This window comes from Gadus morhua, chromosome 17 (assembly GCF_902167405.1).
Source record: "Gadus morhua chromosome 17, gadMor3.0, whole genome shotgun sequence".
NCBI lineage: Eukaryota > Metazoa > Chordata > Actinopteri > Gadiformes > Gadidae > Gadus > Gadus morhua.
In genome coordinates this window covers 10,586,072-10,639,337 of record NC_044064.1, presented here as the reverse complement: position 1 = coordinate 10,639,337, position 53,266 = coordinate 10,586,072, and the positions used below count along the sequence as shown (strand labels likewise).

At 43.8% G+C, this 53,266-nt stretch overlaps 1 protein-coding gene across 1 annotated transcript; it reads right to left on the bottom strand.

Annotated features, from left to right (window-relative positions):
- Positions 1 to 22,053: 22,053 nt before the first annotated feature.
- Positions 22,054 to 49,553, bottom strand: LOC115529043 (fibronectin-like). Its single transcript, XM_030337477.1, has 12 exons — positions 49,295 to 49,553; positions 40,665 to 40,925; positions 36,870 to 37,130; positions 35,778 to 35,975; positions 33,082 to 33,129; positions 32,183 to 32,443; positions 30,918 to 31,178; positions 29,668 to 29,928; positions 25,796 to 26,056; positions 24,536 to 24,796; positions 22,818 to 22,907; positions 22,054 to 22,434 (listed from the first exon to the last, which is right to left on the bottom strand). The coding sequence occupies exons 6-12, from the start codon at positions 32,286 to 32,288 to the stop codon at positions 22,157 to 22,159; spliced, it is 1,518 nt and encodes a 505-aa protein (XP_030193337.1). The 5' UTR covers positions 32,289 to 32,443; positions 33,082 to 33,129; positions 35,778 to 35,975; positions 36,870 to 37,130; positions 40,665 to 40,925; positions 49,295 to 49,553; the 3' UTR covers positions 22,054 to 22,156.
- Positions 49,554 to 53,266: the final 3,713 nt, after the last annotated feature.

The window sequence follows — 53,266 nt, the reverse complement described above, 5'->3', positions numbered from 1 at the left end:
GGGATATTTAGAATAGAAAAAATTTGTGATTAATCGTGAGGTAACTATGACATTTATGCGATTAAATATTTTAATCGCTTGACAGCACTAATTTATATATCTTCCATTAGTTTGTTCTTGAGTTTTAATTTTGCTCGGACCCTGTTAATCACCACTTGCGGTTATATTATTGGTTGAGACTGATGTGAAAAGGAAAAATTCGATCTTTCAAAGGCTTTATTGTGCATTTTATCTTGAAATGGATTCGTTTTTTTTCCTTGAATTGAGAAAAGTACAGTTCTTATAAGTATTAGAATACTACTTAATAACAATAAATATTATTGCATTGTACTTTCCTTATTTGATTTCATTAAGCTGTTCTCTAACTGGACTATTTTTTTATATTTAATTTCCTTTCTCCAGCTGTCCAACAGATGTCCTTAGATCATTCCTCTCACCTGAGCTTCTCTGACAATCTTCCCACCTGCACCTCAGTCTCTCCCATCATATGCCACTTCACTTCCTCTGTTGCCTTGATGGTTTTCTATATTTGTCATGTCCCTTGTCCTTGCAGTTCTGTAGTTGCCAGTGAATTAATGTAGTAATTTCTGAAATAGAAGGAACATAATAGACCAAACGTTTTTTCTGGAATTGATTTTTAATACTGCATGTGATGTCTGGCCTCCTTTCTGTTTCAAGGCCTGTTTCTACATCTGTAATTTAATCGAACTATAAACCTTGTTTCCTAGATAAATCAAAAAAGACTGTACTACGCCGCAGTCATTCCCAAATCGATACGCGTCGTCTTCTGAAGTTCCTTATTCGAGCAGTTCTCGGATCAGTATTGCAAGAGTGGGTGGGAAATCTAGCCCAATCTGGCAACACTGTCTCGGGTGGCGATGACGCCCTTGCAGACCTGCCACCAGGGGGCAGCAGAATATAGACCAAAAGTGGAACAAATAGACAGACAGACAGCCAAAGATAATAAACAAACAATGGAGTAGGCCTAATGTCTTCCGATACAGTGTGGACGTGGCTTACGACACATTACAACAGAATAGAACGATGATTCGTACAAATTCGGCCATAATTAAATATCCGTTTGAAGAAAAATAATTGGTCAATATTTCACATCTTAAGAACCCCCCGCCAAAACTGAAATATAAACGAGATGGGGGTGTAGGAGGACTCAAATATTCCTCCCAAACCAGATCTTCCTAAACATTGAATTAAACACTTCTACGGTTTGTTCTCCAACTTGCAAAACGACATAGCATCGTTAGTTGCAGAAACCAGATGGGGGCTTATTGGATAAACTGCGCGCTATCTTCGGCCAGCATCTCAGTAGCATTTTATAAGAGTAACTTGATCAGGCTTTAATTGCTCACTGTTCATCGAGTCAGGCTTTTGCCATTAGTGTCCGAGCGTAGGACGTGCAACGTTTGGGGTGTGTGTGTGTGTGTGTGTGTGTGTGTGTGTGTGTGTGTGTGTGTGTGTGTGTGTGTGTGTGTGTGTGTGTGTGTGTGTGTGTGTGTGTGTGTGTGTGTGTGTGTGTGTGTCTGGTGTCTTCTATTCTTATGAATTCCATTTACGTCTTAATTTTTTGCACTTGTTCCTTTTGCAAGCATATGTTCATGTTGTTTTGACACATGACAATGCCTTGTCAGAACCAGTGCGTGAGAAAAACAGAAACCAACCCGTCATTTGATGCCTCCAGTGATCCTGCACTTGTAATTGGTTGAATTTAGTAACCTTATCCTGCAGCAGCCAACTATAGAGAGAAGCAGGAAGAGGGAGAGAGACATAATAATACATAGAAAGAGAGACAGAGTGACAAGAAGAGAGAGGGACACACCCCCACACATAGAGAGAGAGAGAGCGAGAGACATAAAGGGTAAACAAGTGAAAGATTGAGAAAAAGAGAGAGACATAGGGAGGATAAAAGAGAGAGGGAGAGAGAGAGAGAGACATAGGGAGGATAAAAGAGAGAGGGAGAGAGAGAGAGAGACATAGGGGCGGATAAAAAGAGAGGGAGAGAGAGAGAGAGACAGATAGGGAGGAGGGAAGAGAGAGCGATAGAGAGAGAGAGACATAGACAGTGTATAGTGGATGGGTGGTTGGGGGTAATATTGACATCACAGTTGTCTGCTCTCCACACAAGGCATGCAAGGACACCATCGTACAGGTTGATGAATGTTTGTGTGTGTGTGTGTGTGTGTGTGTGTGTGTGTCTACACTTTCAATATTTAATATTCAGCAGGGAAACACCACCACTCTGCTCAGCAAAGCGCTGAAGGAATGAAAATGCATGGATTTACATTTCTTGTATATAATCATTAGAAAAGGTTGTGTGTGTTTGATATACAATTACAAAATGGTCATGTAGGTTGAGACTGGACGTTTGGCATTTCTATGAAATTGTGGGAAAAATAAACATTTTTAGAGCAGAAGACCAGGGTGAAAAAGATGCATCTGATTTGAGAGATTAATATGATGAAAGAATATTGAGTCAATATCAATCTCGTAAGGAGAAATAAGGCTAGTTCATAATTTTTTTAAATAGCGCCACTTCTTCTCAAATGGAACTAAGTAAAACAAATAATTTTCAATGATTTTTGTGAGGCTTGGTCTAAAGATTTTATGTGGCGATTTTGGTGAATTTTTGATCATTTTTGTAGCATGTGAATCTTTTTATAATGTTTAGCTTTAATATGAAATCGTGGGAAAAGTATACATTTTTAGGGCATAAGCCCTGGGATTTTCTAAATGCATCTGATCCTAGAAATTAATATTCTGAAAGAATTTTGAGCCCAGGTCAATCTGGTGATGAGAAATAAGCCTAATTCATGATTTTTTACAATAGCGTCACCTTTTGGTGCAGTACCACAAATTTGGGTTGATGGGTAGATGGGGGCTATTGGTAACCATACCTCAAAATTTCAAGAGTTTTCGACTTACGGAATAGATAGATAGATAGATAGATAGATAGATAGATAGATAGATAGATAGATAGATAGATAGATAGATAGATAGATAGATAGATACTTTATTAATCCCGGGGGAAATTCAAGTATCCAGTAGCAGCCGAAAACATACATAAAAACAGTGCAGATGGATGTGCAGAAATACAGATATAAATAAATAAATAAAATGTCCATTGTTGTTATCTATTGTCCTCCCTGCCTTTACTGGGAGCTGTTGTACAGTCTGATGGCCAGGGGGACGAAAGAGTTTTTTAGTCTATTAGTGGAGCTGGACTGGGACAGCAGTCGGCCACTGAAAACACTCCTCTGCCTGGTGAAGGTGTCATGCAGAGGGTGGTGGGTGTTGTCCAGGATGGACAGCAGTTTGTCCAGGGTCCTTCTCTCTGCCACTGTCACCAGAGAGTCCAGCTCATAGTCCAGAATAGGCTGCAGTTTGACTTTTACCGAATTTGAGGGAAAAAAAAAACGTTACAGAAACAATAGGGGCCAAGCAGCTTCGCTGCTCGGACCCCTGATAAAACATACAATGTTAACCCAGTACATATTTGGGATAATTTCAATGCATCATGTCAGTTCTATATGTGGGTTATCTTTTATCAAATAATTTAAATATATTCTTTATAGTCCTCCTCTCTACCTGTCCCCTCAGTCCTGGCCTCTCCATGTCTATCGGGTTCACCAGCAGCATCAGACAGGCTAGACTGCTGCTCTGAGGCTAAAAAATATTTGATATGTGATATAATTGACTATCTATCACTGTTCTGTCTGTTCTGTCTTTTATATTTTAAATGAAATATGTTGTCCAGTCTTGCCTCTTCAGCATCGGACTGGCTTTACTCTTCTGATGCTACAAAAAAATAGCTAAATGATTTATGTTGCAAATTAATCATTAGATCCTTTACCGGCTGTCTGTCCTCTAAACAGGTCGTTTATTTTGGCAAATCGCCACTGTGTGTCTGTCCTCTGAACAGGTTGTTTATTTTGGCACATTTTGCGGCATGTTCCTCCAGTGCCCTTCTTTTTTTAAATCTGGCTTTTTCGGCTCCTCCTTAAATTTTCCTGCCCTCCACAATCAACGTCACTGTCAACAAAGGGCGGAAACAACCGCAACGGCACAGGGCCCCGTTTCCCGAAAGCATCTTTAGCCTAAGTGGATCGCAGAGTGGGTCGTAAGAGCATCGTACAGTTTTCACACCGTTTCCCGAAAGCATCTTTGGTAACGAACGTCTTAAAAACGCTCACGAGTCACGAGTAGCTAACGAGTGCTCCAGGGTACTCGTAGGACGCTAAGAGCCTCGTTAGCCTACTATAGCCTCAGTGGCGTAGCCAGCGGACATTCCTAGTATTGGATGCGTTTTATTATAACACATTGGTAATGGTGTATCACGTGCGTCTGAGCCTAATGTGGGCCATTATGTTCTTAGTTTGAGAGAGACAGTCCAGGAAATGTTTGAGCAGGCAGGGCACTTAAAATGTGTGAGAGAAAGTGGGGGGGATTTGTGCAGACTGACATAGGCTACTCATAAAACGTAGCATAAAATAATGTAAAAAAAAATAAAAAATTAAAAAATTATAAAAAAAATTATATTTTTTTATAAAAAACAAGCAAAGGAGCAGGCAAAAGGCTGGGATATGGTGGGGATTGGTCACGCTGACGGGAATGTTTAGTGACATGTGGGAGGGTGGAGGGGGTTAAAAAAAAAGTCTCAATCACTCTTCGACGTGCATGATAACCAGCCGCGTAGTTATGAGGGAGGCCGTCCTCACACCGATCTTCCTCGTCGTCATCGTCCTCAATGTCCTCCGGTTCAACCAAAGCTACCCCAGCCTTAGCTGCAATGTTGTGCAACATAGCTGTCACACATATCACAGCGCATGACTTGGCCGGCGAAAACTGGAGCCCTCCGCTGGACTTGTGAAGGCATCTAAGGCCCAATCCCATTTCTTTGCTCTGTCTCAACCCTAACCCTCATTGCTACCCCTCATTGCTACCCCTCATTGCTACCCCTCATTGCTACCCCTCATTGCTACCCCTAACCGATCCCCTACCAAATGGGACAACCCTACCCTGTGACGTCATCATGGCCTCCCCGTGCCCCCTAGCAGATAACCAGACCCCTGGTAATGTTACAAGAGACAGACTGGCTGCCATTGTCTCGGGCAACGAGCAAGACCCATTGTAAAGATGTTTAACCTGAAATGGTATTTATATTTTGTAATTGGCATGTTTAAATAAAGTATTAAAAAAAAAAAAACATTATACTATTTGTCCCTCGTAATATACCTTTATTTTGAATGTCACTTAGCTACATGTTGAAGGTGGTATTAGGGTGCACTCACACTAGGCCATCTGGCCGTGGCCGTTGGCCGTTTTCACACCTAACCGTGCTCAAATGGCCCCATTGTTCTCTGGCCTGCACTCACACTAGGCCATCTGGCCGTGGCCGTTGGCCGTCGCAGATGTGGCCTGGCCACGGAAGGCTCTTGTACACGTCATCACGTCGTAACACGTCATCACCAAGCGTCCGCTGCATGGACCATAATAAAGTCTGCCGCCAGTCAGAGTTTTAACAACAATGGACAACAACACAGAGAACACACCAACAGTTGAACTGCTTGACGCGATGTTTACCGTTTAATGGTAAAGAAGGCTCGTCGCCTTTATTATGTCCGTGGTCGTCGCATTGACTAAACGTCATCCAGCTCAGGTTGCGTAGCCGTGCGTGTGCGCGTGTCGGCTCATTAGCATCTGTACCGTAGCGGCCCGTGCCGTAGCAGCACACCTCTCCCAAGTGGCCAAATTGGCCCGGCCTAGCCAGACTGGCCACACTCACACTGGCAGATTTGAGCATGGTTAGGCCACGGCCACGGCCAGATGGCCTAGTGTGAGTGCACCCTTAGATAATAATCGGTTATGAACAAGAACACTTTAGAAGAAACACTTTATTTAAATAAGAAACACTGAACCACACATCTAAAAATACACACACACGCATCTAAAAATACACACACACGCACACCTAAAAATACACACACACACACTCTCTCTCAGCTTTTGAGAGAATGGTGGAGAATCATATCTTCTCAACCATTCCGCCAACTTTGCCTTGCTCTCCTCATGCCTCGCCTGCTCCCTGGCACTCTCCTCTTGGAAGGGGTGTCTGGGGTGGTGGAAGAGGTGCCTGGGGTGGAGGAGCATGAGGGAGAGGTGGGGGGGGGCTGGTGGCAGTGGACTCAACGAAGTCCTGAAAGAAAACGAATAAGAAGGAATTAGGAATTATATGCCAGAACTGGTTGATATGGCCATATGTTATGTACAATATAGCTATGTACACAATATAGTACTGCCAAAAAATACATTGATTAACCATGTAATATTACTAATATAATATAATATATTAGTATATATAATATTACTTATAGAATATTACTAATATAATATAATATATTAGTATATATAATATTACTTATAGAATATTACTAATATAATATAATATATTAGTATAAAGCTTATTTTTAACCTGGAGTCACTAGAACATGGAAGATCTGGATATCATACGACATGATATGCAGCCCGGTCTGCAGAGCCCGGTCGATGGCCGGGCGGCCCGCGAAAGTCGGCCTCGCGATCTTCCGCGAAAGTCGGCCGCGGACTTTCGCGATCTTCCGAGAGTCCACGGCCGGGCTTCGAAGCCCGCGGCCGGGCTGCAGTATATATAAATAATTACTAGTTAATTACAGAGAAAACACTTACATTTGGGTTTTTCCAATCCTGTCGCATCTTTTCGCCCTCCATCTTGTCTAGGATATTTCTTGATTTTCTGTTTTCTCGCAAGGTATTGTGGGAGCAAGTCACAACTGAAGCGCTTTGAGGGTGCCCATCGAAAATCTCAATTTTGAGGGGATGTTAGCCCTCCCCCTACCCCTTAAGCTACCTTTAAACTGGTATTGGGACATGGCTCCACGGCGCGTGAACGCGCAACAGCGAGGGTTAGGGCTGAGATTTTGAAGCGAGCCAAGTAATGGGATTCAACCTAAAGCGCAACTTCCACCTCCCGATCGTGCGCTCAGGATTAGGACTGCTATATATGTCAGCCTAGGCTTAATCAATTGTGTTTTAATATCTTTAGCATTCATATTATTGCAATATATTCTTTTCGTAGGCTACTCTGCGGTTGGCCTTGATGGGGAGATATTTTAACCCTTTTTAACCCCATTTTCCTCCGACATTCCTGCGTCTCCCCCTGCGTCATAGCCCGTTTCAGCACCATGTCAGTGGACAGGTACAATCCTAAAATCGTCTTGAGTGCAGCGAATGTGCGTTCACGTTAAGAGGAGTTTCGGGAAACGCTCCAAAGAAATTATCGACGGTTCGAAAGCTCCCTCTTTCGAACCATCTTACGAGCGAAGATCCATCGATATCGGGAAACGGGGCCCAGATTAGAAACGACCCAGATGGTTTCGCTTTCTTCACAGTGACACCCATTTATAATAAATCAAAACTTAAGATTCTTATTCTGTAGGCCTACCATTACCCTACATGGACAATGGACATGCATGTTGAGCAAGGTACGTTTTATTACTCTGTTTTCTGGGAATAATTGACGCAAGCAGAAACCAGAAAACAAGCCGTTTTTTCGTTTTTTCGTTTTGACAAGAAAACGAAAATCTAAATTTCAGTTCGTTTATTCGTTTTTTGGTTCTTACTGAGCGAAACGAATTTACCACTCAATATCTGGTTTCCGCCGGTGGGCGGGTCCTCTTATTGGCTAGCGTGCTTCATTGCCCTGTGCTCTTCATAATAAAAGTTCTTCCGTTTGATAATGTCGACAAAGATATTACCCTATTATAGACACTAGCAGACACAGAGGACCACACCACCCACAGTCAAGACTGACACGGCTTCAAATAACAATAATAGTATTCATAATCATTTGAAAATGAGAACTTATGAAGTTATGATGACTTCAGTGCAGTTGATGTTTAGCCACAGTTAATACATGCAGAGTAGACCTGAGGGCTTTACGACGACATCATTGTCCGGCTCTGAACTATGCGCTCTGTGCGCGTTCACATCAAAGGAGCTGCGATCGCGGGCTGCTGATTTCCTCACAGCCTGAGAGCTATGAGGAATACAAGTGATTACAACACATTTCTGACAGCTGAACATTGCGCAGGGCTCTCCGTGAGACGCACGCAATTCAACCCATTCACACGCCACACAACTTGCGCCGCTATTTAACAGTGGAATATGGCGTCAAATTAGTGCCATAATTCACTAATGTGATAAAAGATGCATTCGGGCGTATTACATTATTCCACACGCGTAGATATTAACTGCGAGCGCGCAAATGATCTCTGCGCGCGCAAAACAGCCTCTCGCGCGCGCAAATTACCTCAGCGCGCACAAAACAGCCTCTCGCGCGCGCAAATTACCTCAGCGCGCGCAAAACCTCTCGCGAAAGATGTTTTTACGCTCTCGCTCGAATTTAATTTTGGCACTATGGGGGAGGGAACCAAGGCAGGGCGGGCTTTCCTATGATTGGCTGTTTCTGAAGCGCGATATTTGATTGACAGCCCTCCTCAGCTCTCCTCTCATTCAATTCTGAATTGTACAGTTAATGGCTGAAACGATAGTTACTTATTGTAACTCTAGATTCTATGAGTATAGGGGCAGCCTTTTAAGGCTATCGATATTGGGTTATCCCTAGGCGTGAGCCGTAGCACTGAAATTTGTAATCCCCGACCACCAACAGCGTGGGCCTCAATAACGTCCGCGTGCGGCGTGCCTCAACGACGTCCGCATTTCGCAGATATAGTCGGGCGCCGGCGGACGTTCTGCTCCCAATAAACAGCTTTTCTTCAGCTATTTAAAGGACAATGAGGCCGACACTTCAAAGGCTGCGCCTATACTCATAGAATCTGGAGTTACAATACGTTCAGCCATTTACTGTACAATTCAGAATTGAATGTGAGGAGGGCTGTCAATCAAATATCGCGCATCAGAAACGGCCAATCACGTTTGGGCGTTTCACGTATCGCCCTGCCTTGGTTCCCTCCCCCATAGTGCCAAAATTAAATCCGAGCGAGAGCGTAAAAACATCTTTCGCGAGAGGTTTTGCGCACGCTGAGGTAATTTGCGCGCGCGAGAGGCTGTTTTGCGCGCGCTGAGGTAATTTGCGCACGCGAGAGGCTGTTTTGCGCGCGCAGAGATCATTTGCGCGCTCGCAGTTAATATCTACGCGTGTGGAATAATGTAATACGCCCGAATGCATCTTTTATCACATTAGTGAATTATGGCACTAATGTGACGCCATAGTGGAAGGGTAGGAATCAAATGCGTCCGGGTGAAATTTCAAAATCGTCCGGGATTTTATTAAAGCCTCAATACATGTTCACATTTAATTTGCGTTGCGTTCCTCTGGGTCTGTCACAAACTAGTTGGGCTACGCCCTCCCCTACTCAGTTCTGTTCGCTGTTCATTGGTGGAAGTGAGTAGAGGGAGTGGTTAAGTAAAGCCTTCAGATTGGACGGTTTGTCTTTAGAGTTACCGTCATGTTTTGCATTATTTTTTTACCATTCTTGTTTTATAGGGACAAACATTAACACATTTCTCCATTCTCCTGCAGGGGATTGATAAAGTTCTATCTATGTAACAGAAGGAAACACTTACTCATACTCCATCAAATATTCATACTCATACTTTGCACACTTTACCACAGCATTGGCCTACTGAATGCCACATATTTTTAAGCATTGGACTGAATGCCACATAAATGTAATATATGTTTTGCACGTTTGCAACGTTTAAAAGTTCAGGGAAAAGTCAACCCAGTCTCACCAATATGCGTACAGATCGCACGGTTTGACACTTTCAAAATGCGTGCAGTACATACGCCAAATGACCATTTCGCGTGCATATTGTAATGAGGAGTTGGGTGGGGGCAGTGTGGTGACTGGCTGGTGTTGGGGGGGGGGAGGGTCCGAAGAGCCGGTGAACAGGTGAGGGTGATTGAGGGTGGATTTAAGGGAAGAGCATAGCGACAGGGGAGAGAAAAGCTGGGAAGGACGAGTTACCGCTACCGCCGGACTGCACTCACGGGTTGGGCGGGTGCCGTTCGCACGCTGGTTAGGGCTGCCGGCGGCGAAGATAGCTTAGGGGGCTACCCGAGAACTAGGGACGGGGACTAGGAGTGTGGCTGCGGTGCGGCTTCCCAGCGAGGGGTGCTCCGGTTCCGCTACCGATCGGAGGCCTCCCGAGTGCTGGACTGAAGGCTCCCTTCTCCCGTTTGCCTACCAGCACCAACGCCTAGACCCTGGGGGAGGGTCCCGCATCCCGGGAGAGTTAAGTAGGACGCCGCTGTTCGGCGTGTGTGTGTGTGTGTGTGTGTGTGTGTGTGTGTGTGTGTGTGTGTGTGTGTGTGTGTGTGTGTGTGTGTGTGTGTGTGTGTGTGTGTGTGTGTGTGTGTGTGCGCGCGCTTCGGCGGGTGGGGTAACGCAGGCGCCTGACCGAGCGGATGTTGTTCTGTATATTAAATAAATATCAGTTGTATCCTGTTGGCGCTGCCTTCGTTGTTTGTCGGATTCCTCCAGCCGCAACAATCTGACCTCGCGTTCTAGGTTTATTACAATATGATACGCAAAACCCAGCATTAACTACTGTGGAGGGCGGATGCGTCCATTACGCGTGCATATGATACGCAAAACCCAGCAATAACTGAATGGGAAATGCAATATTTTAGGACAGATTCACCATTAAACGTGTTTCTAATGACATTTCTAGCGAGAAATGTACTTTTTCCTTGAATAATCTTCAGTCAGTGAATGTGTATGATCTTTATTAATCTTTATTATCTGAATGGGAAATGCAATATTTTAGGACAGATTCACCGTTAAACGTGTTTCTAATAACATTTCTAGCGAGAAATATACTTTTTACTTGCATAATCTTCAGTCAGTGATTGTGTCTGATCTTTTGTTTTATAGTTATAAGGAAGATTTTATCGGCTCGCTCGCATGTTTCAACGACGTCAGGTTGCTAGGGACGCTGCTTTCGCTAAACCAGCAGCTCACGTGTTTCCTGCGTTTGTGTTATTAAACCGTTACTTTATGTAACTTTTAATGATATTGTCATAACCACAGGCGAGGTAGTGAGCGAAGTAAGCTTGATAGCAGGTTTATTGGATTCCACAATCGGACAGGCAGGCACAGCTCCACCGGAAAACTAAATCAACCAAAACTCCCGCCCGGAAGGAAACCCCCGGAACCCCCTCTCAGAAGGCCCGCCCCTTCCTCCCGAACCCTGTGATGCTACAATATCATCTTGTTAGAAACACGTTTTTCTGAGAGCCAGCCCAGTCGCCAAAAGCATACGTTGACAGTGTACGTTTTAGTGAACACTGGATTACGTCGCATTTCAACATAAAATAGCGTGTTAAGCACACACACACGCACGCACGCACGCACGCACGCACGCGCGCGCGCGCACACAATGCATTTCGCTGCTAAAACAACAACTTGGGCTGCTTCTGGGTGGATTTTGAACGGGATGTGGGCAGGACGTCCTGCCCACATCCCGTTCAAAATGGTGAACGATGTTGATTTAACGAGGCAGGGTTATTTGAAACAATTTATTAAATAAATATTTGCGAGAGGTCATTCCATCTCCTGATTTTGCTTCCCAATTATGTCTAGTGTAGCCTACACCCCTACTGTCCACAAGTACCCCCCCCCCCCTTCCCCATATGGATTTGGATCATTGTTGCCACGTCCCAGTGGTGGTGGTGGTATCATATATATGAAAGAGGGCATTCAATTATGATCAATTAGGAGGCCAAATCCCTAAAGGAAGTGATGCAATAGGTGACAACATTTAAGCAAGCTGTACCTTGGCGTCTCTTATATATCAAAGGGGGTCTCAAAGGACGCATAGACGCTTTAACCTGTGGCTCCAGCCATACAGGAAATGACTCAGCAAGTGCTCCATCTCGTTGCACCTCACCCAGCGGCTCGCTCGCTCGCTGAAGTTCTTCCCAGACCTACACCCTAGCCATCCAACATGCATATCTGAGAATCAGGCCTCTCTTTAATAATAACAAAAAGTTATGAGAGAAATACACATTAACTTTTTGTTATCTCATAAGCGGCGTGGTGCCGGCTCCTTTTGACCTTTTGACCCCAGACTTCAAAAACGTGGCCACAGGCCAGCTGTGTCTACACACCTTAAGCCACAAATGTACAGCTCCATCACACAAAAAAATGGGGACTAGAAACTAACGTCTGTCTTATGTACATTTACTGTACTGTTGGAGGTCACGCCCCTTCTCCGGCCTTTTCGAGATAGCTAGAGATGCTAAAATGTTTACACACATTTCCCGGGGCCCCGAGAACGACATATCCGAGATTTGGAGTTCTAGCCCTTAGAGAAAAAAAGTTTTCCCAAATGGACTGTCATTTGGAAAAAGCCCCTCAGAAGTGTTGCTTGCAAGAATGGTTCAGAATGTGGTGGAAAAACAGTTTTTGAGATAAGCAGGTCCTACCCCCCTGAAATTTGAATACCGTATTCTAGGGCCTACCTGGGACCCCCACACCGAAACTTGGCCCGGTCGGACCCCGAGTGCAGGAAGGGGGGGCCTGCCCTCGGGGTCCGACCGAGGGCAGGACTTTCATAATCTTCGCTCGGTGAATGTGAAGGATGTTTGGTTGGATAGTTATGACGAAGAATCATAATGTGAATGGGAATATTCTATAAATGTCTTGATATCATCTTTCTTCTCAACACTTCTGCTGCAGCCGCTTAAAGTCTCACTGCGAAATATGAATCAATCCATTAGAAGTATGAAAATATCTTCCCGGTGGCGTAACGGGGCAAACAAGGTGTCCTTTGACATCTACGTTTTGAGGCGATTGCAACAATGCCACACATGATCATATTTGAATATGTTTCGGGGCAGTAATTAGCTGTCGATTTTGGAGGCCTTTATCAATAATGACCAGCTATAGATTTGCTCCCGATGGGGATTTTTGACAAATTACATGTTATTTAGCATAGACGTTAAGCTGAGTCCAATGAGATCAAGCTCGCCCTCTTGCCACACCGAGATCATGCCCCAGACCGTAGGTGTACCATGTCAAATACATGTTACCATTTGCTAGAGTGTCATGCTTGGTGTCATTGGACTCAGCTCAACGTGTAGATGCTAAATAACATGTAATTGTTCACATATTTCTATCGGGAAGCAAATCAATAGCTGCTCATTATTGAATAAGGCCTCCAATTTCGACAGCTAATTACTACCATTAAACATGTTCGAATGTCACCGTTCGAACATGGCACGAACGGTGGCACCGTTGCAATCGCCTGGAAGCGTAGATGCTGACGGACACCTTGTTCGCCCTCTTACGCCACCGGGAAGATATTTACATACTTCTGATTGACTAATGAATTGATTCAGCTATTCCCCCAGAAGTCTGGGGTCAAAAGGTCAAAAGGAGCCGGCACCACGCCGCTTATGAGATAACAAAAAGTTAATGTGTATTTCTCTCGTAACTTTTTGTTATTGTTAAAGAGAGGCCTGATTCTCAGATATGCATGTTGGATGGCTAGGGTGTAGGTCTGGGAAGAACTTCAGCAAGCGAGCGAGCTGCTGGGTGAGGTCCAACGAGATGGAGCACTTGCTGAGTCATTTCCTGTATGGCTGGAGCCACAGGTTAAAGCATATATGCATCCTTTGAGACCCCCTTTGATATATAAGAACGCCAAGGTACAGCTTGCTTTAATGTTGTCACCTATTGCATCACTTCCTTTAGGGCTTTGGCCTCCTAATTGATCATAATTGAATGCCCTCTTTCATATATATGATGCCACCACCACCACTGGGACGTGGCAACAATGATCCAAATCCATATGGGGAAGGGGGGGGGGGTACTTGTGGACAGTAGGGGTGTAGGCTACACTAGACATAATTGGGAAGCAAACTCAGGAGATGGAATGACCTCTCGCAAATATTTATTTAATAAATTGTTTCAAATAACCCTGCCTCTTTAAATCAACATCGTTCAACATTTTGAACGGGACGTGGGCAGGACGTTTTTTGCAGGCAGGACCTGGCAACCCTGCGTCCTGCCCACATCCCGTTCAAAATCCACCCAGAAGCAGCCCAAGTTGTTGTTTTAGCAGCGAAATGCATTGTGTGTGTGTGTGTGTGCGTGTGTGCGATTATTAAAGAGAGGCCTGATTCTAAGATATGCATGTTGGATGGCTAGGGTGTAGGTCTGGGAAGAAATTCAGGCCAAAATCATGCAAGCGAGCCGCTGGTTGCAGGTGCAACGAGATGGAGCACTTGCTGAGTCATTTCCTGTAGGGCTGGAGCCACAGGTTGAAGCGTATGCGTCCTTTGAGACCCCCTTTGATATATAAGAGACCCCAGATTACTTAAATGTTGTCGACTCAGTCACCTATTGCATCACTTCCTTTAGGGCTTCGGCCTCCTAATTGATCATTGTAGTATAATTGAATGCCCTCTTTCATATATAAGATACTTCCACCACTGGGACGTGGCAACAATTCTCCAAATCCATATGGGGAGGGGGGTCGATGCTTGTGGACAGTAGGGTTGTACACTAGACATAAATAGGAAGCAAACTCAGGAGAAGGAATGACCTCTCATAAATATTTATTCAATAAATTGTTTCAAATAACCCTGCCTCGTTAAATCAATGAAAACATCCAAGCTGCCTTTTAAGGATACCTTGGAATATCCGTCTATTTTTTAACCATCGGACCCTAGTTTACGACAAAAACAACACAATTGACGGCAGCTCCTTTGCCGCGTGGTTTTTAGAACCATGTAAGGATTAGAGGGGGCGGTCGATAGCAACCACCATAGCAACCATGACGGTCAAGTGACTGGATGCAGCCCCGTTGAAAAAAATAGAATACCACCCTACACACTCAGGAGATTACTGATATTTAAATTATTATGAACATGAAGTCTTTATTTGCATGGGTTTACATTTCGTTCTGTGTAGCATGGAAAAATCGGAGAAACACTCCCATTCAGAATGCATTCGTTTACATTTCGTTCTTTGGAGCACAGATATTTTTATTTATTTATTTATTTTCAGTTTTTGAGGAGGTGCTTCAAAGATGCTAATTTTTCTGCAATAATCCAAAATCCAATGGAAAAACCCGTTGGCTTTTGGTCAAGAGAAACCAGGGCGACGCTCACTTCCGGGTTGGCCAACATACGTCATCCCTCCACCACGCTATACTGTAAAAACACATACCATAGTATTTATTTAAGGGGGGGGGCATACAAGTCTTTTGGCCATAGTGGATCCAGATCTGTTCCGGAGCATTTCAGCACCTCGGGCCACAGCGCAGGGTTGCCAGGTCCTGCAAAAAACGTCCTGCCCACATACCGTTCAAAATCCATCCAAAATGTCCTAGAAGCAGCCCAAATAAAAAAGATATTCCACTTTGGCCAACGTTTTGAAATTAATAATAATTGAGGGGTGTGTGTGTGTGTGTGTGTGTGTGTGTGTGTGTGTATAACACGCTATTTTATGTTGAAATGCGACGTAATCCAGTGTTCACGAAAACGTACACTGTCGTTGAAACATGCGAGCGAGCCGATAAAATCTTCCTAATAACTATAAAACGAAAGATCAGACGTGATCACTGACTAAAGATTATGCAAGTGTGGCAGGGCGAGGGGAGAAGCGGGCGTGGGGCGAGGTCACGTTAGGGACCACACCAAGCACAGCCCGTGTTCAGGAGGTTGCAGACAACGCCACCTTGGGACTTTCACCCAAAGATTTAATTTAGGACACGCAAGTAAGTTGACTCTAATGGCAGGAGACGTGGTTCACAGTTTTAACAATATATATTTTATTTAATTAATCCAATGGAATAATCACACAATAAACTGTTAACCTGGAGGCTGATGTGAATGGGGGGACTAGCGAAGGGAAGGGTCCAAATAATATAAATCACCCGGGTAAATGATAATCACACACACAAACACAAATCCCAGGGAAGCACAGCACACAGGAAGAAAAGGGACACCGCCATCACCACAGACCTCTGTAAAGTAAAACAGACAAGAATCAAACACAATAAAACAAAACTAATACGAAACAAAAACGGGGCAAACAATCAATCCAAACAAAATATCCTTTGCTCAAAAACAGAAAAGAAAGTAAATAAACAAACTATCTTCAAAGCAAAACAAACCCAATGGCCAAGGCGGCACACTTATGAAAATGGCTGTAACGGTTCCGGCCGTGGTAACACAACGCCAAATCTGTTGCAACGCTGTAGGCAACAGACAACAAACAGCGCTATACACAAGGACAACAGGCAAAGCTGTAAACACAACAGCGGACGGCGCTGTAATTGAAACTGCAGACGAAATATAAGACAAAGCAGCAGGGTTCAGCCGTTCAGGTTGCTCAGTAGCCGTCCCTCATCTAAAAACAGAATGTATAAAATTGGTAAAAATGTTTATTATTGAAATGACCGTATGGGCCCAATGCTGAATTATAACACACTATACCTGTTGACTCGATTAGCGGCACACTGACGATAACAGGGGGGAGGAGCCTACAGCTACATGCGGTACCTACAACCGAACCATTGTTAGCGCTAATATTTAATAATCAGATTGTGCAGACCAAGAGGACACTTACCAACGCAGGCCAACGGGAGTAGCGCACGCTAATAGCGGGGCACGGCAGCTCAAGCGCTCTGCAGCAAAGCAAATGCACCCAAGAGTCAACAACAACCTCAATAGAATCTCAGAAACAAAGCAGCAGCGTACCACCTTACCCGCCGCGAGACAACACTTCGGACCGGAAGTCATGCATGCAATTGAGCGCAGAGAGACAGAGCACCGGGGAGACCTGCCTCCTTTATGTAGCGTTCCCCCTACCGGCTGCTATGCGCACTTCATTGAGTGTCTACTACTACACAAGTAAAAAGTATATTTCTCGCTAGAAATGTTATTAGAAACAAGTTTAACGGTGATTCGGCCCTAAAATAGGCCTATTGCATTTCCCATTCGATTAATAAAGAAAATCAAGCCCGAGCCCGTGCACGTTCTGTCCGAGCCCGGCCCGCCCCGACAGATTAACTGTAATTATGAGCCCAAGCCCGATTTCAACCCAACATTTTTTTTAATTCTCCTCAGATTAGGCCAATAAACCAATGATAAAATAAAAATAAAAACGCTCGATCAAAGGCCCGGCCCGAGGATAGTGGTGGGAAATATCGGCCCAACCTGGCCCGCGGGTCGGGTCGGGCTCGGGCAGAGAATCAAAACACTGACTGGAACTACTTAGCAGGTGTCTGTAGGCCTATATCAGGTGTTAATACACACCCTGCAGCCAATCAGAATACGAGTATTCCCCCAGACTGTGGTATAATCAATATTATTCACGAGTTATAATCAACCCCTACACATCAATATTAATTAAATACGGTATGATTTCTAGATGTCATGGCAACGTCCGCTCGCGACACTGGACTTGCGAGGCATCGACGCGGACTTCCATTCACATAGCCAAAAACAAGACAATAGATCTATGGCTAGATCAAAACATCAAGACATACTATTCTAAAAAGAACAGATGAAGCAGCTACCCTTTTTTCCTTCGCGGTTTGCCTACAGAGCAGCGCACCTGCATTTAATATATCCGTGAATTGTCACAATTTCTCAGAATCAAAGGTGAAAGTAGAAACGGGTGGCCTAAAGCTGTCATATTGTTCACAGACAAGTTTAAGTAGAAACGGGTGGCCAAAAGCTGTCATATTGTTTGTTATCACTGACAATTTTTAACAATAAATGTTCTGTACAGAGCTCCTTAAGGGACATTAGGGAGAACGCTCCCGGACAGAACCTTAGTTTGGAAGTCGTGCTTAGTGACACGACAAATACTTCCAATTGAATTACATGGGTTTGAAATTTGTGCTTTTTGACACGAAATTTTTGAAAATACGTGTCCCTGATCACGTTTCAATAGATTAAATAACGTGACACTGTCACGTATTTTCGTGAGACCGGGTTGACTGATCGGGACCAATGAGGCATAGACTACACGGTGCTTCGCCCTTTAACCCATTAGCGATAGCCTTAAAAGGCGAAGCCTATACGACATAGAACGTTAGTTACGTATTGTAACTCTAGATTCTATGAGTATAGGCGCAGCCTTTTAAGTGGTCGGCCTCATTGACCTTTAAATAGCTGAAGAAAAGCTGTTCATTGGGTGCAGAACATCCGCCGGCGTCCGCTTATATGTGCGGACTGCGGACGTGATTGAGGCCCACACTGTTAGTATGCGGGGATTACAAATTTTTCAGTGCTACAGCACGCGCCTAGGGAAAACCCAATAGCGATAGCCTTAATAGGCTGCGCCTATACTCATAGATTCTAGAGTTCCAATACGTAACTAACGATTTTGCCCTACCGCTCAGCTTTCCCCGTGTTGAAACTGTTGGCGACACCGCCGCGCTGAACCCTCCAGCAGCGAGGCGGTTATCAGGGCGGTTGCCGCGCGGCGGTGTGCAAGCACCTTGAAGATATGGCCAACACATCAAAAACTGCTTAGAGTCAACCTGACCCACCAGGCACCCTGCAGAGGGCTCTTGTATATCTTATCATGAGTAAATCAATTTCCGTCAACACGATTACTTTAACACTATTGTGTAATCGGATTTAACACTTACTTAAAAGAACAGTACTTGGCCTTAATTTGCATCATAATCTAAGAAATAATTGTAATACAAAAAATAATGATGCAGAGTAGGTAAATCACAAGTTCAATGGAAAACGCATCTGTGTGTAGATATAATGAGAGGTACATCTGTGTGTGGGAACATAGTGAGAGATTGGAAAAGAGAGAGGATCTCTTCCTATTTTGCTTTGGGTGCTAGACGGACTATCTCGGTTTATTAATTTGTTGAATCTTCAGTAAACCTAACTCCATTGAATTCCATTGTTAGCGCTTATTTTGTTAACACAAGGGATTGTTTCATAATAAGAACCATGTGTGATTAAGATCTGATGACATCTTGCCCATCTAAAGACTTTCTCCTACATTATCACTCAGAAGTGGTTCTATCAATAAATATATTAGAAACTAATATTAATCTATAAATAATAATTATCTATATAATAATATAATAATAATATAATAATAATATATGCCAACAAAGAAATTTAACAGCAGCTCTACATATGTCTGCTTCATTTTTGTGGTTGGTTTGAAATTTTTATGCCACCATTAAAGCATTTTATGAAAAGCGTGTATATTTAGAATGTTTAAACCTGTAATGTGAAATATCTTAACTAGAACGTTTCTCAAAGATAAATCACACCAATCCACAAATCAATCCCTCATGGGAAATTATTTCAGTCGGTTCCACTTGAAAAAAGGTATAAAAGTAAGGCCTTTAAAACATAAGAGAATATTTCGGTTAACTTTAGCAGTAATTGCACAGTCTATGCTCTTATTTTGATCAGAAAATGCAATAAAAACATTACTGGCAATTTTATTTACTTTATTTAGTGGCAAACTTACCATAAAATCACACACACCAGCTTAATTCATTTTGACATAATATTTCTGGATGCAGTAACAATATAAAAACGAAAAAAGTAATATGCATGCAAGATATATCATCTACTAATTTCTGAATTACAATTCCTGAGAGATTATCCAACAAAGCGACTTGAACAAATTGAATAAAGAAATCAAAAAAAGAGTGAACATTGAATGAAAGAGGAATCAAACAAATTAAAAAACACCATTTAAACCAAGGCAAAAAGAATGACCCAAATATTTTTTTTCCAGACAAAAGTAAGGCGAAACAATAAAATAAATAATATGCATGCACAGGATAGCCTTAATGCTTGGTTTATTACGTTAATGTCAAATAATTGCACAAAAATGGAAAGCATCAGGCGAAAACTTTTAAAAGTTCCAGTGGACCATGACCACTTCAACAACGAACCGCAAAATTAAAGAGGCAGGTTAAGTTCAGAGTTTGGTTTGTATTCAACTGGTTTGAACTAAAAGTAAAGACACACATCCTTATATCGCTACTTATATCTATCAGTTCCGATTTTTTTGCCTCACATATGTAGTAGGATAACTTGTGCACTATAATATACCACATGATAAAATTGTTGTAATTTTCACAATATTCCCATTAGATCAAATACTGACGAGAGAAACTCTCACTCTCATCTCCTCAACAAGGCAAGGCAAGGCAGGTTTATTTGTATAGCCCATTTCATACAACAAGGCAACTCAATGTGCTTCACAAGTCAAAAAAAAAAAAAAAAAAAGGATGGTCCTTGCATACAAATAGAAGTTACAAAAGCAATAATAGTAGCAAGTAGATAAGAATAATATGAGTTAAAATTAAAATGTAGTAATGTAAGTAAAAACATACAATCATGGAGAACATGTTAATTAAAAGCATCTCTGAACAATTTAGTTTTTAAAGGTAGCAACAGTGGGGGCTGTTTTAATGTCCAGAGGTAGTTGGTTCCACAAACGGACCGCATAGTTACTAAAAGCAGCCTCACCCTGCTTAGTACGGGCAGAGGGTTGAACCAGCATAAGAAGCTCTCCAGATCTAAGAGATCTGGTAGGGCAGTAGATTCTGAGCATATTTTTAAGATAAAGGGGTCCCTGGTTTTGAAGACATTTAAAAGCAAGTAATAAAACTTTAAAATCAATTCTAAATAATACTGGTAACCAGTGTAGGAACCTTAGCACAGGTGTTATATGATCTCTTTTCTTTGTGCGTGTAAGTAACCTGGCTGCAGCGTTTTGAATAATTTGAAGGTGTTTAATTGTTTTTTGAGGTAGGCCGGTGAAAAGACCATTGCAATAGTCGACCCTGCTAGTAATAAAGGCATGAATACGTTTTTCTTGGTCGGCATATGAAAAACATTTTTTCAGTTTAGAAATATTTTTTAAGTGATAAAAGGCAGATTTAGTGACTGACTTGATGTGGCTGCTAAAAGTTAGGTCACTGTCAAGAATCACTCCTAGGTTTCTAACAGAATCAACTGCCTTAAAACCCTTTGTATTAAGTTGAGCAGCAAGCTTATTTCTTTGGTTCTCCTTACCAAAAGTTATCACCTCTGTGATAACTAATCCTATTGATGGCCAAAAGCCTCTTTAAGGCTTTTACGAGCAGCCCACTTGCTAATTGTTTTCCATGGATCGGGAATATCTGCAGGTTCTGCATGATAATAGTCAGCAAAGTCTTTGTTGAACTTGAACATCACATATTTCCAGTAATCAGATGCTTCATAACTTTCATCTGCAGGAATTTCCCAATCCTTGTAAATGGCTTTGTAATTTTTGTAAGGATACCACTCCCCCTTAGTATCAACATTCTTGAATGATTTGTCACTAAAGACAGAGGATGTGCAAATATCAGTTTCAAGTTTCTTTGAGGACTCATCTCTGTATCCTCCTAACCCCTGCGGCCTATTTATTTTAACATGATGAACCTTGTGAGCCTCTGCCCCTGCCTCACACGGTGACCTGCAGAATGGGCATAGTGTACCACATCCACCCATCTTAGCTGTAAGGTTGTCTAGTGGCTTTGACCCGAGATTGTCTAGTTTCACTTTGACTTCAGTTTCTTTTTTTCTTTTCTTTTTTTCTGCAGAGCTTGTTCCATTTCCTTCACTGATTTTTTTAGAAAGTCTGCAAACTTTTCTGCTGTGGCTTATTTCAAAAGCGCCATTCAAGCGCTAGGAGCATCCTGGGACATAACCAATTTATCACCAAGTGCCTTCAAAATATCTTGAACAAACTTTATTTTTGCTTGTTTGTCTGCCTTTTGAATAGTATTGTCAATCAATCCAATACATATTTTAAGAGATCTATCCTCGAGCTCCAAAAGTTTAGTGTCATCTGAAAAGTATTTCTTAATTTCCTCCTGAATCCATTCCCTTATGAATTTCTCATATTAACTTATGTACTCTATGAAGTTTTCTTTTGAAAGCAACTCTGTCAAGACAGAATATTGGAAAACTACTACTGCTGACATGGGAAACTTGAGGAATTGCCTCTGTAAAAGCTGAAAAACAAACACGCATATTCATGTAGCATGCTACCTTCTGGTTGTATCAGTGTTTGACTTTAAAAGGAGGATTTATCTAATGTTATGAGGCATGTTTACCAGTGAAAACCGATAGAGATGCTGATTTGCTATGTTTTCCGTCAGTAATCCTAATGATACTGAAAGTGTATTCCGTCCCAGGCAAAAGGTCACCGATGTTTACTTTGCGGGAATCTGTGATCAGGATAGCCTGTGACTTGATTTTGCAAGAGTAGAGAAGCTGATAATGAGATTCCACTTGCTGTTCGGTTGGAGCCCAGCCAAGAGCGATGATGTTGGTGCCAGCACGATGAACCTCTATAGATCCAAAAGATGGAACTTCTGCAAATTAAAGATGAATGACAATTAGACCAGTTAGTTACTATTTGAATGGTGGCCTTGCATTAAAGGGCTAAAATTCAATAATGTTACATTTTTCAAAACAGTCAAACAGGACCACTCAAATTACATACTCTGGAGATGAACAAATAAGATGTTAACCAAACGAAGGGAGACTTTATTAGCTTTTTATTTAAATAATTAAATCACGCTTTCTCTCATTGACTTAGAATGTTATCAGGTCTTTCTGTATCCAACCTCATTAGAGGTTCGTTAGAGGAAATACATGTTAGTCGCTTAGCCCAGGGCTTAACAAACATGCGGTCATTGCTGCTGCTTGGTGTGTACTGGACCAGAATCATAGCATATTACGGGCTTAACCTTACCAATAAGTTGATAGTTGCAGTGATCAGGTGGAGTTACGACGCTTGGCAACCTTTCATTAAGATCTTCCCGCAAACTCTCCTGTTTAGTTTCTGTGGACATAAGAATAGTTTAGATTAACTATTATTTTTAAGGCAAACTTTAAGCCTCCATAGAAGATTTAGAACAAACCAACATTCATGCAACAACAAGCTACCTTCTGGTTGTATCAGTGCTTGACTTTAAGAGGGGGATTGATCTCATGCTATGAAGCATGTTTATCAGTGCAGACCGATACAGATGCTGATTTGTATGTTTTCCGTCTGCTCTCCTAATGATACTAAAAGTGTATTGCGTCCCAGGCAAAAGGTCCCAGATGTCTACTTTGCAGGAATCTGTGATGTGGATAGTCTGTGACTTGGTTTTGCAAGAGAAGACAAGACGATAATGATATTCCACTTGCTGTTCGGTTGGAGCCCAGCCAAAAGTAATGACGTTAATGCCAATATGATGAACCTCTATTATTTCAATGTGCTATTATAAACATTGTTTATTAGGGCCCCTAGTAATTGTTCTAGTGTGTCTAGCTATCTTAAATTGCTAGAAGGTATGAGAAGAATGTTAGAGATGTTTCGATAGCATTTATTTCCTCACGATGCCTATTCCTAAACCTTATTATCATCCATTAAAATGTATGAATAGTAGTGCTGTCAAGCGATTAAAATGATTAATCGCGATTAATCACATTAATGTCGTAGTTAACTCACGATTAATCGCGAGCAATCGCGATTAATCACAAATGTTTTTTCTATGCTAAATATCCCTTGATTTCTTTGTCCCATTAATTGTTCTCATTTTAATGCTCTTATCAACATGGAGAAGTGCATCGGCTTGCCTTGTGCAAATGTTTTTTTATTGATAACAACATTGGCATATACTGATCAAAACAGGACGATACAAAAAAAAGCCTACAGTGCAATTAAACGATGAACATACAAACATACTGCCTTGAACATAACAGTCAGGCTACTGCTTCTATGTTTTGAGCCAAAGAAAAAAAAAAAATATATACATATATATTTTTATAAAAGAATTGCGTTAATCCCGCGAAAAAAAATAACGCTGTTAAAATTGGTTTGCGTTAACGCCGTTAATAACGCGTTTAACTGACAGCACTAATAAATAGATAAAGCATCTAGCATTGTAGCTACTAATAGCAATTGTTCTTATTGAAAGGTTATTTTACGATCACAGCAATTTATAGTTGGTTCACTTACTGTCCACAAAATTTACTTCAGAACTAGTTTATTCATTTTTAGAATCGATAATTATGAGCATGAATTTGTATTCTTGTCAGTAAGCGTCCATGCATCCATGTTTTTCCGACTTGATAACTCGAACGCATATAGGTCGGAAATGACCCGTTTCCCATTCTGACATTCCACATCTGACCTTTAACGAACACAGCATAACACCCCAAGTGTTTGTGATGTTCTTTGACTGTAGTACATAAGCTAGTCATGTGATGGCATCGGATTGGCGCATAAACTTGCGTAATCGCAGATAGCCGATACTACATTTTAGGCATTATCGGTGGAAATTTCGAAACTTGTATTGGTATCAGAACAACTCTAAAAATAATATGAGTTTAAAGGAGAGGGGAGAGTCTGATAACTATAAGCAAAAAGAGAAGTATGAAACTTGTATGAAAAGGTTTTAGTAGTTTATAAGCATAACTCACCTGTGTGGGCAGATGCCAAGGCAAGCTGGCTGAGTCCTCCGCTTTTCAGCTGTGTTTTAATTTGGAAGTCATACTTGAGCCCTGGCTTCAGATCGTAGAATGTCACACTTTCTGAATCTGTTGTCTGCTCTCCATGTGTCTCTGAATCACAGAAACAGGTCACAACGTAGCCCCCCACCTCACCAGACGGTGTTTCCCAGGTAAGAGACACTGTGCTAATGCTGACATCGGAAACTTGGAAATTTCCTGGAGGAATGGGCTCTGTAAAAGATGAAAATCAAACATAAGCATATTCATGTAGCATGCTACCTTCTGGTTGTATCAGTGTTAAACTTTAAGAATGGATGATATCATGCTATGAAGCATGTTTAACAGAGCAGACCGATACAGATGCTGATTTGTATGTTTGCCGTCAGTAATTCTAATGATAGGCCTACTAAAAGTGTATTGTGTCCCAGGCCAAAGTTTCCAGACGTGTACTTTTGTCTGTGACTTGATTTTGAAAGAGTAGACCAGATTATAATGAGATTCCACTTGCTGTTCAGTTGGAGGCCAGCCAAGAGTAATGATGTTAGTTCCAGCATTATGAACCTCTATTGATCCAAAGGAATTATGTATGGTTAATTTCTGTTTATGTACTAATATGAATGTTGTTTATTAAGGCACTTAGTAATTGTGAGGGTATGCGTAGCTATCTTAAATGGCCAGTAGATAGGAATAGAATTAGAGATGTCCGATAAAATTTTCTTCTTCCCGATACCGTTTCCAATTCCTGAAACTAAGTATCGGGCCATACGGAGTGTATACCTATACCACATCTAGCATTGTTACTACTAATAGCACTTGTACTTATTGAATGGTTCTTTAACGATGACAGCAACATATAGTCGGTTCACCTAATGTCGACAAAATTTACTTTCAGAAACATAATTTTATTTTTAGAATCTATAATTATAATAATTAATTCATATTCTTGTACTTAAGTGTCCATCCTTTTTCCGACATGGTAGCTTAAACGCACATAGTTAAGAGATGACGCGTTTCCCCTTCAGACTTTCCACCTCCAACTTGCGTACTATTATGAATGTTGTTTATTAATGCCTGCAGTAATACTACCTGTGTGTTTAGCTATCTTATGTTGCCAGTAAATAGCCATATAATAGTAGCTTAAAGTAGAGGGAAGAGTCAGTTAAAAATTAGCAAAAAGAGTAGCATGAAACTTGTATGAAAAGGTTTTAGAAGCTTATAAGCCTAACTCACCTGTGTGGGCAGATGCCAAGGCAGGCTGGCTGAGTCCTCCGCTTTTCAGCTGTGTTTTAATTTGGAAGTCATACTTGAGCCCTGGCTTCAGATCGTAGAATGTCACACTTTCTGAATCTGTTGTCCTCTCTCCACGTGTCTCTGAATCACTGAAACAGGTCACAACGTAGCCCCCCACCTCACCAGCCGGTGTTTCCCAGGTAAGAGACACCGTACTAATGCTGACATCGGAAACTTGGACATTTCCTGGAGGAATGGCCTCTGTAAAAGATGACAAACAAACAAGCATATTCATGTAGCATGCTACCTTCTGGTTGTATCAGTGTTTAACCTTAAGAGGGGGCTTGATATCATGCTATGAAGCATGTTTAACATTGCAGACCAATACAGATGCTGATTTGCATGTTTTCTGTCCGTAATTCTAATGATATTAAAAGTGTATTGTGTCCCAGGCCAAAGGTTCCAGAAGTCTACTTTTGTCTGAGACTTGATTTTGCAAGAGTAGACCAGATTATAATGAGATTCCACTTGCTGTTCAGTTGGAGGCCAGCCAAATGTAATGATGTTAGTGCCAGAATGATGAACCTCTATTTATCCTTAAGTAATTTTATATGGTTAATTTCTGTTTATGTATAATTATGAATGTTTTTTATTAACGCACCTAGTCAGTGCATATTATTATTTATTTATTATTATTATTTATTTTTTCACGAAAGGTACCGGATCTGCACAAATAAGTACCGGAACACAGGGAGGCCAAAATTAAGAAGTGCCGGATCTTGTTCCGGCAGGATCCGGCTCAAATTAAACCCTGCACCTAGTAATTGTGGGAGTGGGTGCAGCTATCTTAAATCCCCACAAGATAGAAATAGAGTCAGAGATGTTCCGGTACCATTTTTTTCTTCCCCATACCAATTCCGATTCATGAACTTAAGCATCGGCCGATACCGAGCGTATACCGATACCACATCTAGCATTGTTACTACTAATAGCACTTGATCTTATTGATGGGTTCTTTTACGATGACAGCAATCTATAGCCGGTTCACTTAATGTCAACTAATTTTACTTTCAGAAATATCATTTTCAATTTTAAAATCTATAATTATAATAATTCATCATATTCTTGTAGTGAAGTGTCCATCTTTTTTCCGACTTGGTAGCTCCAACGCACGTAGGTCGGAGATGACCCGTTTCCCCTTCCGACTTTCCACCTCCAACTTGCGTATTATTATGAACGTTGTTTATTAAGGCCAGCAGTAATAGCACTAGTCAGCGTAGCTATCTTATGTTGCCAGTTAATAGGTATATAATAGTAGCTTAAAGTAGAGGGGAGAGTCAGATAAAAATGAGCAAAAAGAGTGGTAGGAAACTTGTATGAAAAGGTTTTAGTAGCTTATAAGCATAACTCACCTGTGTGGGCAGATATCAAGGCAGGCTGGCTGAGTCCTCCGCTTTTCAGCTGTGTTTTAATTTGGAAGTCATACTTGAGCCCTGGCTTCAGACCGTAGAATGTCACACTTTCTGAATCAGTTGTCTGCTCTCCGTGTGTCTCTGAATCACAGAAACAGGTCACAACGTAGCCCCCCACCTCACCAGCCGGTGTTTCCCAGGTAAGAGACACTGTAGTAATGCTGACATCAGAAACTTTGAAATTTCCTGGAGGAATGGCCTCTGTAAAAGATGTAAAGAAACAAGCATATTCAATTAGGATGCTACCTTCTGGTTGTATATGTGTTTAACTTTAAGATGGGGATTGATATCATGATATGAAGTATGTTTAACAGTGCAGATAAATACAGATGCTGGTTTGTATGTTTTCCGTCAGTAATCTAATGATACTTAAAGTGCTTTGTGTCCCAGGCCAAAGTTTCCGGATGTCAAGTTTTGTCTGTCACTAGATTTTGCAAGAGTAGACCAGTTTATAATGAGATTCCACTTGCTGTTCAGTTGGAGGCCAGCCAAGAGTAATGATGTTAGTGCCAGCATGATGAAGCTCTATCGATCAACAATTATTTTTTCATGGTTAATTTCTGTTTACGTATAATTATGAATGTTGTTTATTAAGGTACCTAGTCATTGTGCAAGTGGGTCTATTCATCTTAAACATCCGCAAGGTAGAAAAAGAATCCGAGATTTTCCGTTACAATTTTTTCTTCCCGATACCAATTCTGATTCATGAACTTAAGTATCGGCCGATACTACATCTAGTATTGTTACTACTAATAGCACTTGTTCTTATTGAAAGGTTATTTTACAATGAAATCAATCTACAGTCGGTTCACTTAATGTTGACAAACTTTACTTTCAGAAACATAATTCTTATTTTTAAAGTCTATATTTATTATAATTAATTCACATTCTTGTAGTTAAGTGTCCATCCTTTCTCCAAAATTGTAGTTTGAAGGCATTTAGGTAGGAGATGACGCATTTCAACTTCCGATTTTCTACCTAAAACTTGCGTACTATTATGAATGTTGATTATTAACGCCCGCAGTAATACTACCAGTTTGTGTTGCTAGCTTATGTTGCCAGTAAATAGGTAAATAATAGTAGCTTAAAGGAGAGGGAGGAGACAGATAACAATATGCAAAAATAGTAGCATGAAACTTGTATAAAAGGATTTAGTAGTTTATAAGCATAACTCACCAGTGTGGGCAGATGCAATAGCAGGCTCACTGAGTCCTCCGCCTTTCAGCTGTGTTTTAATTTGGAAGTCATACTTGAGCCCTGGCTTCAGATCGTAGAATGTCACACTTTCTGAATCTGTTGTCTTCTCTCCGTGTGTCTCTGAATCACAGAAACAGGTCACAACGTAGCCCCCCACATCACCAGCCGGTGTTTCCCAGGTAAGAGACACCGTACTAATGCTGACATCAGAAACTTGGATATTTCCTGGAGGAATGGCCTCTCTAAAAGATGACAAACAAACAAGCATATTCATGTAGCATGCTACCTTCTGGATGTATCAGTGTTTAACTTTAAGAGAGGTATTGATATCATGCTATGAAGCATGTTTAACAGTGCAGACCGATACAGATGCTGAATTGTATGTTTCCCATCAGTAATTCTAATGATGCTAAAAGTGTTTTGTTTCCCAGGCCAAAAGTTCCTGAAGTCTTTTTTTTCTGTGACTTGATTTTGCAAGAGTAGACCAGATTAGAATGAGATTCCACTTGCTGTTTAGTTGGAGGACAGCCAAGAGTTGATCCAAAAATAATTGTATATGGTTAATTTCTGTCTATGTTCTATTATGAATGTTTTTTATTAAGGCACCCAGTGATTGTGCTAGTGGGTGTAGCTATCTTAAATGGCAAGTAGATGGGAATCGAATTAGAAAGGATCATAGAGAAAAAAAATCTTCCCGATACCGATTCCGAGTCCTGAACTTAAGTATCGGCCGAAACCGAGTGTATACCGATACCACATCTAGCATTGTTCCTACTAATAGCACTTGTTCTTATTGAATGGTTCTTTTACAATTACAGCAATTTATAGTCGGTTCACTTAATGTCGACAAATTTTACATTCAGAATTATCATTTCCATTTTCATAATCTATAATTATAATAATTTATTTCTATTCTTGTAGTTAAGCGTCCATCCATTTTTCCGACTTGGTCAATCCAACGCACGTAGGTCAGGGATGAGGCGTTTCCCATTTCGACTTTCTACCTCCAACTGGCATACTATAATGAATGTTGTTTATTAAGGCCCGCAGTAATATTACTAGTCTGTGTGGCTATCTTATGTTGCCGGTAAATAGGTATATAACATTAGCTTAAAGTAGAGGGGAGAGTCGGATAACAATGAGCAAAAAGACTAGTATGAAACTTGTATGAAATGGTTTTGGTAGCTTATAAGCATAACTCACCTGTGTGGGCAGATATCAAGGCAGGCTGGCTTAGTCCTCTGCTTTTCAGCTGTGTTTTAATTTGAAAGTCATACTTGAGCCCTGGCTTCAGATCGTAGAATGTCACACTTTCTGAATCTGTTGCCTGCTCTCCGTGTGTCTCTGAATCACAGAAACAGGTCACAACGTAGCCCCCCACCTCACCAGCCGCAGCTTCCCAGGTAAGAGACACTGTACTAATGCTGACATCAGAAACTTGGACATTTCCTGGAGGAATGGCCTCTGTAAAAGATGAAAAACAAACAAGCATATTCTTGTAACATGCTACCTTCTGGTTGTATCAGTGTTTAACTTTAAGAGGGGGATTGATATCACGCTATGAAGAATGTTCAACAGTGCAGACTGATACAGATGCTGATTTGTATGTTTTGCGTCAGTAATTCTATTGATGAGTTTATTGTGTCCCAGGCCAAAGGTTCCAGATGTCTACTTTTGTCTGTGACTTGATGTTGCGAGAGCAGACCAGGTTATAATGAGACTCCACTTGCTGTTCAGTTGGAGACCAGCCAAGTGTAATGATGTTAGTGCCAGCATGATGAACCTCTACTGATCCAAAAGTAATTTGATATGGTTAATTTCTGTTTATGTGTAATTATGAATGTTGTTTATTAAGGCACCCAGTTATTGTGCGAGTGGGTGTAGCTATCTTAAATCGCCACAAGATAGAAATAGAATCAGAGAAGTTCCGATAACATATTTTTCTTCACCATACCAATTCCAATTCATGAACTTAAGTACCGGCTGATACCGAGTGTATACCGATACCACATCTAGCATTGTTACTACTAATAGCACTTGTTCTTATTGTAGGGTTATTTTACGATGACAGCTATCTATAGTCGGTTCACTCAATGTCGACAAATTTTAATTTCAGAACTATCATTTCCATTTTATAATCTATAATTATAATAAATAATTAGTATTCTTCTAGTTAAGCGTCCATCCTTTTTCCGACTCGGTAGCTCCAACGCACGTAGGTCGGAGATGACCCGTTTCTCCTTCCGACTTTCCACCTCAAACAGGCGTTCTATTATGAATGTTGTTTTTAAGGCCTGCAGTAATCGTACTAGTCTGTGTAGCTATCTTATGTTGCCAGTAAATAGGTATATAATAGTAGCTTGAAGGAGAGGTGAGAGTCATATATCAATGAGCAAAAAGAGTTGAATGAAACTTGCATTAAAAGGTTTTAGTACCTTATAAGCATAACCCACCTGTGTTGGCAGACGCCATGGCAGGCTGGCTGAGTCCTCCGCTTATCAGTTGTGTTTTAATTTGGAAGTCATACTTGAGCCCTGGCTTCAGATCATAGAATGTCACACTTTCTGAATCTGTTGTCTGCTCTCCGTGTGTCTCTGAATCACAGAAACAGGTTACAACGAAGCCCCCCACCTCACCAGCCGGTGTTTCCCAGGTAAGAGACACTGTGCTAATGCTGACATCGGAAACTTGGACATTTCCTGGAGGAATGGCCTCTGTAAAAGATGAAAACAAACAAGCATATTCAAGTAACATAATACTTTCTGGTTATATCAGTGTTTAACTTTAAGAGGGAGATTGATATCATGCTATGATGCATGTTTAACATTGCAGACCGATACGGATGCTGATTTATATGTTTTCCGTCATTAATTCTAATGATACTAAAAGTGTATTGTGTCCCAGGCCATTGGTTCAAGAGGTCTACTTTTGTCTGTAACTAGATTTTGCAAGAGTAGACCAGATTATAATGAGATTCCACTTGCTGTTCAGTTGGAGGCAAGCAAAAAATAATGATGTTTGTTCCAGCATGATGAACCTCCATTGATCCAAAAATGATTTGATATGGTTAATTTCAGTTCATATATAATTATGAATGTTGTTTAATAAGGCAAGTTAGTTAGGCTAGTTATTGTCTGAGTGGGTGTAGCTATTTTAAATCGCCACAAGATAGAAATAGAATCAGAGATGTTCCGATACCATTCTTTTCTCATCGATACCAATTCCGATTCATGAATTTAAGTATCGGCCGATACGAGTGTCTACCGATACCACATCTAGCATTGTTACTACTTATAGCACTTGTTCTTATTTAAGGGTTCTTTTACGATGACAGCAATGTATAGTCGATTCACCTAATGTCGACAAATTTTACTTTCAGAAAGATATTTTTTATTTTCATAATCTATAATTATAATAATTAATTCATATTCGTGCAGTTAAGTGTCCATCCTTTTTCCGAAATGGCAGCTTGAACGCACGTATGTCGGAGATGACGCGTTTCCCCTTCGGACTTTCCACCTCCAACTTGCGTACTTTTATGAATGATGTTTATTAACGCCCGCAGTAATACTACCAGTGTGTGTAGCTATCTTATGTTGCCAGTAAATTGGTATATAACAGTAGCTTAAATTAGAGGGGAGAGCCAGAAAACAATAATCAAAAAAAGTAGCATGAAACTTGTATCAAAAGGTTTTGGTAGCTTATAAGAATAACTCACCTGTGTGGGCAGATGCCAAGGCAGGCTGGCTGAGTCCTCCGCTTTTCAGTTGTGTTTTAATTTGGAAGTCATACTTGAGCCCTGGCTTTAGATTGTAGAATGTCATACTTTTTGAACCTGTTGTCTTCTTTCCATGTGTCTCTGAATCACAGAAACAGGTCACAACGTAGCCCCCCACCTCACCAGCCGCTGTTTCCCAGGTAAGAGAAACCGTACTAATGCTGACATCGGAAACTTGGACATTTCCTGGAGGAATGGCCTCTGTAAAAGATGAAAAACAAACAAGCATATTCATGTAGTATGCTACCTACTGGTTGTATCAGTGTTTAACTTTAAGAGGAGTATTGATATCAAGCTACGAAGCATGTTTAACAGTGTGAGGCCAGCCAAGAGTAATGATGTTAGTTCCAGCATCATGAACCTCTATTGATACCGAGTGTATACCAAAAACACATCTAGCACTGTTACTACAAATAGCAATTGTTTTTATTGAAGGTTTTTTTTACGATAACCGCAATGTATAGTCGGTTCACTTAATGTCGACAAATTTTACTTTCAGAAATATACTTTTTTATTTTCATAATCTATAATTATAATAATTAATTCAAACTCTTGTAGATAAGCGTCCATCCTTTCTCCGACATGGTAGCTCGAACCCACGTAGGTCGGAGATGTCGCGTTTCCCCTTCTGAATTTCCACCTCCAACTTGCGTACTATTATGAATGTTGTTTATTAACGCCCACAGTAATACTACCAGTGTGTGTAGCTATCTTATATTGCCAGTAACTAGGTATATAATAGTAGCTTAAAGTAAAAGGGAGAGTAATGTAACAATAAGCAAAAAGATTAGCATGAAGCTTGTTTGAAAAGGTTTTAGTAGCTTATAAGCATAGCTCACCTGTGTGGGCAGATGGTAAGGCAGGCTGGATGAGTCCTCTGTTTTTATCTTGGATGACATAAATAGAAATAGAATAGAATAGAATAGAAAGCCTTTTATTGTCATTGCAATTTTTAGTAAGCTTTCCCAATTGGTGCATTCGAGAAAATAAATAAATATATAAATAGAACAAGAACAACAGTATACCAAATAGAAATGTAAATAATGTAAAATAAATAATAAAGTAAAATAAAGTAAAGTACAATACAGCAGTGGGAGGTTAGGGGGGGGGTCAGTCAGTCGGGGGTCAGTGCATGTGTGTGTTCAGGGTGGATACAGCTTTAGGGAAGAAGCTGTCTCTGAACCGTGAAGACCTGGTTCTGATGGACCTATAGCGCCTGCCAGAGGGCATCAGGTCAAACAGGTGAAAGCCAGGGTGGGAGCTGTCCTTTGTGATTCTCTCCGCTCTGCTGAGGCAGCGGGAGATGTATATGTCCTTCAGGGAGGGGAGGGGGCAGCCGGTGATCCTCTGTGCGGTGTTTATCACTCCCTGGAGTTTCTTCCGCTCTGCCTCAGTGCACTGTGAAAACCACACCGAGATACAGAACGTCAGAAAGCTCTCGATGGTGGAGCGGTAGAAGGTCACCAGCAGCTTCTCTCCCACGTTGTTCCTCCTGAGCACCCTGAGGAAGTGAAGCCGCTGCTGAGCCTTCTTGATGACCGCTGCCGTGTTGGCAGTCCAGGAGAGGCCAGCAGAGATCATGGTGCCCAGGAAGCGGAAGGTGTGGACTCTCTCTACACAGTCACCGTTGATGTAGAGGGAAGCCGGGTCTGCTCTGCTTTTCCTGAAGTCCAGGATGATCTCCTTAGTTTTGTGATGTTCAATGCCAGGTTGTTGTCTGAACACCACGATGTTAACTTCAGGATCTCATCCCTGTAGGCAGACTCGTCTCCCTCTATCAGTCCCACCACCGTTGTGTCGTCCGCAAACTTCACTATGGTGTTGCCGGGGTGGGTGGGACTGCAGTCGAAGGTGTACAGAGAGTACAGGAGTTGGCTCAGCACACACCCCTGTGGAGAGCCTGTGCTGAGGGTGCAGGTGGAGGAGAAGTGGGGACCGAGTTTCACCTTCTGGGGTCGATTTGTGGGGAAGTCACTAATCCAGGAACAGGTGAGCGGGTCGAGACCCAGGGCTGACAGTTTGCAGACCAGGATAGCCGGGATGATGGTGTAGATGGCTGAGCTGTAGTCAATGAAGAGCATCCTGACGTAGCTCTCCCGGTGTTCCAGGTGACTCAGCGCAGCATGAAGGGCCATGGCAATGGCGTCCTCGGTGGATCTGTTCGCTCTGTAAGCGAACTGGTGAGGATCTAAGGTTGGGGGGAGGTAGGCTTTTATGTGGTGGAGGGCCAGCCGCTCGAAGCACTTCATAATGATGGGTGTGAGTGCTACTGGGCGGTAGTCATTCAGAGTGTCCGGTGCTGATTTCTTGGGTACGGGGATGATGGTGGAGGACTTTAGACAGGCTGGGATGATGGCCTGTGTCAGGGAGAGGTTGAAAATTGTTGTGAAGACCTGTGAGAGCTGGTCAGCACAGCCCTTGAGGACCTTCCCAGGAAGTCCGTCTGGTCCGGCAGCTTTCCTGGGGTAACTCCACTAAGCACACGTCTCACATCCTGCACCTGTACAGTCAGTGAGTGGGTGCTGTGAGCTGGTGGGGGCTGGGGTGGTGATGAAGCTGAGGTCTGTGATGTCCTTGATGTCTCGAAGCGGGCAAAGAAGTTCAGTTCTTCTGCCAGCGAGATACTTGAGTTCACAGTTGTGGTGTTGCGTCCCCTGTAGTTTGTCAACTGTTGAATGCCTTGCCACACCTGCCGTGGGTTGTTTTCAGAGAGGTGATCCTCTATTTTCCTCCTGTAGTCCGCCTTTGCCTTCTTAATTCCCCTCCTCAGGTCGGCTCTAGCAGCGCTGTACTGCTCTCTGTCTCCAGACCTGAAGGCGGCGTTGCGGACCTTGAGGAGCGTCCGGACCTGGCTGGTCATCCAGGGCTTCTGGTTGGGGAACACACGAATGCGTTTGTCCACTGTGACGTTTCCCACGCAGTACTTGATGTAGGAAAGTACAGATTCTGTGTGGACAGCCAGGTCCTGGTGTTTAAAAACATCCCACACGGTGTGTAGGAAACAGTCTTGTAGTTGGGAAAGTGCATCCTGAGGCCACTTGGTGATGGTTTTGGTCTGTAGTGGTGCACTTCTCCTGAGAGGGGTGTATGCGGGGGTAAGGAGCAGAGAGGTGGTCTGACTGGCCTAATTGAGGTAGTGGTATGGCTCTGTAAGCATGTTTAATGTTAGTGTAAACATGGTCCAATGTGTTTTTCCCTCTGGTCGGACACTTCACGTGCTGATAAAACTTCGGCAGGACAGACTTTAAGTTTGCCTGATTAAAATCACCAGCTATGATGTGAACACCGTCGGGGTGAGCACGCTGCTGAGTGTTTATGGCTTTTAGCAGTAGAGAGAGAGCTATGCCAACGTTGGCATCGGGAGGAATGTAAACAGCCGTGATTAGCACTACTGTTAACTCTCTGGGCAGAAAAAATGGGCGACATTTAACTGTAATGTACTCTAAGTCCGGGGAGCAGTGTGTGTCTATAGTTGTTGTGTTTATAGACCAGCTGTTGTGTATAAAGATGCACAAACCACCTCCTCTGCTCTTACCGGAGTCTTTGTTGAGCCCTGGCTTAGGATCAGAGAATGACCCACTGTCTGAATCTGTTGTCTGCTCTCCGTGTGTTTCTGACTCATAGAAACGGGTCCAACCATAACCCTCCACCTCACCAGCAGGTGTTCCGCATGCATGAGACACTGTACTACTTTTGACATCGGAACCTTGGACATTTCCTGGAGGAATGACCTCTGTAAAAGATGAAAAACAGACAAGCATATTCATGTTGCATGCTACCATCTGGTTGAATCAGTGTTTAACAATAAGAGGGTGATTGAGCTAATGCTATGAAACATGTTGACCAGTGCAGATCGATTTTGCAAGAGTAGACCAGATTATAATGAGATTCCAGTTGCTGTCTGGTTGGAGGCCTATCAAGAATAATGATGTTAGTTCTAGCATGATGAACCTCTATTGATCCAAAAGTAATTTTATAGGGTTAATATCTGTTCATGTATAATTAGGAATGTTGTTTATCAAGGCACCTAGTAATTGTGCGAGTGGGTGTAACTATCTTAAATGTCCATTAGACAGGAATAGAATTAGAGATGTTCCAATGCCATTTTATCTACCCAAAATCAATTCAGATTTATGAATTTAAGTATCGGCCGATACCGAGTGTATAACGATACCACATGACATCTAGCATTGTTACTACATATAGCAGTTGTTCTTAATGAAGGGTTCTTTTACGATGACAGTAATGTATAGTCGGTTCACATAATGTTCACAAATTTTACTTTCAGAAATTTTATATTTTTTATATAATTCTATAATTATAATAATTAATTCATATTCTTGTAGTAATGTGTAGATAATTTTTCCGACATGGTAGCTTGAGCGCACGTAGGTCGGAGATGACGCCTTTCCCCTTCCGATTTTCCACCTCCAACTTGCGTACTATTATGAATGTTGTTTATTAACGCCCACAGTAATACTACCGGTTTGTGTTGCTAGCTTATGTTGCCAGGAAATAGGTATATAATAGTAGCTTAAAGGAGAGGGAAGAGTCAGATAACAATAAGCAAAAAGAGTACTATGAAACTTGTATGAAAAGGTTTTAATAGCTTATAAGAATAACTCACCTGTGTGGGCAGATGCCAAGGCAGGCTGGCTGAGTCCTCCGCTTTTCAGCTGTGTTTTAATTTGGAAGTCATACTTGAGCCCTGGCTTCAGATCATAGAAATTCACACTTTCTGAATCTGTTGTCTGCTCTCCGTGGGCCTCTGAATCACAGAAACAGGTCACAACGTAGCCCCCAATCTCACCAGCCTGTGTTTCCCAGATAAGAGACACCGTACTAATGCTGACATTAGAAACTTGGAAATTTCCTGGAGGAACGGCCTCTGTAAAAGATGAAAAACAAACAAGGATATTCATGTAGCATGCTACCTTCTGGTTGTATCAGTTTTTAACTTTAAGAGGGGGATTGATATCCTGCTATGAAGCATGTTTAACAGTGCAAACCGATACAGATGCTCATTTTTATGTTTTCCGTCAGTAATTCTAATGATACTAAATGTGTATTGTGTCCCAGGCCAAAGGTTCCACATGTCTACTTTTGTCTGTGACTTGATTTTGCAAGAGCAGACCATATTCAAATGGGATTCCACTTGCTGTTCAGTTGGAGGCCACCCAAGAGTAATGATGTTAGTTCCAGCATGATGAACCACTATTGATCCAAAAATAATTTTAAATGGTTAATTTCTGTTCATGTACTATTATTTATGTTGTTTATTGAGGCACCTAGTAATTGTTCGAGTGGGTTTAGCTATCTTAAATGGCCACTAGATAGGAATAGAATTAGAGAAGTTCCGATAAAAAAAAATTCTTCCCGATAGCAATACCGATTCCTGAACATAAGTATCGGCCGATACAAAGTGTACACCGATACCACATCTAGTATTGTTACTACTAATAGCACTTGTTCTTATTGAAGGGTTCTTTTACGATGACAGCAATCTATACTCGGTTCACTCAATGTTGACAAATTTTACTTTCAGAAACATATTTTTCATTTTTATAATCTAGAATAATAGTAATTAATTTCTATTCTTGTAGTTAAGCGTCCATCCTTTTTCCGACATATTAGCTTGAACGCACGTAAGTTGTAGATGACGCGTTTCTCCTTCCGACTTTCCACCTCTAACTGGCGTACTATTATGAATGTTGTTTATTAAAGGCCCACTATGCAACTTCGGGCATTTCTTGGCTGTTTTCTTGGTTTTGGCACGCACATTTCTCTACACAGTGCCCCCTACAGCTTCGTAGTAGATATTTCACAACACTGTCGTAACAACTCGTTGACGACCCTTCCCCATGCACTTCTACGCGAGCCATGTGCATTTGTTTTCAAAGAAGGCGGCGAATGCATGGAGCCATGTCCGAAGTAGATGTTCATAAAGTGTAGGCAAGGTTATACATTTTTAAAAAAGTGTATTTGTATTGCAATAAACATAAATCCATCCTTTTTTATAGTTGACGGGGAGAATGTATATCCTAGATTATAATTGTTATATCTTAGGTTGAACAGAACAATCAGTGTAAGAGGTTTGGCCAACATAATAATCTAAATAAACAAGAACCTGGATTCGGGGATTCAGTCTGTATCTGGGGGACGAGACGGACGAACAGCAAAACACCCATGGAAACAAAGGTGTTTATATGGCTGCAACCAAGCAAGTTAGAAACATACAGGGCTCACAACAAAACGGTCGAGAAAACAATTTTTACAGGGCTCACAACAAAATGGTTGAGCAAACACATTTGTACAGAGACTATCAACATCAAGAATACCACGAGGACAAAGTTCACCCAAGGGTACTTTCAATTTCAAAAGCAACACGGCCGAGTCGGCGTCTGATTTGCAGTCTTCTTTTTCTTTCAGTTCACGCTATTCCTGAAAAGCTTGCTCAACGTTTACTCGTGTCTGGCCTCTCTGTCGGTCAGTCTCCCTTTTCTCTTCTTCTGTTCCTCCGACATTGGGTTTCTCTGTCTCTTTTTAGTCGGCTGATCTATGATGAATATAACAATCCCTTAGTTACTTGTGTTTATATCGAGCCGGTTCCGCGTTTGGGGGTCTGTGCCGTAAAGCACCGACGCCCGGAGTTCAGAACTTTCAACGCTCCAACGCGTGACGCTTAGCCACAATAGCCAATCAGCGTGGAGCTTGACCCGACATCACCGACAGAGAGTAGTGACCCTTGCACAGAAGCATACGGCCGACATCTTTCTTTATTCTGGGGGTGGAAATAGTAACATAGTTACGCCATTAAATGCGTTTATGGAAACATTTTTAGCGAGAAATGTGCATTTTACTTTCATAATGTTCGCTCGGTGAATGTGAAGGATGTTTGGTTTGATAGTTATGACGAAGAGTCAACGCTCCGTTCACTTGCATGGACAGCGTCTCTGGTTGCTAAGCAACCTCAACGTCTTGGCGGACTATATATCTGCTGATCAACACTACGAATGCTGGAAACACACCAGACACACCATGTGAAGTTATTTAACCCGATTATCGTTATTTATGAGTCCTTAGCCCAAGTGAAGGAGTTCAAGTACCTCGGGGTCTTGTTCTCGAGTGAGGGTACTATGGAGCGTGAGATTGGCCGGAGAATCGGAGCAGTGGGGGCGGTATTGCGTTCGCTTTACCGCACCGTTGTTACGAAAAGAGAGCTGAGCCGCAAGGCAAAGCTCTCGATCTACCGGTCGATCTTCGTTCCTATCCTCACCTATGGTCATGAGGGTTGGGTGATGGCCGAAAGGACGAGATTGCGGGTACAAGCGGCCGAGATGAGTTTTCTCAGAAGGGTGGCTGGCGTCTCGGGATAGGGTGAGAAGCTCAGTCATCCGTGAGGAACTCGGATTAGAGCCGCTGCTCCTTTACTTAGAAAGGAGTCAGCTGAGGTGGTTCGGGCATCTGGCAAGGATGCCCACTGGGCGCCTCCATTGGGAGGTGTTTCAGGCACGTCCAGTGGGGAAGAGACCTCGGGGAAGACCCTGGACTAGGTGGATAGATTATATCTCAACACTGGCCTGGGAATGCCTCGGGATCCCCCCGTCAGAACTGGTCAATGTGGCCCGGGAAAGGGAAGTCTGGAGCCCCCTGCTTGAGCTGCTCCCCCCGCGACCCGACCCCGGGTAAACGGATGACGATGAGATGAGATCGTTATTTATATCCGAGATTATTTAATCTAACCCGATCTAAACTCTATCATGCACCCAAACACGGCGGCGTTTGGGTTTCCTACCTCGGACTCTAGCGCAGCCACAGGCGCGTTGGGCGCGTTGAACCATTTTTGTGACACACAATGATCAAGCGTCAGGTTAGGCGCGTTACTCGCGTTATCCAACGCGAGTAACGCGGTTGGTGTGGCCGTACCATTAGTCGATTGATCCATGATGAATGCAACAATTGCCTCGCAACTGGCTGTTTATATCTAGCCGGTGCCATGTTTGGGTGTGTGTCTGTGCCGTAAAGCATTTTCGAAACTACAATCTGACTACATTTTCGAGGATACTTCCGTTGCGTCACATCCGGATTGTGTCGGTCCGAACAGAGCAAGTTGCATATGCGCTTTTTCACTGGAGAGGCGACATGGGTAAATGACACACCCACCAATCGACCCAGAAATGGATGCAGAACCATCAGCATAACTCTCAACCTGCATACTTAATGTAATTTTGGCTAAAAAAGTTGCATAGTGGGCCTTTAAGGCCCGCAGTAATAGTACTAGTCTGTGTAACTATCTTATGTTGCCAGTAAATAGGTACATAATAGTAGCTTAAAGGAGAGGGGAGAGTCTGATAACAATAAGCAAAAAGAGTAGTATGAAACTTGTATGAAAAGGTTTTAGTAGCTTATAAGCATAACTCACCTGTGTGGGCAGATGCCAAGGCAGGCTGGCTGAGTCCTCCGCTTTTCAGCTGTGTTTTAATTTGGAAGTCATACCTGAGCCCTTGCTTCAGATCGTAGAATGTCACACTTTCTGAATCTGTTGTCTGCTCTCCGTGTGTCTCTGAATCACAGAAACTGGTCACAACGTAGCCCCCCACCTCACCAGCCGGTGTTTCCCAGGTAAGAGACACCGTACTAATGCTGACACCGGAAACTTGGACATTTCCTGGAGGAATGGCCTCTGTAAAAGATGAAAAATGTATGTAGCATGCTACCTTTTTGTTGTATCAGTGTTTAACTTTAAGAGGGGGATCGATGTCATGCTATGAAGCATGACAGTGCAGACCGATACAGATGCTGTTTTCTATATTTTACGTCCGCAAATCTAATGATACTAAAAGTGTATTGTGTCCCAGGCCAAAGGTTCCAGATGTCTACTTTTGTTTGTGATTTTATTTTGCAAGAGTAGACTACATTATAATGAGATTCCACTTGCTGTTCAGTTGGAGGCCAGCCAATAGGTATGATGTTAGTTCCAGCATGATGAACCTCTATTGATCCAAAAGTTATTTTATATGGTCCATTATTATGAATGATGTTTATTAAGGCACTGTGGAAATCGTGATTTGATAAAAGAAGCGATTTCTCACGTTGACAACGCAACGGCGTGTCATTTATTGTTGCTCACAAAAACGGAATAAACAAACCGCGCCGTTGTCATCACAACCAAAACAGGTCCGCTTCCTTAAAGAGACAGCGTCCCTTATATTGGAACACAATAACATGTCGTGCAGAACGCACGACTGATGATAAGCATAACAAGGATAATAAGGGAATATATATCAAGGGAAATAAATGTAACACACAGTATGGGGAATTGTGTCCATAATGTCCACTACATACGTCCCCCAAGAATTCACCATAACAAAAACAATCCAAAGTCAGCGAGGAGGAGGGCGAACAATTCGGCCACAACGACTCCTCTGCACTTGGGCGTGGGTCGAGGCCCCTGCGCACGGCGGCGGCGCCTCTGAGGCATTGGGGCGGGAGGGAGAATGGCGGTGTGAGGAAAACCTAGGCTCCACCCTCAGGGACTTGGGCCGCACCGGAGGGCGCCCACGCTTTGGAGGCTGGGCAAGCCCAACAGGCTTGTCCACATCCAGATGAGCTGGCTTAAGGCGGTCCACAGAAATGCGCTCTGCCCTACCGCCAATGTCCACCACAAAGTGCTTTACCCCCGTCTCCAAAACACGGAACGGGCCGTCGTAAGGAGGCTGCAGCGGCCCCCGGTGTGCGTCATGACGGATGAAGACGTACTCCGCTGACGAAAGACGTGGGGGCGTGTAGGATTGTGGGAGGCTGTGGCGTGAAGTAGGCACAGGCGCGAAAAGCCTAGCCCTATCCTGAAGCACTGTCCGCTGATGGGCTGAGGACCAGGGAATTGTAGAGTCAGGAACGAAATCCCCTGGAACCCGCAATGGCTGGCCATACACCAGCTCCGCTGATGAGGACTGTAGGTCCTCCTTAGGGGCAGTCCTCAGGCCCAGCATGACCCAAGGGAGCCTGTCAACCCAGCCACTGTCCTTGAGGCTGGCCCGAAGAGAGGCCTTCATAGCACGATGAAAACGCTCGCAAAGTCCGTTAGCCTGGGGGTGATATGCAGTGGTGCGGTGAAGTTTCACACCCAGGCTGTCCGCAATGGCGTTCCAGAGCTCAGAGGTAAACTGTGAGCCCCGGTCCGAAGACAAGTCAGATGGGGTGCCAAACCGGGCAACCCAGGTACCGATGAACGCCCGCGCCATCTCAGCAGTCGTCCCTGATGTCAATGGGACAGCCTCCGGCCATCGAGTGGTCCTATCCACCATGGTGAGGAGGTAAGTGAAACCCAGGGAGGAAGGAAGAGGACCCACGAGATCCACGTTGACGTGGTCGAATCTTCGCTCCGGCACCGGGAAATGCGCCAGCGGAGCCTTGGTGTGGCGGTGAATTTTTGATCGCTGACACTCCACACAAGAGTCTGCCCAGTCACACACATCCTTCTTGAGGCCATGCCAGACAAACTTGGCCGCCACCAACCTCTGAGATGGTTTCCTACCCGGGTGGGAAAGGCTGTGCACAGCGTCAAAAACACGTCGTCTCCATGCCGAGGGAACGACGGGCCGTGGCTGTCCAGTGGAGACGTCACAAAGCAGCATGGTGCCGCCATTGCCAAAAGCGATCTCCGACAACTGCAGTCCAGTGGCAGCAGTCTTGAGTGCCTGTACATCCAGGTCCGTGGCCTGATCGGCTGCCATGTGGGCGTAGTCAAGCCCCAGGTGGACGGCCCCCACAACGGTGCGAGAGAGGCAGTCTGCGACAAGGTTGGCTTTGCCTGCAACGTGTTGAACGTCTGTGGTGAACTCTGAGATGTAAGAGAGTTGTCGCTGTTGGCGGGCAGACCACGGCTCAGACACCTTAGCCATGGCGAACGTTAGGGGTTTGTGGTCGACAAAAGCTGTAAACTGTCGACCCTCTAGCAGTGAACGGAAATGTCGGATGGCAAGTTGAAGTGCAAGCAGCTCCCGGTCAAACGTGCTGTACTTGCGTTCAGGCGGGCGTAGCTGGCGGCTAAAGAAAGCAAGCGGTTGCCAGGCACCATCCACCCACTGCTCGTGCACACCGCCCACTGCATAGTCCGAAGCGTCTGTTGTGATGGCAATGGGCGCATCAGGTGATGGGTGTGCCAGCATCGTCGCTTTGGCCAACGCGGCCTTTGCATCCATGAACGCTTTGTCTCTCTCCGAGGACCAATCCACCAGATGTTTTGGTATTTTCCCCCTCAAGGCCTCATGCAGGGGGCACATGATTGCAGCAGCTCTGGGAATGAAGCGGTGGTAAAAGTTCACCATTCCCAGGAACTCCTGCAGGGACCTCACTGTGACGGGCCGTGGGAAGTTCGAGATCGCGTCAACCTTAGATGGGAGTGGCACGGCCCCGCCCTTGGTGACTCGATGTCCCAGGAAGTCGATGGTGGTCAACCCAAACTGGCACTTAGCTGGGTTGATGATAAGACCGTGCTGGCTGAGACGCTCGAAGAGGATCCGCAGGTGGGCCAGGTGTTCGGTTTTGGAGGTACTGGCCACGAGGATGTCGTCCAGGTACACAAACAGGAAAGGCAGATCACGTAGTACAGAGTCCATGAGGCGCTGGAATGACTGGGCGGCGTTTTTCAGGCCGAAAGGCATCCTCAAGAACTCAAACAGTCCAAAAGGGGTGATCACTGCTGTTTTGGGCACATCGAGCTGTTGGACAGGAACCTGGTGGTATCCACGGACGAGGTCCACCTTCGAAAAAAAAACTTTGCCAGCCAGGTGTGCTGAAAAATCCTGGATATGAGGCACTGGATAGCGATCTGGCGTTGTAGCGTCGTTAAGCCTGCGGTAATCGCCGCAGGGGCGCCACCCGCCGGCGGGCTTTGGAACCATGTGGAGAGGCGAAGCCCACGGGCTGCTGGAGCGGCGGATGATGCCAAGGCGTTCCATGCTGTCAAACTCAGCCCTGGCAATGGCCAGCTAGGCTGGGTCTAGTCGTCGTGCCCGGGCGTAGACAGGCGGGCCATTGGTGGCGATGTGGTGCTCCACTCCATGCTTGGCCGTAGATGAAGAAAAGGTGGGCTGTGTGAGCACTGGAAACTCTGCGAGCAGGCGATGAAACTCGTCGGCCTGCGAGAGCACGCTAGACAGTCTGATGGAGTCCAAACCACTGAGAGCGCAGGTGTATGAAGAAAACGTGGTGGCGTCAATCAAACGACGGTTTTTGACATCCACCAGCAGCCCATAAGCGCATAGAAAGTCCGCACCCAGGAGGGGGACAGCCACTTTGGCTGTGATAAAGTCCCAGCTAAACCGCGGACCGCCAAAACATAGTGCAACGTGTCGAGTGCCATAAGTGCGTATGGGGCTACCATTAGCAGCCTCCAGGGGGGGGCCAAATCCATCCGCCAGGATGTCCAGTGGTAATGCAGGCAGAATGCTCCTCTGTGCGCCGGTGTCACACAGGAAACGGCGCCCGGAGATGGTGTCCTGGATGAACAGCAGCCTGCCAGTGCGGCCGACACTCAAAGCCACTACTGAGCGCCGGCCCTGGCGTTTCCCGTCCCCCTGAAGCTGCAAGGTGGTAGGCATTTCTTGGCCCTGGAGCCGAATTTAGCGTGGTAAAAACACAGGCTTGTGTCAGAACGTTGCCGGTGCGAAACTGTAGCCACTGCAGTGAGCGCTGAGTCACCAGGGAGCGGGGCGGCGGTGTGATGGACTTGGGCCGAGTTGGTTGCAATGGCGTACGCAGGATGGAGCGCAGCAGCAGTCATGCCAGGGTGTTGAACAGCCAGAAAAAACCTGTCAGCCTCCTCTGCCAGCGCGCGGCAATCAGTGATGGCAGTGTTGGCCAAAGCAGCCCGTACCTGAGACGGGAGTTGACGCAGGAAGAGCTGGACGAAGAGGAAATCAGGCCTGTGCTCTCCAAGCAGATCCAACATCCTGTCCATAAGTTCAGACGGTTTGCTGTCGCCCAAGCCTTGCAGAGAAAATAGCCGGCTAGCCCTCTCAGCATCAGAAAGTTCAAAAGTCTTCAGCAGGTGAGCCTTGAGTGCTGTATACTTATTCTCTGCAGGGGGATGTTTCAGGAGACTAACCACTCTTGTTGCTGTTGAACTGCCGAGGGCCGACACTACATAGTAGTATTTGGTGGTGTCCGCGGTAATTTCACGCAACGCGAACTGTGCCTCAGTCTGCGCGAACCAAGCAGAAGCCGACGACTCCCAGAACTCCGGGAGTTTCAATGAAACAGCATTCGTCGACATAGTTGTTCGGTGTGTCACTGGAATGCGTCCAGCAGACAAACGTCGGGGTCACCAGTGTGGAAATCGTGATTTGATAAAAGAAGCGATTTCTCACGTTGACAACGCAACGGCGTGTCATTTATTGTTGCTCACAAAAACGGAATAAACAAACCGCGCCGTTGTCATCACAACCAAAACAGGTCCGCTTCCTTAAAGAGACAGCGTCCCTTATATTGGAACACAATAACATGTCGTGCAGAACGCACGACTGATGATAAGCATAACAAGGATAATAAGGGAATATATATCAAGGGAAATAAATGTAACACACAGTATGGGGAATTGTGTCCATAATGTCCACTACAGCACCTAGTAATTGCGCGAGTATGTGAATCTATCTCCAGAAGGTAGGAATAGAAAGAGAGATGTTCCGATGCAAATTTTTTCTTCCCGATACCAATTCCGATTCATGAACTAAAAGATCCCATGGCATGAAAATGTCACTTTCTTAGGTTTTCTAACATTAATATGATGAGTTCCCCTAGCCTACCTATGCTCCCCCAGTAGCTAGAAGCTTCGTTGGGTGTACAACGAGCATTAGGCATTCTGCTCTGCCTTCTAAAAAATGAAGCTCAGACGCGCCGTTTTGGAATTTTCCCCGTATGTCGTCAAAAGGGGAGATGTCACCTCCCATTTCCCTGCCTTGCCAGCCCAGAGATTTTGGCCCGCCTATGACCGTGCGAGCGCCACATGTGTGTGTGTTTGTGTGTGATTACACACACTGTAACGCAAGTGTTGTACACTTCATTGTTATATGGATAAAAGTTCTGCTGTTGGTGTTATGGCGCATTACACGTCGGTTGTTTGACTTCTCTTCTATATCCACAACGATACTGTAGTTGGGGTTATCTCAGCCATTGTTGAGAAGGAATTGGGGGAAAGGAACTTTGGCTTTGACTCTCTGAAGTACATGAACCACGACATGGAGGAGAAAGGGACTGTTGCCTGCGAATGTCTCCCGCTTGAGCCCCGCTTCCCGCTGCCGAGGGACCACCGCCTCGGCGCTGCCCGCTGCAGGTGGCGGTGGTGCCTAAGCACTTCCTGCTGCCAACCTGGGGTCCCTCGGCAGCAAGGCTCTGGCGGGAGAAAACCGCGGCCAACAATCGCGGTCAACAATCGCGGGCAACAAACCCTTTCTTCTCCATGTCGTTGTTCAGTCTACTTCAGATTGATGTGGACGTTGAAGCACCAGAGACGGCGGAGAACCCGACACAGTCGTTTGTGATTCATAATATCGTCTGAAGGCGCACACAGCTTCTGGCCGTAATGATATGTATTATATGATGTAGATATCCATGTATTATATGATATTATTTAGATATAGAGCTCCTGGACTGTAACGCAAGTGTTGTACACTTCTTTGTTATTTGGATAGCCGTTCTGCTGTTGGTGTTGTGGCGCATAACACGTCGGACTCTCGTCTTTGGTACTTCCACAACGAGACTCGTAGTGGGGGTTATCTCAGCCATGGTTGAAAAGGAATTGGAGGAAAGGAACTTTGGCTTTAACTCCCTGAAGTACATGAACCACGACATGGAGGAGAAAGGGATTGTTGACCGCGAATGTCTCCCGCTTGAGCCCCGCTTCCTGCTGCCAAGGGGCCACTGCCTCGGCACAGCCCGCTGCAGGAGGCAGTGGTGCCTAAGTGCGGCCCGCTGACGAGGCGGTGGTCCCTCGGAAGCGAGGATCCGGCGGGAGACAACCGCTGTCAACAATCGCGGGCAACAATCCCTTTCCCCTCCATTTCATGGTTCAGTATACTTCAGATTGATGTGGACGTGGAAGAACCAGAGACGTCGGAGAACCCGACGCAGTCGTTTGAGATTCATAATATCGTCTGGAGGCGAATACAGCTTTTGGCCGTGATAATATCTATTATATGATATAGATATCAACGTATAATATGATATTATTTAGATTTAGAGCTCCAGGACTCCCGCCGGAGCACCCGGAGTGTTCTAGACTGTTTACAAAACACGGCCAAAGGCTGTGTATGCCTCGCTATTGCGATGCATCCATTGTTAACAGAGCGCATGGTACCGTGGCCGCAAGCTGCTCAGGGCAACACCCCCACCCTCCTCCTTGACCCGCCTCTCTCCTCCTAATTTGCATTAAAGCTACAGACACCGAAACGGCGCGTTTGGGGAAAGCTCAATGTGGATCGTAGTGGCTATAATTGTGAGGATTCTCGCATGGACTGTTGTTTTTGTCTCCCCCTACCTGTTGGAGTGTGATAATTCTGGACTTTGTTTATGTTGGAGCCATGTGTTGGTCATGTGTCCGGGGTGACACCCATGTCCTTATTTGGGCAACTTCCTGCCTTTTGTTTGTTCCCTCCATTTTCTCTGTCCACCTGTCCCTCATTTTGCATTGATTGGTGGAGTATTTAAACGCTGCCCTTTCTGCTCACTTTGTCAGATCGTCACGTTAGGTACTGTTTGCTACCCGACTGCCACGTGAGTGCGACTAGCGTGAAGCTCTTTAAAGAGAGACTATAGTTACTGTTCTTCCCGGTTTTGAACCCTGCCTGTTTGGATTAAGCCTTCTGCCTATCGGTTTTGGATCTCTTGCCTGTAGCTGTCCGTCAGTATCTGTCTGCCTGCCTGCCCGTTTACGAACCCTGCCTGTACCTGGAATCTGATTTGCCCGCTGGACTGTATGGAAATAAATCCTTTTTGATGTGCTATTGATTCCCGTTCTGTGTCGTGACAATAATTCTGTACCACGGCTGAATTTCAGGAAAGTCTTCAAATACTGTTTTCGGTGCCCACTAATGTCTACATTAAAGCATCCATAAAGTAGCATGCCATGTGACCTTTAAGTATCGGCCGATACCGAGTGTATACTGATACCACATCTAGCCTTGTTACTACTGATAGCACTTGTTCTTATTTAAGGGTTATTTTACGATGACAGCAATGTATAGTCGGTTCACTTAATGTCGACAAATATTACTTTCAGAATTATTATTATTTTTTTTATAATTATAATAACTAATTAGTAATCTTGTAGTGAAGTGTCCATCCTTTTTCCGACATTGTAGCTTGAACTCACGTAGGTCGGAGATGACGCGTTTCCCCTTCCGACTTCCCTCCTCCAACTGGCAGACTATTATGAATGTTGTATATTAACGCCCGCAGTAATACTACTAGTGTGTGGAGGTATCTTATATTGCCAGTAAATAGGAATATAATAGTAGCTTAAAGTAAAAGCGAGAGTCAGATAACAATAAACAAAAATGGAGTAGTATGAAACTTGTATACACTCGGCCGAGTGTATACCGATACCACATCTAGCATTGTTAATACTAATAGCACTTGTTCTTATTGAAGGGTTATTTTACGATGACAGCAATCTATAGGTTGTTCAATTCATGTCAACAAATTTTTACTTTAAGAAATATCATTACCATTTTTATAATCAATAATTATGATAATTAATTTCTATTCTTGTAGTTAAGCGTCAATCCTTTTTCAGACATGGTAGCTCCGTCGCACGTAGGTCAGAGATTCTCGTTTCCCTTTCCGACTTTTCCAGCTCCAACTGGCGCACGATCATGAATGTTGTTTATAAAGGCCCGCAATAATACTACTAGTGTGTGTAGCTATCTTATATTGCCAGTAAATAGGAATATAATAGTAGGTTAAAGTAAAGGGGAGAGTCAGATAACAATAAACAAAAAGAGTAAAATGAAACTTGTATGAAAGGTTTTAGTAGCTTCTAAGCTAACTCACCTGTGTGGGCAGATGCCAAGGCAGGCTGGCTGAGTCCTCCGCTTTTCAGCTGTGTTTTAATTTGGAAGTCATACTTGAGCCCTGGCTTCAGATCGTAGAATGTCACATTTTCTGAATCTGTTGTCTGCTCTCCATGTGTTTCCGAATCACAGAAACAGGTCACAACGTAGCCCTCCACCTCACCAGCCAGTGTTTCCCAGGTAAGAGACACTGTACTAATGCTGACGTAGGAAACTTGGACATTTCCTGGAGGAATGGCCTCTGTAAAATATAAAAAACAAACAAGCATATTCATGTAGCAACCTACCTTCTGGTTGTATCAGTGTTGAACTTTGAGAGTGGCATTGATATCATGCTATGAAGCATGTTTAAAAGTGCAGACCGATACAGATGCTGATTTGTATGTTTTCCGTCAGTTATTCTAATGATACTCAAAAAGGACCTTGAGGAGATGAACAAGTGAGTGAGTGTAGGCCATCTGCTCTGAAAAGATATTTGCGCCCCCAGAATAAGTTGAAATTGTCAATAAAGCCCCTTCCTCTTTCATTGCAGACTCTGGAAAGCCATGTATTCAGTGCAAATAGACGACTGAATCTGTTTATTCCCCTGTCAACTGCTGGTATGGGTCCACTGATGAATGACTTAATGTGTATTTTGTCCAGTGTATCCAATAGATCAGCGTAATCCCTCTTCAGAAGTTCTGACTGTTCTCATATCTTTAAGTCCTGCATGCACAATAATCTGTGAGATTTTGGGGTTTTCCAACATGATTGTGGCAAGTTTCTGGTTGATATCACTAACCATCACATCTGGGAAGTAGCATGTTTTGATCTTCTTACCGGTTATATCCTTGATGGTTGAGTCTCCTATAATCAGAGTGTCTGGTTCATCTGCTTTCTGTGAGAGGGGCCCTTGTTGGCTTGAGGTGGCGGTGGCAGACGCATGCGCAGCTCGCCTCCGTGGCGACTGGTTCTTGTTCCATCTCTGTCCGCACCGTCCGTCCGGACACATTTCGGGGCTCAGGGGTGCACGGGTGGCCGACGCATGCACGGCTCGCCTCTCTGGCGACGGGTTCATGGTCAGTCTCTGTCCCCACTGTTTGTCCGGACGCATCTCGGGGCTCAAGGGTGCATGGGTGGCAGGCGTGTTCGTGGACTTTTGAAGTGGCAGGAACCGGTTATTCAGCGGCAGGGTTAACTTCAGTGACGGGCTAATCCGGCTGATACATGCAACTTTAGTTTTGGGTAGCTTAGCATTTGGCGTTGAGTGAACTTGTTGATTCACTTTGGTATGTTGTTTTGGCTTAGCGCCGACTCTGTGCCAGTGAGATGCAGCTGGAACTGTTTCTCTTGTCCAGCTTCGGGAAGGATACAGTGTGGCTTTAATCATCTTGTTCTGTATTAGTCTGAGTTAGCTCAACAAACTCACCCATCGGCACTGTATCCTGGAGAGGTCCTTTGCATTTTTCTAATGCTGCTAGTCTCGTTTCAAATAAAGCCACTGTCCGTCGTAGTTTGGTGCAGTCTGTGCATTTCCCAGTCTCCTTGCCTGAGATATCCGAGTACAGAGGCATGTTGGCGATAGAATAACTACAGAGTTAAACTCTTTTTTTATTTTTTCAAATTTTTTATTTAATATTTTATTTATTCCTTTGTTAATTTGTTGGAAAGGATATTGTGTTGCAAAGAATAATGGTGGAGATTTGCACTCATGTTGGAATAAATCCACATTGCGAAGCAACCATTTCCACTTCCACTGAATTGGAATTATTTTAGAAAAATATACAGAATCACAAGGCTTTAGAGAACATTGCGCTTTTTTAGGCTTAACATATAAAGTTGTAATTACATTATTTTAAAATAAGAGGTTGTGATCTAAAGTGGGCCGGTCTAAGGCATGTAACTCCAGAGCTGAAAATGAGTCCCACTCCGGTCCTCAATGTAGGCCTATTTGGGAAAGTGACTAATCACTCCAACCCATTCATGACACTAACTGCAATGATCAGAAATTAAGTTTAAATAAAAAAAGACCATGTGAGTGAAACAAATAAAATATATAGACATTATAACCCCTTCATCTGTGCCAGTTAATGTGGGGCAAAGAGTGACTCAAACACCATTATGTACCCCCTCTGCGGAGGTTTTCAAGCACAAGCCCGTTTGTTAATTATTATAGGGAAAGTTACTGTTTCCCCGGCGTACAGACCAAGGCCACCATGTACACATCTGACCACCACTTCAACCATCAACTACAAAGACTCTGATCGGCGTCGGGCCTGGTGACATACCTGTACTCGGGGTGGATCACGTTCCTGTCCAGAACAACAACCGCCAGGTGAGCCTGCATTTCCTCGTTGCTGTTGAGGAGAATCTCCTAGGCCAACCATTCCTGGCCCAAGGCCAAGCACAACATTACTTTGGAAACCACCGCATTGTACTGTTTGAGGAAGTGCCTTATATCCTCGTTCCTGACTGCAAACCCCACCCAGATTTCAATACCGGTTCCAACCGTTCCCACCGATTGTAGTTGCTAAGACACGGTGGACGGTTACATAAGGTAATGACCTTGCTCATTTTTAATAGATGTTAATTCAGTTACAGATTGCAGTTAAGTGTTCATTCAACATTATGTATTTCTAGCCTTTATTCTACCATAATTACTATATTGCACTGCTATATCATATATACTGTATATATATCCTTTTTAATATTCAATTTTAAAAAGTGTATAATTCTCCCTCGGGGTGAAGCGAGTGAGAGAGAATCGTCGTGAGTGTAGTGAGCGGAGAGTAGTCAATGGGGAAAAACTGAGTATTCGAGTTTATTAGTACAGCATATTTAAATGTACACTTATTTGCAGATAAGCAAATAATGCAGCAGCATCACCAGAGAAGTTCCCCGTGTCAGCCAGTGGACTGAACTTACGGTAATAGCTCCGGCTCCGACTTTGAATGGGGACGGACGCGCAATGCATTGTGGATCCGTCCGTTCAGTTGGAGCGTTCGCCACCGTCAGAAAGTTGAAAAATGTTCAACTTTTTCGGCAGCGACGGTTCCGTCATCCAATCAGATCGCGTATGCAAATGTAGGCACTGTGACGCGACTCGGGCTCTGACGATACTGGAAAGCGGGAAAGCGGGTCATCTTGCCTCGCAACAAGCAGGAAGAAGCGGGAAGAACCCGGCGAAGCGATTTGATTGGCTGACGGATGCCTCTGCAAAGACTACTCCCCCATCCGTCAGCCACGCCTTCCCACGTCCGTTGACTGACGGTGCAGTGGGCACGAGGCGTAAGCCTGAAAGTTCAATGTTTTCCACCTGGTAAAGAAGCTAACTGTAAAGCTAAGATGGTGTCCGCTAACCGACGCACTGCGGCCAAAGACAATGTAGGCCTACATGGTGACTAATGTATGATCTCATCTCATCTCATTTTCGTCCGCTTATCCGGGGTCGGGTCGCGGGGGGAGTAGCTCAAGCAGGGGGCCCCAGACTTCCCTTTCCCGGGCCACATTGACCAGCTCTGACGGGGGGATCCCGAGGCGTTCCCAGGCCAGTGTTGAGATATAATCTCTCCACCTAGTCCTGGGTCTTCCCCGAGGTCTCCTCCCCACTGGACGTGCCTGAAACACCTCCCAAGGAAGGCGCCCAGTGGGCATCCTTACCAGATGCCCGAACCACCTCAGCTGACTCCTTTCTAAGTAAAGGAGCAGCGGCTCTAATCCGAGTTCCTCACGGATGGCTGAGCTTCTCACCCTATCCCTAAGGGAGACGCCAGCCACCCTTCTGAGAAAACTCATCTCGGCCGCTTGTACCCGCGATCTCGTCCTTTCGGTCATCACCCAGCCCTCATGACCATAGGTGAGGATAGGAACGAAGATCGACCGGTAGATCGAGAGCTTTGCCTTGCGGCTCAGCTCTCTTTTCGTTACAACGGTGCGGTAAAGCGAACGCAATACCGCCCCCGCTGCTCCGATT

Bases quoted from the DNA above. Each gene is read 5' to 3' on its own strand.
- LOC115529043 (XM_030337477.1), bottom strand. From the start codon at position 32,288: ATGACATTCTACAATCTAAAGCCAGGGCTCAAGTATGACTTCCAAATT. The intron at 31,179-32,182 runs GTGAGTTATTCT...CATCTTTTACAG, and splicing joins CTTGGCATCTGCCCACACAG to AGGCCATTCCTCCAGGAAAT. The intron at 29,929-30,917 runs GTGGGTTATGCT...CATCTTTTACAG, and splicing joins CATGGCGTCTGCCAACACAG to AGGCCATTCCTCCAGGAAAT.